We start from the raw sequence: 72,089 nt of genomic DNA, 5'->3' as shown, positions 1-72,089 counted from the left end.
ACACTGAATAAACCTGCACTTTCAAGGATATATATTTTTTTTCAAGTAATTTCATTTTTCTATCTAATCATTTTAATTTTAAAGATTTTTTTTTTTTGATAGAGATCACAAGTAGGCGGAGAGGCAGGCAGAGAGAAAGAGAGGAGGAAGCAGGCTCCCTGCGGAACAGAGAGCCCAATGTGGGGCTCGATCCCAGGACCCGGGGATCATGACCCGAGCCAAAGGCAGAGGCTTTAACCCACTGAGCCACCCAGGTGCCCCATAATCATTTTATTTTTAATTAATCTAATTATCTGCTCTTTCAGAGATCTATCCAGAATGGTTTGGTGATTTCCAAAGCTGAAAAAGGACCCATTAAAAATTTTGTTCTAGATTAAAATATTATTCATTAAATGACTACTACCTGATATTTACTATGATAATTATCAGTAATGCAAAAATTAATAAAATACAGTCTTTTTTTCAGCAATTCACAACTAAAGAGGAAGATAGTAATAGTTAACATTGTTTGAGTGCAAGCACTTCGTACATACTATCTCATTTAATCTTTATCACAAACATTGGAGTAGGTTCTCTTACTGTTAAAGATGAGGAAACTGAGGCACTGCAATGTGAAGGAACTTCTTGAGGTAGCATTGATGTAGAAATGGGATCAAATCCAGCAAGTCTGATTCCAGAGTACCCTTTCAACCATTACAACATCCTCTGACTGTAACAAAAGACAGAATAGGATATGTGCTTAAAAATAGGGCTAACAACAAAGTTATCTGAGATGTACAAGTGGGAGAAATAAATTCTGACCATGGAAGTGGGGAACTTTATGAAAATGGCATTGAATGAGCTATATTTTTAAGATTAGGTAGTACTTTAAAGGAAAAAATGAGAAGAAATGGAACTTTATGTAGCAAAAACAACACAGATTCTAAATTCCTTTGGGAAAGGCAATGTGTTTTCTTACTATAACCTAAGAAACTAGAAAAAGGCCTGTGAACTAGCCAGTGTTGAATGAATGCAGGAATTTAGGGCATGCCAGGTACTGCATCCTTCTTGTTGCTCTGCTCAGGTGGCTGATGGATGACAAAGTGAATGAATACATAAATGGGTTAAGAGCACGTTCAGAAAAGCAGTACTTCGGAGTCAGCCTAACTAAAGAACGGCAACTCAGTCTAAGATGTAAAGTTTATCATTCCAGGGCCTCCTGGGTAGCTCAGTTAGTTAGGCATCCAACTCTTGGTTTTGGCTCAGGTCATGATCTCAGGGTGGTGAGATTGAGTCCCATGTAAAGGTGAAATTCTCTCTCTCCTTCTGCCCCTTCCCCAGCTCATGCCTTTGTGTGTGTGTGTGTGTGTGTGCACGCACGTGTGCACGCTCTCTCTCTGTCTCTCAATAAATAAATAAAATCGTTTTTTAAAAATGTATCATTCTATACAATTTATTTTCTACTATAATGTTGGGATCTTTAATTGAAGCAACTTCTTTCAAAATTCTGGGAATGACTTTGTTAAACAATCATTAAATTTAATTGCATATAAATTAGGCCAAATTTTAAATCCCTTTCAATAGTGTTATCATCACATAATAGTTTTAAGAATTATTTTCTTAGGGGCGCCTGGGTGGCTCAGTGGGTTAAAGCCTCTGCCTTTGGCTCAGGTCATGATCCCAGGGTCCTGGGATCGAGCCCCGCATCGGGTTCTCTGCTCAGCAGGGAGCCTGCTTCCTCCTCTCTCTCTCTCTCTCTGCCTGCCTCTCTGATTACTTGTGATCTCGGTCTGTCAAATAGATGAATAAAAATCTTTAAAAAAAAAAAAGAATTATTTTCTTAAAAATGATTAAGAAATCACCAAACTAAAATATTACTTTAGGGTTAAAGGAAAGAAACGAGTGTAACATACACTCCAAATTACAAATATTGAGTGGGTGTTAAATTAGATGAATAAATAAGTGAATAGTGGTTAAGTAAAGATATTTTAAAATTAGTATTCCAAAAGTATTTGAAAAATATTTGTCTTTTCTCATAAAGAATCATAACTTGTAACAATCCTGAGATGACGTATTATACCCAAGGAGTGCCAAAAATATTTTCAGTGATGGTGACAATTATGTTGTGGTGAAATCAGCCCAAGAAAACAGTTACTAGCTTTATAAACTATGCAATGTGTTTGGGAACAATATATTTCAAGAATCATAAAGAAGTTCATATCATAGTTCCTCCATTTCTGGAAATTTGTTCATTTATTTATTCAACAGATTTTTATTGAGTAGCCATGCTAAAGGCCTAGAACATAGATATCAGCAATAAATACTCCCTTCCTTCAAGAAGCTAATATATAAAGTGAGGGTAGACTTCGGGGAGGGAAATACTATCTTTTAGTTTAATAATGGCCATCCTAAGGAAGCCATTTAAAACAGCAAAGAGAGGGGCGCCTGGGTGGCTCAGTCATTAAGCATCTGCCTTCAGCTCAGGTCATGATCCCAGGGACCTGGGATCGAGCCCCATATTAGGCTCCCTGCTCAGCAGGAAGCCTGCTTCTCCTCCCACTCCCCCTGCTTGTGTTCCCTCTCTCATTGTGCCTCTGAATAAATAAATAAAATCTAAATAAATAAATAAAGCAGCAAAGAGAAATTTATGGATATGTTAAATCTATATAACAAAGCAAAATTGAAGGGGAAAGAAGTCAAAAACCCAAAATATATTGGTTTAATAAGACCATTTATTTTTTTAATTTTTTGTTTTTAAATATTTCATTTATTTATTTGTCAAAGAGATACCACAAGAAGGAAGAATGGTAGGCAGAGGGAGAAGAAGCCTCCCTGCTGAGCAAGGAGCCTGATGTGGCACTTGATCCCAGGACAATGGGATCATGACCTGAGCCCAAGCTAGATGCTAAACTGACTGAGCCACCCAGGTGTCTCTTATGAGACAATTTAATGAGAGAATTCTGATAAGGATAGACTATCACAACACTTTTAAAAACGCAAAATCATACTCACTAAAAATATTATGAGGTAGAGGATTTATACAATATGATTATTACATGTAAAAATACATAGATAAAGATAATAGATAAAAACTGATCACCTCAACTAAGAGAGCATTTTAATTAAAAATAGCATTTGATGTTATGTTTTTTTTCCAATAAAAGGTAAACTACTTATTTTGTAGTTTCTGGAAAATGGAAGTGAAGAACTATTCAGATTATGGAATTATAGAGATTCTGCCTAAATACTAAGGTAAAATTTGATGTGTTAAAATTGTCTTTGCACCTTATCTTCCAAGTTCAAAATTCTTCTCAGTTATAATCATTACAAACAAAATACTCCTGTTAAATAAGTGGGTGTTGGTTGGTGGCTATTGCCATATTTTTCAGGTGAGAAAAATGAAACCAATTACTTCAGTGATGTGTCATTTGCTGGTTACAGGAGCAGAGGCCTCTTTATCTCGAGTCAATAATGATTTCCAATGGGCTCACTAGTCTCTAATCAAAACTGTTTAAACCTAACTTTTTCTTTGTCTGCCTAACTCTGAATGTGGAGCACTGTGCTTTTTCCACTGGAGATTTTATACCACTATGAAGTTACTCTGGAAGTCCAACTGTGAGTCTGCTTTGTATAAAGTAGAGAGAAACAAAATTCTGAAAATAAATTTGAGCTAGTAGAACTTCTCAAGAAGATAAAATCCCAGGAGGTTTTTTTTTTTCAATCTATATGCACACAACATATTTTCATGATCAAAGCAAGGTAACTCTCAGAATTATACTATAATCAGATCAACTTTTCACCATTGATCTCTGCTATTATTAGCTGGAATAATACTCTAAGACTTTACAAAATCATGGCTGAAAATCCTTGTAACTAATTGCACTGTGAATTAAATAACGATTTTTGGGTGGTGCCTTTTTTTTTTTCTCCAAAGTTATATGTAGCTGTACCAATAAAATTGATGGGTAGAATTTGACCTCTTACTCATAACTTTGAAAACAAACGTCCCATGCACATCAGACAACGATCTATAACAATTATGTTGGCCTCTGCTTTAAAGCAAATATTGTATAAAAGAAAGTTGTTACATACTCTAATGTTTCCATTAAAAAAAAAAAACCTTTAACTCTGTAAAAGTTGGAAAAGAAAGTTATATTTCCAAATAAAATTTATTTTTAACTTCTCAAAGAAAACCACCTCATATGGTTAGTAATTTGACTTGGCATAGTCTAATCAGAAAACTGGAACAAATCTCTTTATTTAAAAAGAATTATGTATTCTAAGTATTGAGAAGATCAAATTTTCAAGAATTATATCTGTCTATGCTTTCATAAAACCAAATTTGTGAGATAGAAATTATAACACTAATACTTTTCTCATTCTTTAAAAATAATGGTTAATAAGAAAAGTAATAATGGTATTAACATTATATTTCTTACTAATGTTCATCCTTGTGATCTCAGAATGTTTGAATATTTAGTTACCCCTGCTTGTCTTTTTTCCGGTTCACTTGATTACCCACTCCCAAGCCTATATTTTAATTAATTTTAATCAGGGTAGATTAATGAATCCCAGCTTGTTCATGGGAACCAACTGATTCAGAATGAATCTTTCCTAATTGTTTTGTGTTCACATGGGTGTTCACTTTGGCTCCTCCCCAAGCTTCCAGCCAAGGGGGAAAATTACCTTTCCACGCCCAACTAAAAACAGAGTCAAAGAATAATTCCTTTGGTGAGCAGCGTCACTGAATAAGCAGTTTTAGCGTGGTGTGTGTGTATTTTTTTAAATGAAAATCTGTATGTAGATTAAGTCAACAAAGTAGTTTTCACATAGAATACCAGATCCTGTTGTTGCTTTTTTTTTTTTTTTTTTTAGAAATCACATTCTGAAATTTATAATCTTTATTACCAAGTTTTATACATCTCAAAAGACATGTTTTTCTCCTGGATGAAACAGTTTTCTTAAAAAGCAAACTGGAATTCTTTTCCAGCCCATGTTTTGTGTCCTTCACTTCTAATCTTCCAAAATTTCTTTTGATACTGTCATCTTTTTTTTTTAAGATTTTTATTAATTTATTTGACAGAGATCACAAGTAGGCAGAGAGGCAGGCAGAGAGAGAGGAAGGGAAGCAGGCTCCCTGCTGAGCAGAGAGCCCGATGGAGGGCTCTATCCCAGGACCCTGAGATCATGACCTGAGCTGAAGGCAGAGGTTTTAACCCACTGAACCACCCAGGCACCCCGATACTGTCATCTTTGATGCTGTTCTAAATGAGAATGTTTTTGAGTTCTTTTCTTTGGTCAAAAGGCAACCCTTAGTGCCCCAGTTAAGGAAAAAAAAAAATCCTGATTGCATTATGACACAGACCTTCCTACCTAATTTCTAGCCTTTCTGATAATAAAACTCAGGAATCAGTACTTGTCTGGTTTGACCTGGAAAAGTATCCAAGCCCTCCAGAGACGACTGGTACAAGCTTCCTATGTCCGGGATCACTATGCTTTAAGAAAGCAACATAAGTGGAGTGCCCATAGAAGAGAAAAGAGCAAGATCTCTACGAGCTGAGTTGGTATGTAAGAGGAAGATGAAGAAGCTTTCATAGAATACTGCGGACGTGTTGGTGAGGTCTTAGACCCTCGGGTTCCTCTCCAAACCCACCTCCAGAAGCAACACCCCCACCCTCTCTCCAAGGTGATGAATCAGACAACCCTCTCATCTCCAGAGTGGTTTCCAGAGCAGTGGCTGCCAAAACACTCCACTTGAGGGCTGATAAACATTTCTTGAAAAATGGTGGTGATGACAGACTGGGTGGGTTTTTGTGATCTGGCTTATGAGAGTAGGATTCTAGATGCAGGATTTGTGAGAAGAGGTGAAGAAAATCAATAATATGTGTGGATATAGGAATACGAACAGAAATTTTAAAACAGTTCTGTCTTCTACAGGGTCAAAGAATTTAGTTTTGACCCAGAAAATAAATGATTTCCTTTCATGTGAAGGTCTTTCTGACTTAAGATAAACATATACATATCAAATAGCTATGCCATTTTCAGAGTTTGGGGGAACTCCGTAATCCTGCAACTTAAATGTGGTCGTTTCTACCAACCAGCCTCCAGTTTTTGAGAATTTTCCCGTTTTATAACGTTAGCCAGTTAAGAAAACTAGGTCTCTTCAGCTTTCTTTAGGCTAATCCAAGATCTCAATTAAACTGGGTAGGCTTCTGTTTTATTTTTCACAGATACAGTAAGTGCAGGATTACATATGCAAGGTCACAAAATCCACACCCTAGTATGAATTAATCTCAGAGAACATTGTAAAACAGCAGAGTACATCTCTCCATTTCCCTTAACCACATTTTTTTCTTCCCTTATTTAATGTCTTTTTACCATAAATTCTTTATTAAAAAGGGAGACACATAAATATGCTTTTGTAATACTCCCAATTTAAGGGCATATAAATGGTGCTTTCTTTTTTAAAAAAAATATTTTATTTGTTTATTTGACAGAGAGAGAGAGAGAGAGCATGAGAGGGGAGAAGGTCAGAGGGAGAAGCAGACTCCCCATGGAGCTGGGAGCCCGATGTGGGACTCCATTCCGGGACTCCGGGATCATGACCTGAGCCAAAGGCAGTCGCTTAACCAACTGAGCCACCCAGGCCCCCATAAATGGTGCTTTCTAATTGCATTTTTCAATATACAGTAAACTTTGTGCCCAAATATCTTCCATTCCTCCCTTTGTTCCTCCCTCCCTCCCACCCTTCTATGCTTTCTTTCTTTTATAGTTTTCCTTTATTTAGGAAAACAATCCACAAGCATTAACTCAGCACTTCCCATGAATTTACTCTCCATTATTAATTTCTTCCTTCTTTGAAAACATTGTTACAATATGAAAAACTCTGTGACCCAATCTTTTTCTTCTAAGAGCTTACATTTGAGTGTGTGTTTGTGTGTGGGCACACATGTGTAAAAGGAGGGTGAATACTTAGGAGGAAATGTGTAAACAGTCAACTGAAATTTAAGTCAGAATGAAAACAGCCACAGAGGTATTTCAGATGTGTTCCTTCTGATTGTGAGACATATCCAAAAGGTCAACAGAAGGAGGCAGCCTCTGGGTCTGGAGATGGAAGCCAAGTGCTAAAGTGATGGACAGAGAATGAGGCGGAGGCATTCTTTGCTGGAGCAGCAGACGTAGGGAATGCTGAGGGATAGGGAGGGCCCTGGGTGAGGGACCTGAGTTTCCTCTCCGTAATTTAGCACATTCCCATTTGCTTATATCTCCAGGGAACTGAATGTTTCCAAGAGATGACCTTGATGACCACACATAATATCAAGTTAATCCACATACACATTAGTCCTGAATAAGTTGGATTTCATTTCTTTCAGAAAGTAGCCTCTCATCCAAGACTGGTTCCTTTTGTAGTTTAAAGTTTCTTTAGTTTAGACCTTGGGAAGATAATGTTTGGGATGTGGTTTGCGCCTTTAATTTTATGTACTTTTAAAACCTCATTTAAATAAAAAAAACCTCAAAGCCAAAAATGTTCAATCCAGAAATCCCGAAAATTTCTTTTTTTTCTTTTTAAAATATATTTATTTGTTTTAGAGGGAAAGAGTGCATGCACGAGAAAGGGAAGGGACAGAAGGAGAGAGCGACAGAGAAGCAGACTCACAGTTCAGCATGAGCTCGACTTGGGGCTGGATCCCAGGACTCAGATCCCCACTGGAGGTAAAACCAAAAGTGGGAGGCTTAACCAAGTGAGCCACCCAGATGCCCCTCCAGAAATTTTCGAGTGGCTTTCCCAGGATTACTTTGGCAGTGGGGGGAGGGGGAATCTAAAAGAGATTTTCTTGAATTCTGTGGATTCCCAACATCACTTTCTCCATATTACCTTCCTTATACTTTGAACACATTTTTTTCCGAAAGGATTAAAAATCATTTATTTCACTTGATTTACTCATTTATACAGCATTTATGATTGCATATTATGTTCTAAGCGCTATGTGAGAACTCAAGGAGTTTAATGAGTTTTGTTGTTTTGTTATTGTTGTTTTGTCTTGTTTTGCTTTTTAGGGAAAATTAAAGCCTAAAACCTAAAAGGGAAAAATGCTCTGTCAGTAGTCCAGAGCATCCCAGGAGCCTATAGAAAGAGTTTTTACTGTCTGTCTAGAGATTCAGAAAGGATTCCAGGGCTCAGCCCAAGGTGACTCTTTGAAAATAAGAAGTAGTCAAGCAGAGAGAGCAAAAAGTATATGCATGTAAATTCAAAAGAGAATGTTAAAAACTGTGAGAAACTGAATATGATGGAAAAATGTAACCATTTTTCAACAATAAATGTTTGCAGACTGAATAGACATGAAAGTAACTATTCTTCCCAAGCTTTAACTTTCTAGACTGAATAAATACATTTTATTGTATTAGCCTACTTTCCCATATAAATAATTTTTATGATTCTATTCTGGATTTTCTCAATATTCTTAGCATATTTGTATATGTTATGTATCCAACAGAACTCAACACTGCAATAAAGGTGATATATAGTTTGAGAGTAGAAGAATATTCACATTGAAATTCTCCAAATATTCTACTATATTTTATCATAGGGTTGGTAGTTGATTTCTGATGTTATTCCAAAAATGAGAAACAAATTTATCCTAGAAGAAGAAACAATAAACCTGAGCTTTAATTCAATGACTAATATGATAGTCGTTGATAACCTCTGATAACCTAACTTCTGATAAGCATGTGATTCAAACGACAGATTATTTGCTCACTAGTATAACACCTCCCTGACCTCCTATAGACTCTCTCCGCTATACTACGAAACCCTATGGTTTTATATACAATAAAACCTTAAGTAATTATCTACCATTCCATATTAGTAGAATCTGTGGTTCAAAGAGGTCAAGTGACTCTTTCCTTTGATCTTTCCTTCTAGCCAGCAACAGCTGGATTACTCTGGAAGATTTGCAAGAGTCTCATTTGTTATTTGAAAACAACTATAATCCAGTGGTGTTAAAGAATTGAATGTGACCAAAGTTTAAAGCTAATATGAGCTAACCAAATGCAGCCTTGAGTCTAGCATGACTTTTGCCTTGATACCACATTAGCATCATTACCTATCAAAGTTTCTTAAAATGTGGTTTTTTATTTGGTGGACAGATGGGTCGAGTTGGTGGCAAGGTTTGTGTCTTGTTTTGTACTGGTGTTTTATGTATTATAGATGCTTGATGCCTTGGCAGCAAAAATTTGATGATAAATACCTGTTTGCCTGGCTTAAGGTATCTATTAGTCTTCCCTGTTAAGATTTTACAAAAGATTTTTTCAGAGACAGGAGCTAGAGCACCACTTCTTTTACTCCATAGTTAGTTCTGGTCACACCAGAGCCTGGGAGTCAATAGGTCATCCTGGAATCAACCTGGACTTTATAGTCACTCAGAATCTTATTTGAATACCAACTGCCTCATTTCATTCATTCAGCAAATATCTCTTGAGTAAACTTTTTTTTTTTTAAGATTTTATTTGTTTATTTGACAGACAGAGATCACAAGTAGGCAGAGAGGCAGGCAGAGAGAGGAAGGGAAGCAGGTTCCCTGCTGAGCAGAGAGCCTGATGCGGGGCTCGATCCCAGGACCCTGGGATCATGACCTGAGCCGAAGGCAGAGACTTTAACCCACTGAGTCACCCAGGCGCCCCTTCCCCCATTTTCCCCCTTCTTATCTCCACCCCCTCCCACGCCCCGCCTCCTCCCACCACCTATTTTCTGTGCTGTCCTTGCTCTTAGCATCATTGTCTGAGCAGGCCCTTCCCATGTCACCCCACACTGAACCAGGAGGAAGGGCAGCCCCATTTGAACAACCTGCACAACAACTTCAGAACCAGCAGGTGTCTGGAAGAAAAAAAAAAATTCATTATTCTAATTCCCTAAGCCATATACCCATAACCCGTTTTTAGATCATTTGAAAAGCAAAATGTTAACTGGAAAAAGTCATGTCCTACTCCCTAAAGTGAAAAATTTTGTTTCAGAAAAACAAAATTGTATTTAAGCATTTACCCTAATCTTTTCTTTCTTTCTTTCTTTCTTCTTCTTTTTTTTTTTTTTTTTAGATTTTATTTATTTATCTGACAGAGAGAGAGAGAGAGAGCACAAGCTGGGGAAGGATCAGAGGGGGAGGGAGAAGCAGGGTCTCCCTGCCCAGCAGGGAGTCTGATGTGGGGCTCGATCACAGGACCCTGGGATCATGATGGCAGTGAAAGCAGACACTTAATCCACTGAGCCACCCAGGTGCACCAAGAATCTATCTCCAATAGGCTGTACCTCAAAGGTTTGGAATTACAAAGCAGAGAAGAAATCTCCTTTTTCTTGGGGAAAAAAAAAAATCACCACTGAAATGAGAAAATGGATAATCAAATTTTCCTGTCAAATCATCTCAGTCCCAAAATGGAATGTTATAAGTACAAAACAACAACAACAAACAGGCAGTATTTAAAGAATACAGATCTTCAAATCGTTTATAGTATTTCTTATTTCAGTTGGTCAATCGGCCATTGAATATTCATGAGCCCTATTAGCCTGTCTCTCTGCTAGGCCTTTAGGAAACACATGTGACTAGAATATAGACCTCGCTTTTATGAGTTAACAGTTTCGCATGGAAACAGGTGAACAGGTAATTTGCATAACAGAATGTGTTAAGTATCATAGTAGAAATGGGTACTGAACACTAATTCTTCCTAGGAAGTCAGGAAAGCCTACAAGGAGAGGCCATTTGAGATGCATTTTATTTTTAATGTATTTATTTAAATTCAATCTAACATATAGTGTACTATTAATTTCAGAACTGATTCATCAGTTGCATATAACACCCAGTGCTCATTCCATCAAGCACCCTCCTTAATGCCCATCACCCAATTACTCCATTCCCCCTACTTCCCCTCCGGCAACCCTCAGTTTGTTTCCTATAGTTAAGAGTCTCCTCTGGTTTGTCTCATTCTCTGTCTTCATCTTATTTTCCCTTCCCTTTCCCTATGTTCATGTTTTGTTTCCTAAATTCCACATATGAGTGAAATCATACAATTGTCTTTCTCTGACTGATTTATTCGCTTAGCACAATACCTTCTAGTTCCATCCACATTATTGCAAATGGCAAAATTTCGTTCTTTTTGATGGCTGACTAATATCCCATTACATATATAATACCACATCATTTTCCATACATCTGTCCATGGACATCGGGGCTCTTTCCATAGTTTCGTTATTGTAGACATTGCCGCTATAAACACTGGGGTGCATGTGTCCCTTCGAATCACTATGTTTGTATCCTTTGGACAAATACCTAATAGTGCAATTGCTAGGTCGCAGGGTAGCTCTATTTTCAACTTTTTGAGGAACCACTATACTGTTTTTCAGACTGGCTGCACCAGCTTGCATTCCCACCAACAGTGTAAGAAGGTTCCCCTTTCTTCACATCCTCACCAACATTTGTTATTTCCTGACTTGTTAATTTTAGCCATTCCGACCTGTGTGAGGTGCTGCCTCATTGTGGTTTTGATTTGTATTTCCCTGATGCTGAGTGATGTTGAGCATTTTTTCATGTGTCTGTTGTCTGTTGGTCACTTGTATGTCTTTGAGATGCATTTTAAAGAGTAAAAAAGAATTCGTCAGGATGAGAAAGGAGACGGGCTAAGGGAAGACATCCCAAGAAGATAAAACCATGTGAGCAAAGTAACATGAGTGAAAAGGCTTTTTGGAGCATTTGGAGAAAGGAGAAGTAGTTCAGTAGACTACACGCCAGATGTTGGACTAAAAGGAAGGTTTCAGTGAGATCTAAAGACTGTATTTTAATGGGTACAGTGCTCAGAGATGAGCACTTTTACAGGATTATCATCATCTACTGCCACATACCACCATCTCCTGGAATCCTCAAAATGTCTATACTACAATGGGTTCCACAAGGAAGGGTTATTACATCTTTTATTTCCAACTGGAAACCATGTATCGGTGCTGCTGGTAATCAGTGTTTGTAGGCTTTCATGAAAATATAATTTCATTTTATAAGAGCACTTCCTATCCCATTGGAATTAGGCATGCATTGAAGTCAAGAGACAAATCAATATGATGAACAACATAGTGTATTCATGAGCATGTCTTGCCCTCTGACAACCAATGTGTTGTTTCCTGGACCAAAGTCATCTTCCTGACTCTCCTCCCAGGTGACATTCTCTTCTGGGTTGCTCCCCCATCCCTCGTGCATACCTCAGTTTCTGGTGGGCCCATCTCATACATGCCAAACCCAGAGGCACACGGGTGAGTGAGAGACAGAAGCCTTTCCTGCCCTTCAATTCATGTTTTCCATGTGTTGCCAGCCCTTACCTTTTAGGAAGAGCCACAGAAACAGAGGACACATTTTATGTAGCTATCTATTTATTCATTGCAATTACGAAATGCTGTATTTTAAAAAATGCTTTAGAAGCTCTAAAATTAAAAAAAAAATTGTTTCCCTTTATTATCCTGTGAACTTTTTTTTTTTTTTTAAATAATCGAGTAAAGTTATTTACAAAAAGTTACACTGATAATCATTATGGGGTGAGGAAGGAGGTAAAGACTTCACCTACAGGAAAAAGACAAGCGGGGGGAAAAAAAAAGAAAAGGGAAAGAGACAAGCATAGTTTGGCCCAGGAGCAAAATCTTGGTTCTGGGTGAGTGAAACGCACACAACTGAGAATGGTATGGTGTGTATTACTCAGAATTTGTCCTGGCTCCCCCATGCCTGAGACTGAGGAAGACAGTGATACAAAAATCTTCATCTTTGAAAGATACAATGCATCATCAGTTTGATACCCCTCCAAGTAAAAGACAATGACATTCCCTTTTCTTCTCCTCAGGGAGCCATATTGTGGGATCCAGCTCTTCCCAGTGGGAGGGTGGGTGTTATCTGCCCAAGGGCAGTGGTACACATGGCATCATCTGATCTGTTTATGGACACTTTGATGAAATCCTCCAAGAAATCTCAGAAATGATTGAGAGTTGGGAGGGTGGTCTTTTCTGTGACCTAGGGGCATGAATTACCCAGCAGAAGATAATTGTCCTACATTGCATCCCTACCATTTGTTTACCAGTTTGAGTGTGTAACTATAATATCTGGCTCGTTTCTTGGGTGGTTCCTTAGAAAAGCCCCAAAGTAGATCACACTGAAAACCACACCCATTACCCTTTGGGCTTCAATTCATTATGAACTCAACAATTACACAAAAGCTCCTCATCAGCTACAGAGACCAAACTTTGCACTTCACTAATGTAGCAACAGCTTTTTATTCTCACGCACTACAGCCAGTACAAACTTCCATTTCCCATTGTTGGATTTAGCTCTTAATTGGCCTAAGAGCAGTAAGCCATCACCTTGAGTCATAAGGAGTGGAGCATGTCGAGATTCTCACTCAACTGACTCCATCCCCTCCTTATCTCTTCCCCTAACTTCTTTCACTACCTTACCCCCCACCCCGTCTATCCCTCTATCTTTTCCCTACCAAGTTTCCAACCATGCTATTCTCAGAACCACATCTCATGCCAAGAGCAAGCATACCTAAACATTTTCTCTTGCTTCTCCCAACCTGCACCCTGTCCTTTGCAGGACCAACATGTCTCATCTCAGCAGAGCTCTCCACCCCTCACAGCCCAACCCAGAGTCTGAGCACAGGTTGCGGCATGATCTGGGGCTTCTCCACCTCCACCCTGTTACAGCTCTCCACCCACCTCCCTTGTCCCCCGCCCAGTCTACACCTGGAGGCAATCGGCTGATTGCAAGCTCTCCCAAGCTACTTAGACCTTTATCTTCACTCCCCATCCAGAGAGAGAGCCAGTTTTACTGCTCATTGTTCACCAGAGGGGGGAAAAAAAGAAAACAAAACTGAGGAAGCACTCTGACAGCTTTCAGGAGGCAACAGCAGAGGAATTCAGATGCTCCAGAAGAGTGACTTTGAAAGGGAAACCCTTTGGGGGACCATAACCTATCACAAGAAATGCATTTTACAGTCTGACCCAGTGCATACACATATCAACTAAAGAAAAAATAAATTAATACAACACACTAGAGGAAAGAACGGGATGTACCAACTACATAATGCACAGAATTAACTCATGTGAACAAGCACACATTTACAAAAACTGTAAACTTATATGGCATAAACTTATATGGCATTTTTTATTCTCTTATGTACATTTCTATGTTATAATGATAAAAAGGTAACACTGATGCAGCACTTGCCCTCTGCTTGTTCCATTTTTTAAATCACTTAATTCCCCTAACACTACAGTTTGGCCCTGTATCAGCCTTATTGTACCAATAGGGAAACTGAGGCACAGAGAGGTGAACTAACTTTCCCAAGGTCACATGGCTAGGAAGCGACTGGACCAGAATTTGAATCCAGGCTGCCACACTCTGGCCCAACTACTCTCCCCTATTAGGTTTAGACGTGAAACTTAAGTCGCTACATAGGGTCCACAAAACAAAGCATATTGCTATTTATGGGTGATTTAAGGAACTTTATAGGTTCTCATCAACAGTGTGATTCTGCTTCCATTCACTGACTTTATACTCTTACCCCCTGAAAAGATGAAATTAGTATTAAATAGATTTGACAGATACATTTTTTTCAAGTTTTGAAGATGGCTATCTTATTGCAATAAATTAATGTTAAGAATTAACATACTAGTTCTAGTTAAATATAAGGCACTTTTAATAAGTTTCATTTCTAGATCTCAGAACAGCTTGATATCATGAACAGAATACAAAAGACTTTTAGTAGTAATTTACTAGTGCATCTTTCCATTTTTCTTTTAAACAAAAAAAGGAAAAATTTGTACATTAATGTTATCACTATAAATTTAATAAACACTAGAAAAATCACAATCAAGTGACCAAACAATCTTAAAATCACAGACATTATAAAACTAAACAAAAACCAATTTCTTTCCCCTAAAAGGAAAAAAGCAATACCAAAATTTAGGACCTATATTTCAATTATTGCTTCCATTTTTCAGTTATTGGCTTAGGTTTCCATTCTTTTTATAAGTGTGAAGACAATATAACTCTTTGGTTCCTTTAATTCTAGGAATGCCCAGGTAGTGTATTTATTTATTGTCCCAACTGTCATGTTAGGGTATAATAATTTCAATCTTATATCTGAATGCTACTTTTCTGTCAATAAAAACAGCTAAATTTATGAAATCTTGCGTTGAGAAGCTAAGCTAATGTGGAAGAAAACTCTAGAGGAGGCAGAAGACCTGAGTTGACCTTAGCAAGTCCTTTTTGCCAGATCTGATTATTCTAAAACATATTGAGTACATACTGTCTGGTAAATTCTGAGGCATAAAAAGTAGTGATCTGCAAACATATTGGATAGAAAAGTTTGCTATACAAAAATCATCAGGGAATTAATTATACATCATGATAAGAACTAATTCTGCAGCTTTATTTAATGCAATTCCAAAGTTTTCTTTCTCTTAAGTTTATAGCAAAATGTATTTATTACAAAATACTTATTTCCCAGAATCACAAACTCTTAGAAGTAGGAGCCTTATTTCACCTACCAGAATATTTCCACTTTGTGGAAAAAAGCTTTGAGACCCAGAGAGATGGCAACTTAGTTCATGGTAGAATTTACTTCAAAAGGTATGGTAGGAAGGCTTTAAAAACATTAACCACAACTTTCCTTGAATATTGTCAAGAAAAACCCATTTATCATGTCACAGATTTTAAAATGGTGCTTAAAAAGATCAATTGATCTTCTTAATGTTTCCAGGTCTTTGAAGTATTTAAAGTGCTTTGTCTTCAAACTAAGGTCTCTGTGAGTCGGTACAGAGAAATAACAGAGCCACTGTGAAGTTACACTAATGGGTCACACCTACGCAGACACACACACACACACACACACACACACAAAACAAGTTTAACAAGTTCTGCTGAGAACATACATTTACTAGACCTATTAATTTAGCAAAATAATAGTAATATTGTTATAAAGCAACTGTAGTAGGTGGTAAGATAATGAGATAGCAGTGGACTTGGGACAATGGTCAAATCTCTCCCACAGTTCACAAGTTAGATTCCAACACAATCTGTGCATGAGTGTGAGGTAACATTTACGGTTTTGTCTCTATCAGGGAGATATCTCTAAAAGAACAGATATGCCATTAGGCAGTAAAAGTCCATTCAGCTTCTAGGAGTGGTTCTAATTTCAAAGTCATTTTGAAATTAAGGGTTTACCCATTAAATCAAATATTCACCTCTGCTTCGAGAAACTGGCAACCGTATGTCACCATTTGTCCCCCTCTTGCTTTCAGGGGGTACATCTGGGGATCTGGGAAGGTGGGGATCCAGGAAGCTGCAGAATGTAACAACTTCACAATTTATCCACTGTCAAAGTTCAGGAATGTCATTACCTGGCTAGACTCTGCAAATTCCATCTTGATGTGTTATTAGCCCCTAGTAAGCAACCGTCCCTCAATTAAGTACGTGCGCAGTTAGTTTGAGAACAAGGAAAAACTGTGGCTATCTACTCGTCTGTCCCTTGTTGGCGAATGTTGGCTGGCTCTAGACCTAACCCAGGCCCCAGAAGCAGCCACTTACCTTTTCGCAAGTTCTGACACTCTTTAGTTTTAAGGCCACAACTTCTTAAAATTCAAGGACAATAAACTATGTATAAGATTCTTAAATATAAAGATGTCTCAGAAGATGGCAACTGGTGCGTTTCATAGTGTCTGCAAAAGAAATGTTTCATTTAACATACACTTCAAATTTAAGAGTGAAGGAGTTCTTCAAGGATTTTCATTAACTTGGACACTCTTTGGTCTTCTAGCTGTGTTTCAGTAAAATGCATAGGGCAGATAACCACACTACCAGAATTTCTGATTTTATATTTGCTTTTATTTTTCAGGACTCATTCGGTTACTAATCCTGAATACAGAAAAATACTATCAGGGATTATTTCAATACATCTATAAATTTTTGAACTTTGGAAAGTTTAAAATTATTTAACAGTTTCACATCAAACGTGATATGAGGATAACTCAAGAATCAAGTCAGAGAGCCAATGAGAGGAAATATCTCATCCAATTTTTGTAGTAAAAAACATTTTTGCTGCATCCACTTTTTTTTTTCCTGCATTCATACTTGAAGACCATATTATTTATTGGGGTTGATAATACTCTATTTGAAACATTAACAACTTTATGTAAAAACTAATAAGAAAAGTAGATTCATTGCACAGAAATAAATTTATCCATATATTTTATGAAACGGTTAATCTCACAAATATTTATCAGGTTTTTAAACACTATTCTGTGTTTTATACTGTCTAGTTGTAGGTACTCAATAAATACCACTGGAATAAACGGAAGAATAAATTAAAACCTCAAAAACTTTTGGAAAATTCCTTATGGGTAAAAAAAAAACAATATTAGCAAATTACTCATTATTTGTTTCAAGATAAATATGTCTTAGGCTCATTCATGTTAATAATGTAAATGGGCAGTGGTTCACAGATGATTTCTATTTTTAAAGTATTAGATTTCCTTTTTAAATATTTAGGTAGCTTGCATTTATATAAAAACTTTTTACTAGATTATACCACTAGGTTATACTACTACTACTATCTGTCAAGAAAATACTCGATGACTAAAGTAACAATTTAATTTATATTTTACTACTTTCACTTTATTTTACAAATAGACTCATTTTTATAACTATTTGATAATTTGAATAAATGTTTAGAAATATTACTAATTATTTAGTAAATAGAGAATATATGAATTTGGATCTATCAATTATTCAATCTACAAATGATGATGGGTAGATATATGGTATCAGAGGCTCCTTGCAATAGTTTCAATCTACCAAGTTTCTGGCTTACAGATTGGGCTGCACTAGCCAGAGGAAAATAAATAATACAAATATAAATACAAAATAATACTGTCATTTTTCTCCACAAGGGCATCATGTTCTCCAAACTGCGACTTCCTTATGGATACATTGGATCTCCAACTCCTGCCAATGTTATGGCATTTGACACATACTAAGAACTCAATCCACATTTATTGCATGAAAAAAGAAGTTATTGAATTTCACTAATTGTCAGGTTTCTATAAATTCATTCTCCACCACTCTCTCTATCACTTTCTCAAGTATTCCACTGACAGGATCTTTTTGTTTTAATAACCGGGGTGTATTCTTTTTTTTTTTTTTTTAAGATTTTATTTATTTGACAGAGATCTCAAGTAGGTAGAGAGGCAGGCAGAGAGAGAGAGAGGAGGAAGCAGGCTCCCCGCTGAGCAGAGATCCTGATGTGGGGCTCAATCCCAGGACCCTGGGACCATGACCTGAGCCGAAGGCAGAGGCTTTAACCCACTATCTACCCAGGCGCCCTACCGGTGTGTATTCTTAAACCAAATGAGTGTTTGCTGGGATCTGAGTGTGGGTGGAGGAGGAGGCATTGTGAGGAGTTAGGGGAATCCTTGCTGCAACATGACCATACCATGGACCGGACCATGCTATGGCCCACACTACGCGATAGTACAGCCCTATCTCCACCTCCTGTCTCAAAACAAAGAAGGTCTCTGGGAAGTGTTTTCTTTAAAGAGTAATTAACTGCTGAAGGTGAAACTGCTTTTCACAAAGAATCCTGGCTGGGAGGAACCCTGGCCCAAGCTGGGCTTTACATATAATGTCTTATTCAACGCCAAAAAGCCCTCACTTTTAGAAATAGAGAGAAAGGTTCATGGAGGTTTTAGAATGGGATTTCTAGCCCCAATTCCTAAAGTCTTGATGACAAAAAAAAAAAAAGGTAATGAGAGGAAAATCTTTATACAATACTGTGGGGGGTTTACAGAAAAGACATACACCTGCAGCATACACAGGAACCAACACACACACAGAGGGACTGAGATCATCCTCTGGAGAGAAGATAAGCAGCAGTAATAAATTGCTAGACAAATGTTTGGAAAGGAAAACCTAGCATTTAAGAGAGTTGTTTTGGATTCCATTCCATACATAAAATGAACACAAAACTTTCCCATCAGGAACCTCATTTTCAACTTGTGCTGAGGAGAAGCAGCTTATTATGGGGCATCCTAAGATGTTTCACAGATGAGTAACATAAATCAACTGTTGAGCAAACACCGGGAAAGTAGTACTTGGCCTTCAGAAAAGTACTTCTGTTGTGAGCTGATGTAAGCAAGCTAGTGATGGTTTGCAGCCTACTCAACAGCAGGAAAAGAAAGTTCACCTATATCTCCTCTTGGATTAAAATAAAACATGGCCAGTTCTAGTGGAGCTAACCCCAAGAACAGATCCTACCTCTTTCAGCTCTACAGGTTTGGGCTTATTGTGACATTGGCAGGTTCCCCTCTAGAACAATGCCCTCCCCTTACCCACATCCTTCTCCATTTCCAGACATCCTCCATATCCCAAAAGGTCCATCTCTATGGAGACTCCTCTCACTCTTTTTTTTTTTTTTTAGGATTTATTTATTTATTTGAGAGAGAGAGACAGAGAAAGAGCATGGAGGGGGAGGGACAAAGGGAGAGGGAGAGAGTGTCAAGCAGACTCCAAGCATGGAGCCCGATGCAGGGTTCAATCCCAAGACCCTAAGATCCTTACCTGAGCTGAAACTAAAAGCTAGACACTCAACTGACTGCACCACCCAGGTGCCCCAAGATTCCTCTCTTTAAAGCAGATTAGTGTTTTCTCTATAGAGAATTTTTTTCTCTATATAAATTTTTTCTTTTTTTTAATTTAAATTCAATTTATTCATATATACCATATTACTAGTTTCAGAGGTAGAGTTTAGTGATTCATCAGTCTCATATAATATCCAGGGCTCATTATACAAACTCCTATCACAGAAGCTGTGGTGTAACATTTTATTTGTTTTTTACCTGCATATAAAAAAAAAAAAACCACTATGTGTTAGTTAACAGCACACATGCCTCAGTTATATTCATATTCTCAAATGTGTGCTCAATAATTCTTGTTTATGCTTCAGGACCAGGGAGTGTAACTCTCCCTGATTCCCTGGCGGATTCCACGGAGAGTGCCCAGGTTGTCACTGCTAACCCTTGTTGCTGACCAGGAGACTGGCACTACTGCTTTCCCCTCCGTGTTCTCCAGGAATCTTGAAACAACACCCTTATCACCTTCTTTAGGATTCTTAGACAGAGAGGCTTGGGCTGAGTGGGGTGGAGATTGTTCAAGAAGAGGGAAGAAGAGTTACTTAGGTATCTCTGATAAAACAAAGCCCATGAGACCACATGCTAGGATTTTAAAAGCTATTACCAGCAGGCCCAAATGGCTCCCTGCAGCTATAAGATGATTTATAACCTGACTCCTGCTGACCCCTCTGGTTCTGTCTCTCATATTGCTATTGAACTACTTGAAGACCCACCCACTCATCACAATTTCTCATGCCCCTCACTTAATTCCCACAAACCGCTGTCTATTAAACAGATTTCATTATCTCCATTTCTCAAATGAGAACACTAAAACTCATGGACATTGATTGAATGGGCCAGGGTCACATAGTGGAAGGTCGGGATTTGATCTCAGTTTGTCCTTTAAGCCAAGCAATTTCTCCTAACAGAAGCACTTGCGTTGTTCTTCCTTGTGGGCAATGTCAGAAACTGGCACTGATAGTTGAAATAACAGAGTACAGATCTAGGGAATAACAGATCTAGGGATCCCTGTGCCTCTGTAATTTGTGATACACACACCAAGACAACTTAGGAATAAAATCAAGGTTTCAAACTTTAAGATACATTCAATCCACTTTGGGCACTAACTAAATATATAGTTTTCTGGACCTCGTATCCTAAAAAATAAGGATTTAGTAAATGTAAGATAAAACCCAAGAATTAACAGTAAGATGTTTTTTAAAAATAATTTTCCATGTATTTCTTATTGTGCAAAGCATTTCTTACCATGAAATTTAATACCTCTAAATGGAAGTAAATATGTTTGATGGTAAAAACTTACATTAAGATTCTGTAGTTACTCGATATTAGCCTGAGATGAGTTGATGATATAAAATTGACACAAGATTCCTGATAGAATTGGGTGTTTCTCTTATACTTCGTTCTCAATCAATATCTCTGAATGTATGCAGATTTTCCTGGGTGTTCTTCTCACTGACTCTAAATCTACATTTCTGTGACTCACAATATACAAGTCTGACTGCTTCGATGTGCAGTTCCAGAGATTAGTCATCAGCATTTCATAGTAGCTAGTAGATTATATCATGGGATTCTGATGATGTTTGCAGATGCTGGAGCTGAAAAACCCTCCCCAAAACCAGAAACATGTTTTAAAAACCTGTTCCCAGGTTTCTTGTTGTAAATCTGTCATAATTGCCAAAAAATATGCAGTTCTCATTGACTGCGACTGAAAACTTATTCTTGAAACCCCCAATACTAGAACATTTTTTAAAAAATCACTGCTTGAGATCAAGTGATGAAGAAGTGGATACAACAAATACTGATTATTTTTCAAGAAGTTGCAATGAAGTAGAATTTACATGGATGTAACTGTAAGAAATCAAGTCTAAAAAATGCTATAAGAATTAAGGTAGCAGAATTTCTGAAAAATGGGGCTTTAATTCAAGTTACCTTAAAATATTAACCAGGCAAATATGGGTTCCCAGGCAATACTAGGAAAGCAGAGAGCAGACATGATCCCCAGGTTTTTTTATGATCCCCAGTTTTAAAGAGCTTTTTCTGAGGAAGCATATGCATGATATCAAGAGTAAAATTCATACCATCATAAACACCAGTTCCTACATTCCACACCTAAGTTCCTATGGCCTCACTGTTTTGCTTCTAATACATATGTCTTTGATCTTAGTAAGATCTCTGGAGAGCTATACCCTACCTTTCTTCAGATTTAATCACCTAGCAGATCTACTCCTCACTTCCCAGGACGTACTCCATAGTTTATTTCTTTGGATAGTCTTGACAATATTCACCTTCATGTTATTCACAAACTTAACACTAATCATATATTTCTTTTTTTTTTAAAGATTTTATTTATTTATTTGACAGGCAGAGATCACAAGTAGGCAGAGAGGCAGGCAGAGAGAGAGGAGGAAGCAGGCTCCCTGCTGAGCAGAAAGCCAGATGTAGGGCTCAATCCCAGGACCCTGGGATCATGACCCGAGCTGAAGGCAGAGGCTTTAACCAATGAGCCACCCAGGTGCCCCTAATCATATATTTCATCAAGTCATCAAATTTGTCTACTTCTTAGTTTTTACCATCCTCCTTTTAGATCTCTTAACAAAGATTAAGACACATACTTGCCTTGAATCCCCTTTTTGTTTTCAACCACTTATTAATTAAAAATATTTATTGACAACTATCATGTGCTAGGTTCCAGAAATACAATTTTGATGAAAAAAACAGCATGGTTCCTATTCTCATGAACATAACAGTATAGTGGTGAGGACAGAGAGTCACAATCACACAAAAATGCATAAGCTTTTAACTATAACTGCAAAGGAAATGTACAAGGCCCTGACTTTTGTTACCTTTTACTCTAAAAGCCATTAAAAGAGATTGATATGTTTAGGTTTGCTCTTGGAAATACTTCTTTCCAGCAATAGTGTAGTAAACAGATTAGAAGTTAGCCAGAATGGAATGCAGATCTATTAGGAAGTTACAACAGCCATCCAGGTGGGGCACCATAATTGTTTGGCCAAGATGGTGGTAGAGGCAAGATGGAGAGAAGAAATGAATTTGAGAGATATTTTAGATATAAAATCAATAGAACTTGCTGATAAATTGTAAATGGAAGGCTAAGAAGAAAAATGTCTTGATAATATCTCTCAGGCTTCTCTCTTGCACAACTAGATAGAAGGTGATTTTATTGCCTGTCCGAGTGAAGGAATCCTGCAAACTGCTGTAGCCACTGTGGAAAATACTATGGAGGTTCCTCAAAAAAATTAAAAACAGAGCTACCCTATGATGCAGGAATTGTACTACTGGGTATTTACCCAAAAAATACAAAAACATTAATTCAAAAAGACATATGCACCCTTATGTTTATTGCAGCATTATTTACAATAGCCAAGTTACAGAAGCAACCCAAGTGTCCATTGATAGATGAATGGATAAAGAGGTGGTATATGTAAGTACATATACATCTGTACATACAAGGAAATGTTATTCAGCCAAAAAAGAATGAAAGTTTGCCATTTGCAACAACATGGATGGATCTAGAGAGTATAATGCTAAGTGAAATAAGACAGAGAAAGACAAATGCTATATGATTTCATTCATATGTGGAATTTAAGAAACAAAACAAATGAACAAAGGGAAAAAAAGACAAATCCAAAATTAGACTCTTAACTACAGAAAACAGAGGGTTACCAGAGGAGAAGTGGTAGGGGGAGAGGTACAATAGATGAAGGGGATCAAGGGTACACTTAATGAGCACTGAGTAATATATGGAATTATTGAATCACTATATTGTACACCTGAAATTAATATAACTGCATGTTAACAAGAATTAAAACAAATCAAAACAAAAGCAAAAGAAGGGACCCTTTCTGAGAGGGAAAACATGTGTTCTCCACACTTTGATCTGTATTTGACATTTCCAAAAGGAAATGACATTTTGGATATGTCAAATAGGCATTTGGATATATGGTCTAGAGTTGAGTAATAAAGGCTTGGACTGAATAAATCCACCTGTAGATTGTTATTGCATGAAACCAATCTAGGGGAACAGGACACAAGACCAAACTTCATGAAACTATGCATCAAATGGATGGTCGGAAAAGAATATGCCTGCAAACAAACACGAAAGCTAGAGTCAGGGAATATTTGTGCTCTATTTCTCTCTTCTTTTCAGGACTGTTGTGGAAACTGTCATCTTCAAATTCTTGCTATGATTTAAATACACTGGATCGAACTGATTTGACCGCATCTTCCCCCACCCCAACAATTAATTAATATTGAATTTTATTTTAAATTCAATTAATGTATAATGTATTATTGGTTTCAGAGATAGAGGTCAGTGATTCATCAGTCTTATATAACACCCTGTGCTCATTACCTCATGTGCCCTCCTTAACGTCCATCACCCAGCTATCCCATCCTCCCACACCCCCTCCCCTCCAGCAACCCTCAATTTGTTTCCTGTGATTAAGAGTCTCATGGTTTGTCTCCCTCTCTGATTTTGTCTTGCTTTACTTTTTCCTCTCTTCCCCCACGATCTTCTGTTTTGTTTCTTAAATTCCACATAGGAGTGAGATCACATCTTTAAAACACCTTTTTCCATCTCTTTTGCTAACTCTTCTTCCCCTTTGCCGAGCAAACGTAAACACGTTAAGTTTTCTCTTCAGATATTTTCATGTCTTTCTCTTAATGCTCTCCCTAGGTGATTCTACCACTTACACAGTTTCATTGTCATCTTGAAACTGACAACTTTCATGTATATATCTTTAATCCTTCTCTCTCCATCTGTCTTCAAATGGACACGTAAGATTATCTTTTCTATTTTTAAAAGGTCAATTGCAAAGCTTCAAATATCTTCACCTTTTCTTATAAAATAAAGTCCTGCTGACAATAAAATACAGATATGGATCAGAAGAATACAAAGCTAAGCATACATTTTCTTTTCCAATAAACAGGTTTTTGTGAACAATCTCAGAAAATTTCCATGCAGATATAAAAGTGCATATACACAATGTGTACTTTTGCAGTGTTCTACATCTTGGTTTTTAAAATTACTGTAACTTAGACCTCTTTTCATGTCAGTATATTTAGATTTGTCTCATTTTTTAAAAAAATTCAAATTATACTTACCCTAATTCATGAAGCAAATTATGCTCTGAGACATTTGAATTGTTATCGATTTTTCACTATTATAATAATGCGATGAGCATTCTTGTATGTGTATTTTTTAATCAGTGTATCTGGGGCTAAATTCTAAGAATAGAAATTGTTGCTTCAAAGTGTATGCATAAATTTTTGTCAGTTATTGTCAAATTACCTTCCCAAAACATTCTACCAACTTGCAGTTCCACTTTCGGTCAAGAAGATGATTTCCTACTTTTGTACTTCCTCCCCAACAACAGGTATTAGATAATATTTTAGAAAATGTTTCATTATCAAATGTTCATCTGATTGGTGAAATGTCTTTATTTTGTTGTTGTTTTTGTTATATATATGTCCAATTCTGACTAAGGTTGAATATCTTTTTTTTCTGCCTATTAACTATTTTATGTTCTTTTAAGTGAAAGGCTTTTTTTAATCCTCTGCCTATTTTTCTTTTGGGCTGACAACTTTTTCTTATAGAGGTGCAAAAGCTCATTATATATTATGGGAACTGGACTTTGTTACATATGTAAAAAAATTTTTTTTCTAGCTTACTACTTTTTTTTTTCCTCATGCTTATTTGCTATATACATGTTTTAATTTTTATGTTACTAAAATTTATCAGTCCTTCACTTTAAGGGTTCTGGATTTAGATAGACATTCCCCATTTCAAGGTATTCAAATTTTTACTTGGTTCTTTTCTTCTATGAATGGCTTCCTTTCAATTTAAATCTTTTCTCCATCTAAAATTTTTCTGGTATAAGGAGTAGGTTAATTTTGTTCTAAGTAGTTACCTGCCTTGACACTGTCTTTTGAATTATGTACATTTTTCTCAGTGATTTGAAAAGACACCAGTATTTCAGACTAGAGATCTTTTCTTCATCCATATATAAAATCTACTTCTGGAATCATAAATCTATTTCATTGATCTTTTAATTCATTTTCTGATTCCAGATTATGTTAATCATTGTAGAATTGTGGTTAATACCTTTGCCAGGTTTGACTTCACTCATTATGGTGATTTTCAAAGCACAATTTTAATCTCTATTCTTGATTTTCTTCATCCCACATGAATACGAAATCATTTTATCAAATTCTTTTTTTTTTTTTAAGATTTTATTTGTTTATTTGACACAGAGAGATCACAAGCAGGCAGACAGGTAGACGGAGAGAGAGAGGGAAGCAGGCTCCCCGCTGAGCAGAGAGCCCGATGCAGGGCTGGATCCCAGGACCCTGAGACCATGACCTGAGCAAAGGCAGAGGCTTAACCCACTGAGCCACCCAGGCACCCCCATTTTGTCAAATTCTACAAAAAAAAAAATTATTTTGAGGGTCTCATTATAATATGGTATCTTTCTGTGGGGGAAAAAAAAAAGTATGTCTTTTGATTGATTCATGTCTTCCCCACGTTCCTTAGGAAATCCTTAAAATTTTTATCATAGGGGAAGGTAAGGAGAACTGAATGGGAAGAAATCAGAGACGGAGACAAATCATGAGAGACTCGACTTCAGGAAACAAACAGGGTTGTGTAAAGGGAGGTGGTTGGGGGGATGTGATAACTAGGTGATGGACATTAAGGAGGGCACCTGTTGTTATGAGCACTGGGTGTTATACACAACTAATGAATCATTGAACACTACATCAAAAACTAATGATGTGATATGTTGGTTAATTGAATTTAAATTTTAAAAAGTTTTATCATGGAGGTTCTATACATTTCTGCTCTGTTTCACAATGAGATAGTTTATGTTTTTTTTTTTTTAAAGATTTTATTTATTTACTTGACAGAGAGCACAAGTAGGCAGAGAGAGAGAGGAAGGGAAGCAGGCTCCCCGCTGAGCAGAGAGCCCGATGCGGGGCTCAATCCCAGGATCCTGGAATCATGACCTGAGCCGAAGGCAGAGGCTTTAACCCACTGAGCCACCCAGGCGCCCCAAGATAGTTTATGTTTTTAGTTACTACTATAAACTACTATATTTCTTTCATTATAATCCCTAACTGATATTTATTTAGATTACTGAATTTTATTTATTAATTAGGTGCTGAGTCAACTAAAATATTCAAATTGTTTACACTAATTTTTTAACTCATTTTCTGGGAATTCTCGTACAGAAAAATGTGTGATCTGTGAATAATCATAATTTTTTGATATTTTATTTGACTATTCATTACAGAAAATATTAAGTAATATAACAGTGAGATCTTTTTCCAGACATTTATAAAAATGTGTTTATCATTTTGACACTGAGTAGAATGATTGATTTTTGTATGATATACAATTTTTATCAAGTTAGGGACTGTTCTATTTCTTCATATTCATTCCTTCATTTAAAAGTATACGATGAATTAAATCAAGCGTTTTAAAGCATCTATGGAAGTTATTTTTCTTTTTTCTCTCTTTTCTTGATTTTATTTATTTATTTGAGAGACAGAGAGATAGCAAGAGAGAGAGAGAGAGCAGGGAGGGGGAAAGGGAGAAGCAGGCTCCCAACGAGGAGGGAGCCCAATGCTGGGCTTGATCCCAGGACTCCAGTATCATGACCTGAGCTGAAGGCAGATGCTTAATCAAATGAGCCACCCAGACGGCCCTGGAAGTTATTTTATTAATTTGAGTTATTACAGTGATTAGACACTGCAATAGGTTTTTCTAATTTTGAACTACTTTACATTCCTAGAGAGCCTTTCAACTAGTCATAATGATTTTAATGTGCTCCCCAAATCCATATGTCAATACACCATTTCAAATTACAGCAATTATATTAATGAATGAGATTGTTTTCTTTGGTTTTGTTATTGTTGTTGCTTTTTGTTTTTGTCTAATTTATTTTCAGAATCATATTTTTATAATCTGTCAATGACTAAAATTATAAATGAAAATCTCTTAGTTCTATTTCCCCTGCATTTGTTCCCTTGGAGCAGGCTATGCTTTTTTACGTGATGAAAAAATATTCATGGCAATTATTGAATATTAATGAAAAATATTTTCTATGATATTTAATTATTATTATTTTTTAAAATCTTGCTTCAATTAAACTATATTTTACTGACAATTTATAATGCTATTCCTACTTTTTATTTTGTATACACTGGTGGTAAAAATCTTTAGAAAAATGGACATTAAAAACATGATATTTTCTAGGGTTAAAATGCCCCAAATCAAAAATTTTCAGTTGTCCCATAAAAAGTTCCTTATGGCTAATCATCATTGCCATTGAATGGCCTAGGGTTCAGAACAAAGAATCAAACATTATATGTTTAGTTTTAATGTCTCCCTGGTCTCCTTTAATCTAGTACAACCTCCCATTTTATTTTCTATATCATAACTAATATTTTTACAGGATCCAGGCCATTTTATTATAGAAAAATCCCAAATTGGTATTATTCTTATTGTTTTCTCATTTTATGATTCAGGTTAAGCATTCTGGGCAAGAATATCATAGGGTGACATTGTATAGTTTTTTTTTGTTTTGTTTTTGTTTTTTTTAAAGATTTTATTTATTTATTTGACAGAGAGATCATAAGTAGGTGGAGAGGCAGGCAGAGAGAGGAGGAAGCAGGCTACCCGCTGAGCAGAGAGCCCGATGCGGGGCTCGATCCCAGGACCCCGGGATCATGACCTGAGCCGAAGGCAGAGGCTTAACCCACTGAGCCACCCAGGTGCCCCGACATTGTATAGTTTTTGTAGCATCATGCAAGGAGGAATACCTTGTCAGTTTGTCCCAATGTTTAGTCTCATCAGCTGGTGAGACGATGTGATATTTTGAGATCATGTAAAAGCCTGATTTCCCAACAAATTTTCATTCACTAGTATTAACACCCATTGCTGATCTTTACCTGAATCAGTCACTATAGTGGGTGCACTATTAAAAATTATCTAATTCTACTTTTTCCCCTATATTTATTAGCTGGCAATCTCTCCTAAAGAAGAGCTTACTTTTTACCTCACTGCCCTTTTGAGAAATGCTATGGACTCATGTTTTCTTTTTTATTCAATGTGTCATAGCTCATTTGCACCATTATTCTTTTTGATGATTTTTGCATCAAAAACACAAATTATAAAGCAGAAGTCCCTCTTATTAGGAGATATATACTGTCATGATACCATAAGTGTCATGATATATGCAACTTACTTCCAAATTATTCAAAATATTTGAATACAAAAATTATACAAATACTCCCCCAAATGTATGCATGAATGAAGAGAAAGCTAATGTGGAAAAGCACTGGCAAATTGTAAATCTGAAAGAAGATCTGAATTTTTTTCAAGCAGAGAAGGAATGAAACAAAGTACAAACAGATAAAATGTTAAAAACTGCTTAGTTCTTACACCAAAACCTCAGATTCCTTTCTCTTCTGTTGCACCTAATATGACAAGGAAGGAAATCTTTCCACTAGTCCCAAGCACCTTATTCCTCTGCCCTCCATCCAATCTTCCAGCTGGTACTGTTTATTTTACTTTTGTCACACTTCTACCTCATTTTCCCTTTCCCACTGACACCACACTATTTCAGGTTCATCACTTAAACTATTATGGTGACTTCCAAATTCATCTTTCTCCCTCTGTTGTCTTTTTCTTCCATTCCAAATGTTCCAGGACATCACTTCTCAGCCTTTTGGCTAAGATTAAGTGTAGCAAATGTTCCAGGACAAATTCCCACAGCACAACGTTGACTAGGTCCACATCTTGCTCAAAACCCACAGTGGTTTTTGTTTGCCATAGAATATCATCCACATTCCTCAGAGAGGCATTTAAATTCCTCCACATTCTGTTAACACATCAGCTCTGCTCCCTCTCACAAATGGTACAGTCCAATTTGACTCCTTTCGCCCTGAAAAAAATTGTATTCCTTTCTGCCTTCTTTCTCATCTACATCTCCATTTGTTGAGAATGTAGCCAACCTAAAAACTTCAAATTCTACCTCTTCCATGAAGAGTTCCCCAACTGCCTTCATGTGGGAATTCTTTCCCTTTTGCAGGGCTCATAAAACACTGTAGGTCTTTCCTACAGCACATACTTAATGTGCCTTATCATAGAGACAAGCCTCATCATTCCCTTTGAGATCCAGTCAAGGTCACAGCCTTCTTAAAGACAAAAACTTCTATTACCTACTTTTATCTCTCCTGACCACTAGTACAGTCCCTAGTAATCTCAAGAAATATTGGTGGAATTGAATTTTTAAAACTACAGTCACCAATAGTTTCTGAAAATGACAACTTTTTAGCTGCTCATGAACTATACATACACCTCCAAATGGAAAATATTCCAGACAAATATCAATCAGTATATTATTCTGAAACCTATTAGTATCACCATCATCAAAAGCAGGGTCTTCAAAAATGAAAGCAATGGTGGAAAATCTTAAGAATGTGGAGGGGACTGCATTTTGTTCTCACTAGAGACACTAAATAACCCGGAGACATAAATATGCTGCTGAAGGGTTCCAATATGAAGACACTTTGATCTGGGAGGAAATAGGAAGTTACTGTGGTTTTTGAAAAGAAGTGTGACATAAGGAGATCAATGTTCCAGAAACATCATTCCGGAAAATGAATCCAAGATGGATTAGAAGGGCAAGGGCTGAAGTACAGTTAGAAGTGTGCCACGGCGATGCCGGGTGGAGAAGACCTAGAGCAGCAGAGATGAAGACAGAAGTGTAACACTGAGACGAAAGAAGATATAAGTTTGAAAGCATACATGAGTTGGTTTAGGTAAACTACAAAGAAAAGAAGTAAAAAAAATCCAGCATTTAGAATCCAATTTTATTATGTCATACAGCTGTAGTCTTTAACAGTATAAGATTTCTCCAAGGTCGCCTCCAACAAAACAGGGCTAAGGGCTCCCAACACACCCCATGCTTGTTTCTATTGAGCATGTTAGGGGAACATCTGTTGTCTTTCCCGTTCCAGCTACCTTGGAGCACTTGAATGCAAACACCAAGGTATATTCATCTTGTATATATATAATCCCAGTCCCTAGTATAGTATATGGTCAAGAAATAGTAGGGAAAAAAAAAAGTCATAGAACTATCCTGTTGGTAATTTACTATAAGTAAAAGGAAGGACTGAATTTGCACATAAAATCCAAATATACACCGGGGTGGTAGCTAATAGACATAGGTGTGTGAGTAAGAAAGTATTTTAGAAGGGAGAAGTAATTTTTCTATTACACTATGTTTGCAGCTACAGAGTAAACTCTGTAAACGTAAAGTTCAAAATTATTTTGAATGTTCCACAATGCCTACTACCACAATGAAAATGCAGTGGATTCTCCATCAGAATTATTTTTAATTTTTTTAAAGGAATCAACAATAATAGTTAAATTTCTCTGAAAACTCTTATTTTATCATAAAATATTTAAGGGTCAAGATAGAGCCTCAAGTTCATAAAATAATCGGAGACTTTCCCCTCGTCACAAATAATCTTTTTATATAGAGAAAAATACATTAGGATGTGATGCTATCAAATTCTTATTCTTGAATTGACCTGAGAAAAATAAAATTAAGGTGTACCTTAATATTGGTTTAAAAGAAAGGCAGAAGAGTTGGGCCATAGATTATTCTAGTCAATTAAGCAGTCTTTCTGGAAATATAAAACTAAAAATATATTTTGATTATAAAGATGCATCTTTTCCTCAGTGATTAATTGCTTTAATTTTAATGGTTACTTTAAGTCATCATGATTTCTGTTCATATACTTTCAATCAATTTTGTAGATTCTCCTAAGGTCAACTAATTTCCTAATGAATCATATTTTGTATTATAAATTATAATCTGCTCACCTAGTGCGGGGTCAGCAAACTTCTGTAAAGAGCCAGATAAGTAGTTATTTTAGGCTTTGAAGGCCACTTTGTTATAACTATTCAGTTCTGCTGTCATAGAGGAAAAGTAGCCCTAGACAATACACAAGCAAATGAGCATGGTCATTTTTCAATAAAATAACAAAAAAGGTAGTGGGCCAAATTTGACCCATGGCTATAATCTGCCAACCCCTACTTTAGACCATTATTTTAAATTTTATTAGGAAAATTCTCAAATACACAGAAAAATAAAGAGAAGACCATATACTCTCATTTAGATTTGGTGATTAACATTTTGCCATATTTCCTTTATCTATGTTACTGCTAAATTATCATAAAGAAAATTTCTGTCAGCAGTTTTGCCTTGCATGATTTAGCATGCATCTTCAAAAATAAAGACAAACTGCTACATAACCTAATAAAATTTACAAGAATTCCCCAAAAGTCTACATTTAAATTTCACCAAATATCTCCAAAACCATCTCCATAGCTCTTTAGTTCAAATCAGGAATAATCCAATTAAGGATCAGACATTATATTTGGTTGTTACATATTAAAAAGAAAAGGATCCTTTAATCTAAAACAATAGCCTCCAACCCCCAGAATTTCTTGTGACTCCCTGAGAAATAGCCTGATTTTAAACAAGGTGAACAAGTTCTAGAATCAATACATCTCATAGGAACATTAATATAGAGACAAATACAAAAATGTTTGTTTATATTATCCTCAACATATTTGCCTCAATTTTTCTATTTTTAAGGTTTATTTTCATCTGTCACCTATTTTTAAAAATAACTTGTAGAGGGGTGCCTGGCTTAGCGGGTTAAAGCCTCTGCCTTCGGCTCAGGTCATGATCCCAGGGTCCTGGGATCGAGCCCCGAGTCGGGCTCTCTGCTCAGCAGGGAGCCTCTTCCCTGCCCCCCTCTCTGCTTCTCTCTCTTCCTGACTCTCTGCCTACTTCTGATCTCTATCTGCCAAATAAATAAATAAAATCTTTTTTTTTAAAAAATAACTTGTAGAGCTGATTAGGGTAATTTGATACAAACATGAAAGTAGAATTTCACATGTGACCAAAAAGCTTATTACACTGGGTTTCTCTGAAATATATTAATTCATGCTATGGATATGAAGCGGGTAGAATGATCAGGTACTTTAATTGGCTAAAGAAATTCTAAATCGGGGGCACCTGGGTGGATCAGTTGGTTAAGCATCAGCATTCGGCTCAGGTGATGATCTCAGGGTCCTGGGATGACGCTCTCTACTTGGGCTCCTTACTCAGTGGGGAGTCTGATTCTCCCTCTACCTGCTGGTCCCCCTGCTCGCTCGCTCTCACTCTCGCTCCCTCTCTCAAACAAATGAATAAAATCTTTTAAAAAAAATTTAGATCAGTAGAATCCATCACCTTTACTGAAAGATGCTGATTATTTTGTTTTCTAAGAAGGTGTTACCGTATCCCACGCTGTGAACAATTACAGAAATGTAGGCACTGGAGATGGAATTCTGGAGTTTGCAAACACCTTATAAGAGAGAGGAAAATCCCTCCCCAGGAAACTTTTGATCCCGTGAGAAAATCTTTTACTTATCAGGGAAATTCCAAACAGAAAAATCATGCCAAATTTCATAAAATGTCTATGAAATGAGAACTGTTGGTATGTACGTGGAGATCCACACACCAACCAATGTTCAGATAGAAACAGTGTCCAGGGAGACCAGAAGCCGACCGTGCTACACAGTTATGTGACAACATGATATGAAATTACAGGTAAGATGGCTGGAAGAGGGGCGCCTGGGTGGCTCAGTGGGTTAAGCCTCTGCCTTCGGCTCAGGTCGTGATCTCAGGGTCCTAGGATCGAGTCCCACATTGGGCTCTCTGCTCTGCAGGGAGCCTGCTTCCTCCTCTCTCTCTCTCTCTCTCTCTCTCTCTGCCTGCCTCTCTGCCTACTTGTGATCTCTATCAAAGAAATAAATAAAATCTTTAAAAAAAAAAAAAAAGGTTGGCTGGAAGAAACAACTGAGAAAATTGAGAAAATAAATGAGAAAATAATTGAGAAAATACTGCATTAATAGGTAAAAGAGAGGGGTTTGTGTTGCCTGTGTTTTAAAGTATCTTAACTCACCGGCATTAGGAAATAGGATCAGGAAGGAGTCAGGGAGAAGAAGATGGCCAACTCACGTAACAAGAGCACATAAAGGAAAGGGAATCAGGGGCGCCTGGGTGGCTCAGTGGGTTAAGCCGCTGCCTTCGGCTCAGGTCATGATCTCAGGGTCGTGGGATCGAGTCCCGCATCAGGCTCTCTGCCTGCTACCCTCTCTCTCTGCCTGCCTCTCTGTCTACTTGTGATCTCTCTCTGTCAAATAAATAAATAAAATCTTTAAAAAAAAAAAAAAAAAAAAGGAAAGGGAATCAAAAGGTGTCAACTGGAAACTCTGAAAGATAGAGGAATACACTTGAGAAAAGGAATAGAGTAGGTGTAATTAAAGGGAGCCGAGTGTATAAGAACAAAAGGAGTGAAGGCTTAAAACAAGGTAGAAGATAATGAGCAATGCTGCTCTCACTTCTCAGCACTGCGCGAGATGCTAACCACTGGCCACGTGTGCTTGTTTAAACTTAAACTAAAATTAAATGAAACTAAAAATTCTGCTCCTCAGTCATATTAAGCCACATGTCAAATGCTCCATAGCCATAGGTGATTAGTGGCTACCATATTGGATAGCACAGACTGAAAACATTTCCACGTTTCAGGAAGTTCTATTGGACAACTCTGCTCTAAGGAGATTAAGATAGTAGGAAAGAAAAAAAGGGAAAGCAGGGAAGGAGAAGGAATGATGATGTGTACACTCCCTTTCCCACTTGTGCTCACTACCACTAGCCCTCATGTGACAGTTAAGATAGCCACTACTTTCCTATATTAAGGCTCTGCCACACCTCCTCTCCAGAGAGCTGCTGGAGAGATGGCTGCCTGACAAATGCTCGAGGTGGTTGGGACTTTTGGAGCAGGGCATTGAGTTAGGGGTGGAGCCAGGGTTGGGATTGGGGAAGGACCATTCAATGGACGAAGAGGGCCTGTGCACAAGCTAGCACCATGACGAGAACTCAAGGTAGATAAAACATTCACTTGCCACTGGAAAGCTGCAGGAGTAGAGTCTTTCCTACTGCGCTCAGTGAAGCCTCAGTCATTCACAGTCATACAATCCTACATTAATAGATTGCTCAGACTACATCATAGGTAGATATTCACATTCTTTCTTACTCCGCTAAGAGGAATTTGACCTAAGCACCTCCTTTTATGCCATTAATTCATATCAACCAATTCTTATCATAAGCATTCTCATTCACTGAAACTACATATGGGCATCGTAGCTCCTTCTCTCTAAGCTCCATGAGGAATGGAATGAAATTTCAAACTACTGTTGAATAACCTTCTTTGCCACACACCTGTCATGAGATGACAGCATTTTGTAGAGCCTCTGCCTCTCAGAGACATCTTCCCTTTCTGGGATGTGATTAGCATCTTTCTGACCACAATCCACATCTTACCAGGTGGCTCTCTTGTTCCATTTCAAGACTTCCCGCCACTCACAGTACTTAAACTTGACGTAGCCGGGTGAAGAGAGGATAACCCACGAACACTTTCAAATACTGCCTTGTGAGAGTCACTCTTTTCATAAATCTCAGGGCTGTACTCAGTCTCCCATTTGCTTGTGTGTGGGCAGCCATTTCTCCAGTGCATTGCCCATGTTCTAATTGGCTGACTATCCAGATTCTTGGCTCTGTGCTTGGGACTCGTCATTGACTTTTCACCCACCTCACCTGCAGAGCAGCTTTCTGTGTTCCCATTAGCATTTCAGACGCTGATCTTCATTCGTAAAATGATCGACAAGATTTTAATTGGTGGCTCTGATTTTTTACTTTTAATCTGGCTTAGAGATACCTTAAATTTTGTTTTGCTACATTTGAAAAGGGCAGAATCTTAAAGAGAGAAAAATAACTGGGGAGAGAAGATACTCAGAGAAAAAACAGAGGCTTCCCTGGACTCAGGCTGTCCACTTAAAGGAACCGTGACTTATACAGGGGACCTTAGCATTGTAAGTAGCATAGTTTTGCTTGTTTGAATGAATACTTAAAAAAAAAAAAAATCCTCACTCTTAACATCAGCAAGATTTTCTGTTTCTTTGATAACAGCTTAGAAAATGACTGAATATTTTGTAACATCCACTGAAATGGAAAGTTTATGATTTTTGATTTTGACCTGAGTGTCTGGCTCTGAGTATGAACCAGATAATCCTCTTTGAATATTATCAGCGTCCAGACTATATTTGCTTTTTTAAGAGAGAAGAAGCGTAACAACTTGTAAATAGAGCACAGGTGGCAAAGCCCCTCTCAACTGCACGGCTCTCCATACGTCGGATCATTTTAAACGCCTGACATTGAACACCTTCATTAAAGGACTGAATCTCCCAACCCCACAGAGAGCTGCCTTTCAGCTGGAAGAAGGGTGTGTCCCTGAGCTTTTACCTGGGAGCAATGATGATCTTGTCAAGCATTTCAGGGAGACCAGCCCAAGTTTTTAGGGTGGGGATCTAGACTGGTTATACGTAGCTTCAGTTCTTCTCCCAGAGAAGGCAGAAACACCTCAAAGCCTGCATGTAGGAACATCTACTGAGAAATTATTTTAATCAGACACCAGCTGAGCGGGGGAAAGAAAAAGAACGGAGAAGAACAAACAAAACTCCCTCGGTCTTGGATGTAAGGAACCCAGCTGCAATGGACTGGCACTCCATCAGAGCCGCGGTGCTGTTCATTTTTCTGGTAAGTGCATTCTGTTCAAAACCCTCCTAATCATGCTCATTGTGAATAAGGGAGAACTTTTTAGAAAGTGTTAGTGTTATTTCTAACCTAAACCCATTAAAAGTTTATGTTAATAACAAGGTGATTTTATGAACTAGATTTTTAAATAGGGTTTCTCTCTTTAATTGAAGACTCGAGCATATTAGTGCATCAGAGTTAACTCATCATATCACATCTCTGACATTGAAGTCAGTGCTAAGTCATGCTGGGAAAACACCGAATTTGGGAAAGTCTTATCACCACTCACTAGCATTTGGTTGTTCAAATTCTTTTTTGCAGATGGGCTCTTAAACTAGTATCACGGGTGGTCCTGATCTTTACCCTAAACATTTTTCCATTCTTTGGGAATCTTTGCTGGCAAATTCACTATAAGTTTAAAACACAAAAATAGGATACATATAAATTTAAACCATAGCAACATGCAACTGGCCCCACGATCCAAATAATCTCATTGTTTCCATATGTGGTTGGGATCCATACCACTAATATCAAAAGCCCACACAGCTAAACTATGATTGTATTTAAAACAACATTTTTTAAAATCTCAAAAAACATGGCAGTATGGAAGATTTTATAAATGATATAATAAGTGAAGGAATAGCTATAATTAAGGAGTAAGTATAATTATTATGATACCGGTTCTTACTACTGGAAAGTCAGTAATGACTGTGATATAAAAATTGTATATTTGATGTTTAGACAAATGTAATGCGATGCTTTATCACTGTCTCCCTTACATGTTATTAATTTTATCTTTTTAGAGATAAGTAAGATAACACTAAGGTGCTGCATTAAATTTCACATAGGTTGGAAATTTTAAAATCAAAGTCTTTCTCACAGTAAGGTTAATGTAATCTCAAGAGGCAAGTGCCAGGTAAATCACCCTCCAATTTGGCAAGATTTAGTGCTGCGGTTCATATTTGTTTTTACTTGCTTAATCTCTGAACCGGATTGTTGGGTTTCTATAATTAACAAGTTAGACCTTTGAGTCAATGTATGCTGGTTAGTTTGAATTCGGTTTATTAAGTCAAAGAGGTTATACCACTAGATTTGTTACAAATAAACATCAATAAGCTGGTAGCTTTAGTTCCAAGCTGCCTTCAAAGACCAGCCCTATATCATGGACTTTTTAATGGATCTTTAGGATCAGTTAATATTATAATTTGGGATGTGGTAGGGATTAACAAGCACTATATACTATGTTATTTAAATATAGGAACATCTGTATATTGCAAGGTAATCAAATACTTTCATTTTTAATTTCATATAAATCTGATTAAAGCCTATTATAGCTTCTGTTGATTACAGTTTATTGAGGTACTTATGTGCTTTAATTAAAAGTATAAAATAACTTATTTCTTTATTTTATGATTATTTCTAATTAATTACATACTATGAAATTTCTTTAAATAGTCACTGTCTAGTCATTCTTCATAAAATAAATTGTTTTATCAAAATCACATATTCTCAATGACTTTTCTTCTTTGTAGAGAGGTTTCTGGTTTTTGTACTTTATTGTCTAAGTTTGGATAGTTTTGGTTTTTTGTTTGTGGGTCCTTTATTTGTTGCCATATTTTACTTTGGAATCAATTACAAGTTTCTCACTTGTCTGGTGAAAATTATTTCTCAAAGAACTTACTCTGTAATGAATTAAAATGTTTCCTTTTCATATTATTGTAACTTTCTTTATAAAACGTTTTACTTTCTAAGGTCTGAAAAATCATCATTTACTTTTAGTACAGATTTTACCAGATGATTTGGATAAATGCCCTTTGGGGTTATACAATCTATTTTTGTTTTAGAATATATTTTTTTCTGGGTGCCTGGGTGGCTCAGTTGGTTAAGCATCTGCCCTTGGCTTGGGTCCATCTCAGGGTCCTAGGATCGAGTCCTGCAATGGGCTCCCTCGTCAATGAGGAATCTGTTTCTCTCTCTCTCACTCATGGTCACCCTCTCTCTATCGCTGTCAAATAAATAAATAAAATCTTAAAAAAATATATTTTTCCCTGAAAATTAACTACCACTATAGCAAGCTCTTCCACTTAGCTTTCTGCTAGCCTCACTAGGAATGTTTGCTTTGACAAAAAAAATAAAATAAAATAAAATAAATAAAAAATAAAAAAAAAATAAATCTATGTAAAGTCTTTCTTCTTCTCTGCTCAGAGTCCACAGTAAGTGAAAATCTACCTTAGGGAGCATACTTGGACAATTAGAAGACCTTTAAGACATTTAAACTGGTAATGTCTTTAATGCAAAACCATTTGAGAGCTGAGCAGCCAACTATTCACATGTACGTTGTGGAGTCTCCTTAATGTACCTGAGAGTTTCAGGCCGTGTTCAGAGCAGTGAGTTAGATCAGGGAGAATAAAGCTGGAGAATCTGCTCTTAAAACAAGCAAGATGGCCACAGGACTATTCCATGATTTAGACAAGCCTCCTAGAGAGACAAGAGCTTATACCCGTTATAACACTGTAAGCCAAAGAAATGTTACTGACTCCTCATTTATTTTTCTTTCTTTTTCTCTCCATGAAATTTCATGTATTGGGGAGGAGGGATTGGGAATGGATTCTAGACCAGAGAACAATGTCACCCAGGTACGATACACAAGAAATCTCTGTGAATGGTTATGACAATGTGATAATATCTGTCCAGGCCACTGTAGGAAAGCAAACAGAAGTGGTAGAATTTTTATAGTTCTAATGATTTCTGAAAATTACTTGCAACTTTGCCAGATTCAATTAATCAACACAAATCAATACAGACTCAAGGTATCTTTTTCTATAAAGGCTAACTTCTGCAGCTTATCCTCAAAGAACAAGCAAACCTGTCTTTACTGATTTCCAAGAATAACTCAGTTTGTAGAGTTTATCACACCAGCTTAGCTTCTGCTCCTCTCACGGTTAATATTTCCTTTCAAAAGAAAACCTCTAGCCACCTGATAAACCAGCTCCACAATCTGACTTAGCTGAAATAATTTAGGATAGAAGCGGGAATTTTCAAAGTATTTCTCAGGATTCAGGCTAAAATACACAGGAAAAAAGATACATACTTCTTTACATAGTTCATCAACTTACTTGAACCAGACATCTTAAATTCCCATAATCGTGTTCGTTGATGCTTAAAGCAAGAGAAGAACTAAAAACTAGTACAGACCAAACAGAAGACAAGCAAAGGAGAGGATTCTCTATGCTTTCTTGTACATATATTATAGTGATATATATTTTAGGTAATAGTACATCACTAAACTATTTCATAGAAAATGGAAATATTTCTGTTCACCTGTTCCAGCAAAATTAACAATTTGTATTTAAAGAAAATCATTTCCATTTCCATGTGTTCTTAAAAGCTTTATCATTTCACTGAAGATTTAAGATCAGCATCTTCTTGCACCTTTGTGAAAACGGGGACTAGAAATTTACCATCATTTAACTGGTTTGAATTAGAGGAAAAGATTTTGCGATGCCTGACTTAGGTAATAGAAAAACCTAAACCACTGAGAAATGCTGTTCCCCAAGGAAAAAGATTCACCTATTTGACAAGGATTATGGATGTAGAAAAGAAACCACTCCTGTCTATAACCAGAGCACTTAATTTCAGGTAACTCTCCACTATACCTTCTTCAAGGACATTGGTGCTGAGTATCCCCATGTCCTAACAGGTATTGCCTAACAAATAAGCAGAAAGCATGCTGGGCATTGCAGTTACTTATTATGCTTCTGTCAACGAGGGAACGCCCTACAGAGTGCTGGGACACGCCACTCTTGCTGGTTATGCTTGCCACGCAAATTCCTTTAAAGGACTTAGGCAGGTCGAAGTAGTTTAAATGCCATTGGCTAATGATCTATATTCTCTACTGGTCTAGGAGAATAGGGTGCAGCCTTTTACACTTGCCTAATGAAAAACCACATCTCCACAAATTAATGGCTGCTGGTTGCTCATAAAACTACTTGACTGTAAGTTATTTGAGGGCAGATTCTGTGTCTGATTCATTTTTGTATTCTTCGTAGTGCCTTGCACCAGGGCAAGATTGCTCAATAGATGTTTAATCACACAAAGTAGGGGCATCAGAAGGCAATTTGGAGATGGCTTATATTTCTCTTCCCCTACACGTTCCAAAAAAAATCATCAAGGTATTTAACATAGAAACAATCAGGTTGAATTTCCTTAACACTTATTTTTATGGTATCTTATTACATTTACTTTACATTCCATCTAAGGTTTACCACAATATTTTTTAGGGGTTAAGCCCTGTAATCCAGACTTGACTCCACATAATATACATTCAGTACATATTTTTGTCAAATAAACAAATAAGCCAATGAGCAAAAGAGAAAAATCAACCTAATAAGATATTGTCAACTCCAAACTGATCATAATACAAAGACAAAAGAGGAGGTTTTTGACTCTGTCTCAAGTTCTTTCTCGTGATGTAAAATACAGTTTTCAAATACGTCAACATTTGATGCTTAACAACCAGCAAGTGGCAATGGAAAACCACTTCCCAATTCTATATACAAGAGGTTTTCCTCATTGAAATTGTTTATTACTTTCAAGACCATTTTATTATTTGCAAAGAGATGTAAACCTCAGTATCAAAGGAAAAAAAGCCTAAAAATGAGTACAATTAGAGAATCATTGAAAATAGCATACAATTTTGAGTCTTGTGGCTTTTTAAGTCTTTATGTGGATTGACTCTTCAAATAGAAATGAAGGAAGGACTCACTGAGGATACACTTCAAGGGGATTATATCCACTCCTTTTTAAGAATTTTTGAATTAGAAAGGGCTTTAGTCTTATAAACTGCTGAGGAAACAGAGGCACAGAGGGACACACCCAGTAGGCAAGAGAGATGAGATACTCAGCCTAATAATGCCTGTATTCATTTGTAAGTGAATCTCTATCACAAGCCTCCACAGTACATATTTCCAACTCATCTAGGAATCCAAACTGCTTCCCTGATTGATAGAAAATAACCTTATCCTTACTCTACAGACAGAGTCTAGATCAACTGGACGATGTCCTTCAACTACCACTCATAGTCTATTGATTTAAATCTCCATCCTTCCTCTCTTCCTTACCCTGTCTTCAGAGTCTTTTCTTTCTACCTATATTACCTCCTGCTCTCTCTATCACACTTCCACCAAGTACTTTCTTTTTGAACCTCTTTTTCCAAACAAAATCTCCTACTTCCTTCTTTCTTCTCTTCAAAAATCCATGTCTCCCTCTCCCAGAATATTTCTTGGATGCCAGATCTCATTCTACCAATCCATCTTTGTTTCCTTTTATAATTGATTTTCCTGGAAAGGTGGCCATCTTTATGTCTTTTCCCCTCCATTTTGTTCCCCAATCCCTTTTGGTCAGGAAGGACTTGTTCCATGGAACTGAAAGGATTCTGAAGGTCACAGGAAACCTTGAGATTCACTCTACTCAAGTATTTTATGTCATCTGACACTTGTTCACATCTCATGTCTCTTTCAGTTCTCCCTTCCTTTGACATCTGCGATATTGCATTATCTTGTCTTCCCATTTCTTTGGCCACTTCTTTTCTCTTTTTCTTTATTGCTTGTTTCTGTCATTGTTCCCTAGTCTATCTATGTAGCTATTGCCCTAGTTTCATGCTCAGCCACATGGCTGTTTCTTTGTCGTATTCCCTACTTTAGGGTCTTCAAATTCTCCCATGATTTAAACTGTTCTGCCTGAGGTGTCCCTCAAATATGTGTATGAGGACCGAACTATTGTTCGTCGTGTTGAGACATACTTCAAATTGCTAAGCACCTTCACCTCACCATTTCTGTAGCATCTCAAAGTCATTGTTTTCTAACCTGCTAAATTCTGCTTCTGCCTTGATCCTCATCTCTTAGTTTGAAACTGCCATCACTTAAGATCCTTCCTTCTCTTGACTCCCATGTCCTACTTGTTCGCAAGTCCCATCAGTTTCAATTGTGTAGAATCTCTCCCTTGATCTTCCCGGTCTGTTACCCCTGCCACTGCTTCTGTTCTTCTTCTCTGGTCTGTTTTGACGTGGAACACTCCACTACTCCTGGCCTATGATCCTGCCTCTTTCCACCACCTGTGGTGAGCGTGATCTTTTAGACCCACAATTTTATCATGCCTTTTCCATGATCAAGTAACTTTGATACTTTCCTACTGCACACAGGGATTTGGTATTAGAATTGGAAAGGTAACTGTATATAATTTGGTTTACCCCTGTCATTTTACAAATGAGAAAACTAAGACTTGAGAACTTAGGAAGTACATTGAAAGCTTTCTGACTCTACCAAATACCCATTCTATCTCATTATTTTGCCTTTGAAAGTCCAAGAGTGACTTTGTTTATTCTAGACTCTGAGCAAACGACAATAAGGCTATGTCAACACAACATATTTTTAAGCAGACTTGGCAGTTTTTAAATTACTAATTCAATCGGGAGCCTGACACTATGGTGAAACTGACTTGGTCTTCTGCCTAAATTGCCTCTCATGGGAAAAAGAATGACCCAGCTTCATAAAGTTGGAAGGTTTATTAGTCACCTGGCATAGTTCTCCAAAACAAACAGTAGGCTCTGACACTTCAGTGTGGAAAGGAAGTGCAAGACAGATAAGAGATGCCTACACAACTCTGTAGCTATGAAGAAATGGCTTCCAAATAGACAAAGAAGGTATCCCCAGATTCCCATTCCACACCCACAAATGAGAGAGAGGATAAACTGCTCATGAATTCACAGGCAGCAAGAAGAAACATCATCTTAATTCTGTACCCAAGAGGGACACAACAATAACATTTTCAGTGACTCATCCAAACCATTTGCACCATCTACTTCTTTTCCCCCTGAAATCACTAATATTGTTGTTGTTGTTATATATGAACATTCCTAATTGTAAGGCTAATATGAGATGAGATTAAAATCAGAATGTTTTGAATTCTCAAAGGTGTAATGTCAATTCTCTGTAGTATATTTTATTTAGTAATTTAGTTGGAATAGGCTATCTTGCATTTTATTGTAAAACCCATACCACAAACCCAAATTTAGGCTAAATTGTGTTGGGTAATATTTAGCCATAAATTAGTATTCCAAACTCAATATCCTCATCTGTAAAATGGAAATAATGAAATTATAGTATTGACCACATGTATTTGTGAAGACTGAATGCATGGGTTTCTCTAAACACGTTGTCTAGTAATTAGTCATTATTCAGTGAATATTAACAGTTATAATAATAATCAACATTAAGTAGATATCATGAGTATATAATTCCTATAAAATATCTTTATGCTACTCTTATTAATCAAAAAATTCATATTTTCCTGAATTATCAATTATAACAATTTTTGAAAAATATGTACTTGAAAACTAAAATTTTATTTTTAATCTGATGGTGAGATTAAAACTACAAAAAGTAACTCACTATATTTTGAAATTACTGTTACTAGTATTCTTAAAATACAAGCTATAATTTCTTTTATCAGTGATACAGATGCAGTCTAATTGTGATAATTTTCATAAGCTGGAATTCTGAAAAAATTCAAAAAGAAGTTGAAAATTTAGGGAGAAATAAAAACTAAGGATTTACACCATCTTTAATGACTCTAAGTGCGAGTTAAAACTTAATAAGTGCAAATTAACCTTCACATCTAGACCTAATTTTTTAGATCAGTCTTTTACTCTGTCTTAAGTATACTGACATATTAACCTTAATATATAGATGTCTGTCTTTTTAGAAATGCTTTTGTGTTTTACAGAAAAGTTATTTAAATTATCCTGATCTTCCACTACAAATCATATGTAAAGATTGAGGCCAAGTTGAAACCAGGCAAAGCTCTGCTTGAGTAGCTCATTTGTTGAGCAAGGAAATTGTCAGAAGAGACTAATAGAAGTTGCTTATCTGCTAATTTGTCCCTACATGCCTACAATGTCTTCTCCTTGCTATGGAACTATAGAAGGATATATATATATATATATATATATATATATATATATGGGCTATATATATATATATATATGGGCTAGCATAAAACATGAAGCAAGAACTCATTTTTACAGAGGAAATTACTTGCTTTTATTTTAGAACTTTCATTCTCATATTTCTTTTTTTTAAATATTTTATTTATTTGATGGGGGGGACACAAGCAGGGGGAGTGGGAGAGGGAGAAGCAGTCTCCCCCACAGAGCAGGAAGCCCCACGTGGGGCTTGATCCCAGGACTGTGGGATTGTTACCTGAACCGAAGGTAGATGTTTAATGATGGAGCCACCCAAGTGCCCCTATTCTCATATTGCAAAGTAAATCTATCATCTTAAGATTTTCAAAAATACTAGAAAATCTTCCATTTAAAATTAGAACATGAAGGAGCAAATATTCTGAAACTTTTCAGATACACATTTTTTCCTATTTCCATCTATGGCTAGTCAGATCCTGATACTAGAGTCAAAAGTTTAAGTATCATAACTTACTGTTGAATATCACTGAATAGTAGCAAAGTATCTCTAACTCCATAGGCACAAGATTTACTAAGAAAGCCTAAATTTTCTACCCTCACTCCCCCTAGGTTCAGTGTCCTAGTTTATATCATAACAAGTATCTTCATAGGTGAAGAATAAAAAAGAGGTTAAAAAATAAAAGTAATTAAAAAGAAGGGCGTAACTGAAAAGTAAATACAAAAGGAAAGGAATCCACAGCATCATCATTAGACTTAAGAGAGAAGCCACGTCCATCTGCTATCCGGACTGATAAAATAATTCTAATGACTCACAAGATTTACTTGATTTTTTTAAATGATTGGATAACATGAATTATAAAGCACTTAATAAAATTAACTGTTGTGATCATTTTGTTTTTTATAGGTGGTGGTGGAAGTTAACAGTGAATTTCGAATCCAGGTAATACACAGCAAATCTATCTTTTCCAAATTAAAAATGAGGAAAAATGGTTTAGGGGTAACAACACATTTTCCAAAGAAAATTTATCCTTATAAGTAAAAAAAAATGTTATGCTAAAATTAATTGATTATCAAATCACCAATTTTCCCAATTAAACATCTTCTCTTTCCGATATTACAATTATCCTCTCCTCCAAAACCTTCAGTGACATGTGAATTATGAATAAAAGTTAATAGATACCACTACTTTATCATGCCCATTCAAGGTAAGAGATTACAACACCAAAAATGGCACCGTCAAGTGGCATTCAATCAGGAGGCAAAAACGTGAATGGATCAAGTTCGCTGCAGCCTGTCGTGAAGGTGAAGACAATTCAAAGAGGAACCCAATTGCCAAAGTAAGTATCAACACCAAAGCATAAAATCAAAAATCAGAATGGATGGTATTAAATATTGAAAGAAACTGTCTCTTAAATATTTTTTGAATATAACTCACTGGGAAGTTCTGATACAAAACAGAAGTATAGTCACTCATATTATGAAAACTGAAGCTATTGAAAGGATAGATTAAGAAACCTGGGCACTGGGGTAAACAGTTAAACACTGATGCAACTCATTGGTAAAATAACTACACATGATCATAATTAACCCAAATTCTAGGTAGAAAAATATAGTGATTTAAATCATGAATTTAACAGCCAGCTCACTCAGAGGGACTATTTTTTTTTTTAATTTATTTATTTGACGGACAGAGATCACAAGTAGGCAGAGAGGCAGACAGAGAGAGAGGGGGAAGCAGGCTCCCCGCCGAGCAGAGAGCCCGATGTGGGGCTCGATCCCAGGACCCTAGGATCATGACCTGAGCCGAAGGCAGAGGCTTTAACCCACTGAGCCACCCAGGTGCCCCTCAGAGGGACTATTTTAATCTGTGTTCTTTCTGCCTTGGTCCATCAGAATTGAATTCCTAATTTTAGCTTTTATTTTTTATTTAGTTTTTTTAAATTTAATTTTTTAAATTTAATTTTTTTCAGTGTTCCAAGATTCATTGGTTTTTTTAAAATAAGAATTCACAATGTACCCTGTTTCCTACTCTCTTTTCCATTCATTTCCCTTTGTCTTCCTTTGTACAAACACACACACACTTATAACACACAAATACATCCCCGCACACAGATTACATATACAAATATATACACACATTAAGACAGATACACAGAGACTCCTGAGTAGATTTGCTTAGAGTCCCTGTATATTTCATTTTGAAGAAAGAATCCCAGCTTCTATAAACCACTTATTTGGGGCAATTTCCTTACTTTTCTGATAATACATCCTCCCCATTTTCAGAATTAAGGGCTTCAACACAGAGTCAGATGACTCTGTAGTCAGTCACCTACATAAATCTACTTAAAATTTTCTTCTAAAACTTTACATTTTTAAAAAATCTTTGGGTCAGGGATCAAAATTATATAATGACAACACTGGTGAACTCCTTAAGAGTTTAGGCGAAGAGTTCCCTACTCTAGCACCAGTGCTAGCACTAGAGCAGGAAAATAATACGATCAATTGTAAATGTTGAATGAATGAATAAATGAATGAATGAATGATGACTGCATAGTCTTGGATTCATTAAGGTGATTTTTTTTTTCTTATTTGGTAGAAAAAGAAATTGAATTTCTTTTGTTAACTTGCTAGTTATAGAATATACTAGAGTTGTAACTAGAGAAATAACTATTTCCAGCATTTCCCAAAAGATAACAGGTACTCACATTCAACAGTTCTTGAGAAAGGTAGTTGTTGTTTATCAAACCTAGCACTTTTTATTTGCTCTCTGTAATACTTTCACCTGCGCTCTCTCTGCAGATTCACTCAGATTGTGCTGCAAACCAGCAAGTTACATACCGCATTTCTGGAGTGGGAATTGATCAGCCACCTTATGGAATCTTCATCATTAATCAAAAAACTGGTGAAATTAATATTACATCCATAGTTGATCGAGAGGTCACCCCGTTTTTCATTGTAAGTGGGCTCCACATCATTATAGTGTTCAGGCTTACATTATTTTTGGAGTATCTTAAACTCAGATCATATTTGATTTGACTTCAGAAATCCCAGTATTATTTTTGGTTGTCTCAATTCACGAGCATCTCATGACCCAACAGAAACAAAGAAATTAGGAGAAATGCCCTGCTGAAATGTCTCAGCAAAAATGTGAGACTCTGGTCTGTCCCTAGTGGCAAGCTAGAATATCTTTTTGGAAGGGCAAGGACCTAACTCTTCATTCTTTTTCTTTAATTCAGCTGAGAATATTGGTTCTCATGTCAAGTGATGATTTTTGAGCTACTAAGAGAGCCTCTTCCAGTAAACATACTTTATTATAAATCCACATTGCTGCAGTTCACCTGAGCTCAGAATGTGCTTCGGAAATACTCTAATCCACCCTTAACTGAATCACACTTCCATTCTTGACAGTAGCTGTGACAAAACTCCAAACACTCAACCTCCTTTCCACTTTAAGCCGCTGACCTAATGACCAACTTTGTTAGAAATTCTGAGGTCTTCCATCACACACTCCCACAATTTTCTCTCCCCTCCTTCAGAAACGTTCTGCCTTAAATCCAAAAACAGGATTAATTTTCTGCTTTTTTCCACAACTTACCCCCAAGAGGGATCCATTATTCTATAATTACCTGGTTCCTCAAGAACCTTATTTGATCAATTTTATCATCTCTTTTCTGCTTGCTCCTTGCCTGCTTCCATTTCCGTTTATCATCATGGTCGACACTTGTTAATACTTAGAATAAAAAGGACATACAGAAAACCTTCCTTGATCTTGTAGGTTCTTCAATTAAAACTCCATCCATCCATATCCCCAAAGATGTTCAAATAGTAATGGGTGCTTGTGTTTTCAGTTATACTGCCTAAGCTACTTTAATTCCTTAGTCTTCTATTCCAAATCTATATTCCTGCCTTATCTCTGACAATGTTTACCCACAAACTCTCGAGGTCAACACGCCAACCTATTAGCTTTTCTTGAATTTTTATATGAATATAGCACACAGGTAAAGTAGCATACATTATACTTGTGTACACCTCATATATAAGTAATAATAACAACAACAATAAGAACACCCACATAGTCTCCTACGTAGCTTGTGAAAACTACCTTTCTTTGAAGCCCCCGTGTGACTCTCCTTTACCCTATCCTCAAAGCCAATAGCCCCTACTCCCAATTTCAAAGAATGTATTTTCACTACTCTGTTTCTTTCCTCACATAAATCCCTTTACTTGGAACATCTCTGCAAATACCAGTTCCACTTACTGAAATTCTCTTTCAGGATCTTTCTCAGTCATCCATCATCCTATGATGTCATAGTATTTCTATTGTTCTTTTAAATAACTTATCATGTTGCTTTTTCTCAAATGGTATTTTGAATTTGTGTTTGCCTCCCCTTATTGATTTTAAGTGCTGCTTATATCTACATTGCAGTAGAAAATAATATGTCTTACTTTTTTTGGTTACCCACAGTGCCTAGCATAGTGTCCAAACAAAATAAGAACTTAAATATCTGTTGCACCAAATAATTATTCTTGTCTTCTGTCTTAGATCTATTGCCGGGCTCTGAATTCACTGGGTCAAGATTTAGAGAGGCCTCTTGAGCTCAGAGTCAGAGTTTTGGATATCAATGACAACCCTCCAGTATTTTCTATGTCTACTTTTGTAGGACAAATAGAAGAAAATTCTAATGCAAGTAAGTAATCCATCTTATTAAGTAAACAAGAATATACTGACTTCCAGATCACTCTTAGCCAAGCAAAGAGAGGCCAAACTAAGAAGGTACCACTTCATCATGAATGTAAGAGATTAAATATAGAAAAGCATCCAGAACAGAAAGGCATGAGAAGTCTCCATAACAGCTTTCCCTTCAACTGTGGCGGCAGCTCCAATCTGGCATACCCAAGGAGCAACTCCAAAGAAATGAGAAAGGTTTTCTCATGTAACTCACACACCAGCTCTTTTTTAGATTTGTCAGGAGAAATCCAAAAATACTTTGTACAGTGGTGGCAGGGGCACTGGGAGGAGATTTATCCTCCCAGCCTGGTTGCTCTGAAGGACAATCTCATCCACTTCTGTCCATACTGACCTTTTTTAAAATTATTCATCTTAGAGAGAAAGAGAAAGAGCACAAGAGTGAGAGTGGCAGTGGGGGGAGAGGCCAAAGGAGAGAATTTTCAAGGAGGCTCCCCAATGAGCATGGAGTCCTCCACGTGGCTAGATCCCATGACCCATGAGGTCCTGACCTGACCCAAAATCAAGAGCCAGACCCTCAACTGACTGAGACACCCAGGTGCCCCCCACCCTTTTTTTTTTTTTTTTTTTTTTAGCCTACTTTAAAGTCACTAGTAGAAATTACTTCCAGGTGATCTATTTTTTGATCATAATCTTCAAGAGCTTTTGTTAACAGTAAATAAACACTAAATAAGCATTATTTTCCCTTTTTATATACGTTGAAATAAATACAGGTCTTGGTTTTTTTTACTCAAATTACCAATTTTATGTATTTGGAATGTACTATAAACTTAATCTTGTTCAGCTCACCATGCATGTTGAAAACTGACTATCTCAAGTGGAGTTAGTTGAGAGGTACCAGAAAATCTAGAAACTAGATAGAGCATTTACCTATAAGATAATTGGTGATTAAAGGTGCAATGTCCTCCTTATGGATTACCGTAAATGGCAACATTTCAACTGCTAAATATTCAGTCACTTGAGAAAATTAACTGCCTAACACACTAGTGAAGATTGTCCTAAATATATTAAAAATAGCAGAGACAATTTCTCATTTGAATTTAAAACTTCAACTTACCATAGTTACTCTTAACCTTTGAGTGGTAAAATTTCTTATAAATTCCAAAAATCCTTACATCTCACTTTTATTCATTAAAACACTATACCTATATTTGGAATAAGTATCCATTCTAAAGTATCATTTTAAAAATGTTTGTTGTAAAAATTTACACAATATGGAAAGTAAAAATGGAATAGAAATCTGTTCTTTGTTTTCCCTAGTATAATTCTTAAGAGGCAAGAACCATCATTAGTTACTTACGTATGTTTTATGATTATATAAACATACTTTTGGAAACAAATAGGAAGATATTTTACATACAAATCATAGTGTAAATCTTTATTTAAATAAATTTCTTAAATTTTTCCATATTAGGAAATGAAATGCCTTCATTCCTTTTAATAGCTGCATTAGATTTTACTGTATGAATGTGCCATAATTAATTGCCTACTGAAAATATCTTTAAAAGAATGCTGAAGTGAATTACACAAACACACACAAAGATTGAGAGAGAAAATAAAAGGCAGAAGGGAGATTCTCTGTTGCATTTGTGTTTACAGACAGGACAATTGTGCTTGAAATAGACTTTCAGTGTAGAGATTTCCAGTTTATGAACACTGGCAGCTTTCCCTTCTCCCATGTCCTTCATCAAAATGGCTTATAAAATTCCCAGAAAAGATAAGGGATAAGACAAAATATGTAGTTAAATAAGCATCTCTTTCAACCTAATAGTTTACCTAGCACTTCACTTGGGACCATGCAAAACAGAACAATAATGTACATTTATTGAGTGTACATTAGCCAATCAGAACTTTCTATGAGTTTCTCTCATTAAACTGTTCAACTCTCTCATGAACTCAGTGAGGACAGTGCTATTATCATCCCCATATACAGATGTGGAAACTGAAGCCAAAATCATAGAGCTAGAAAGTTCTATAGTTGGGAAAGAGTTGGTCTAGCTTTAATATCATTTTATTTCACCACAGCAGCTTAAAAAAAAAAGGATTATACTAGAATAAGGAAAGAAAAGGCAGAGTTAAAACATTTCTTTGTTTTCTAACTACCAGTAATGTGTAAGTTCCAGAAAAAATGTAATGTTTTTGTCAAAGCAAAGGTATAGAAAGGAGCTAAGCTAATGATATGTTGAAGAAGAAGAAAGGAAAAATGGTAGCACATACACTTATAGACCAACCAACCCTAACACCTTGTTAGAAAAGCAGTAAACTATACTATAACGAAAATGCAAACTATCTATTTGCAACCATTTTCCTTGATTTCTAGATACGCTGGTGATGATACTCAATGCTACTGATGCAGATGAACCAAATAATTTGAACTCAAAAATAGCCTTCAAGATCATAAGACAGGAACCTTCTGATTCACCAATGTTTATTATTAACAGAAACACTGGAGAAATTCGAACAATGAATAATTTTCTAGACAGAGAGGTAATTTTTTTTTCTTTGAATGGTTTGTTAGTTTCAAAGGAAGTTATGCTAAAAGCAAGAGTACCTAAGAAAGAAAGAAAAAGAAAACGTTATGATTATATAACCTTTTCACATAATAGTAATGACATAAGAAATACCTTCAAAATGAAAAAATGGGGATTCCTCAAATACATTTTAAACTGTCATTTTTCATTCAATCAATTCAAACTTAATATCTGCCTCAATTTAAGAAAACTATATTCTGAGAATACACAAGAATATACATAAGGCAAAGGTAGAAGCTCTATTTAAAAAAAAATGTGTGATCTATATTGAAATAGATTTAAGAAACGATTGTTATTATGTCAGCCATCTTGGCAAGTCACAATGCATGAACATGGTAAAAGCTCCAAGAATTCTTACAGACTAAGAAATTTGTTTCTCTTTCTTTAACCCAGAATATCCTAAACTCATTTGACAACAGGACTCTTCTTTTTCCTTCCTCTCTCTTACCTACTGAAGGTCCCCTGATTACTTTGGGAAATGTAACACAGAATCAGAATAATGGATAGCAACTGAGTAACATCTAGACCAATCTTTTCATTTATAAATGAGAAAAGTTAGAAGTTAGAAGTTAGCAAGTTAGAATCAGCATGATTTCTATTAATAACATATGGTCTCATTATTCAATATAAAAGTATCAATTTTTTCATCATTTTTAAAGTATTGATAGGATTTACCTGATCTGTAAGTATTTTAGGGATATAAATGAAGAAGTGTTACTTTTGAATTTGTACTTAATTAAATTTTATTTTAATTATTATAGTTATTTTGAAATGATAATCCCCCTGTTAATGACTCCTAGGCTTAGAATAAATCAGATGATCTTCATTCTTTAATGATCCAAATCCTATCAGTTCCTAAATTATCTATATCTCCTTTTTCACTTGTGTGAAAATAACCATCAGAACAAATTGACTATTAACTTTTTCTTGCTCAAACTTCCTTAAAGAGCCCAGTGGGAGTCCTTCGATGTCGAAAGAGTTTTAGTGGTGAAGAACTTTAAAAACTAAAGGAATAAAGTTACTAGCAAGCCACCAAAGCAGATATTTTCAACCTGGAGTTCATGGAGAGACCTCAAGATGTCTCTTACTATGAATCCTCTATAATTATATCCACATTTTTTAATGATGAGTGCATGCATGTGTCTGGGAAAGGCTTCATTGCTTTTGCCAGTTCTACAAATGTAAGCATCATTGAGTAGAATCAAGAAGATTGATTATCAATAACTCCACTGCTCCAGCCCACCACCCACTGCCTCCCAGAACTGTAAACCATTTGTTACATTCTTTGTTTTTCTTGCACATTTTAGGGCTGATTATTGACAGTATGGAATTTTCATGTCATAAATTCTTGGTAAACCTTAATCTCTCTCCTCCTAAGCATTTTGGTCCACTTTACCCTTTATAAACTTTTTCAACCCCTGGACATATAATAAGACATGAGGCCTTCAAACGTGTTCTTTCTTTTAAACGATGCTAGGTAAGCACTGCTGGAAACAGAAGTGGCAACAGTCATATTGATTCATGTGGATTTTCAATAGTCTGTGTTACCCGTATCTTGATCATAGATTTAAGTAAATGTTGAGCCAACATTTTAAAAGAACTTTTCATAAAACAGAATAAGGACTGTCTAGATCAACTGTGATTTTTTTTGTAATGTGTGCTTTTAGCAATATAGCCAGTATTCCCTTGCTGTGAGAGGCTCTGACCGAGATGGTGGGGCAGATGGCATGTCAGCAGAGTGTGAGTGCAACATCAGAATCCTCGATGTTAATGATAACATCCCATACATGGAACAGCCCTCCGTAAGTACTTGTCCTTGAAATTAACATCAATTCATTACATTCTAAAATTTGCTCAAACAATTCTTTTTACAGAGGTCCATGTTATCTTTAGTCGTGTACAACCCAAATGTAGACACGTACTTTGCCTTGTGTTTGTTTATATAATACGTAGGAAAAATATACGTATTTGGACAATGAAATGTGAGCTTATAAACACAGATCTCGTTTCTAAAGAATGAGTGGTTTTAAACACCCTTTGTAAGTCCAGGATAGTTGTTCTCTCACTCACACAGTTGGTGTTAAGATTTTTTTGCTTCTCATTTCAGTATGCCATTAGTATTGAAGAGAATGCCCTACACTCAAATTTGCTCCAGATTAGAGTAATCGATTTGGATGAAGAGTACTCAGCTAACTGGGTGGCAGTAATTTTCTTTATCTCCGGAAATGAGGGAGGTTGGTTTGACATAGAAATGAATGAAAGGACAAATGTGGGAATTTTAAAGGTTATTAAGGTATGGTATAATTATCCTAAATATTTTGTTTTCTTGGTCTTTTTCAAAATGTTGATCTTGAGATAAAATGTTAACATTTCACAAAATTCAGGGGTGAAAGAATAAAAATGACCGTGTTTTATAACGATTTAAGATTAGAGAGCTTTTTAACAATTTTTCCACTTACATCAGTTTATGAAAACAGGCATTCAACTTGAAACTCTCTTCCATTAATACACCACTCCTTCACAGATCATATAAATTAAGAGCATTTCTAAAAATGAATCTTATTTTATGCTTAAAGTTTTGTTTTAGATGTTTGAAGAATATTTTTTAAGCAGATTTCACATGGCCTTAAAAAATGTGTCTTTGTCAACATCGTACATTAATTAGTATGCACTGAGAATATTTCTCATGTAAATTAAAAGTTGTTTAGTTCTCTGGTGTGTTTTTATAAAATTAAAATTAAATTACTGTAATTATAGGATTATCACATTCCCATCTCCCTGCCATTGCTGACCAGGGCTTATTATGAACATAAATACCCTGGAGATTTGTCCAAGTCACAAAGATTTGGTCTACATCAACAGAATCTTCCTATGTTCCCCCTACATTAATGATCCACCTCATGTACCAGAGGTAGAATTGCCTCTAAGATTTGAGGGGAAAAAATTGACCCATAGGGAGCTTATGGTGAAGATTTCATCCTGTATTGTAAGACCTGAGTCTGTTTTTTTTTTTTAATCTGCAATAGTTATGCAAGGATTGTGTGTGAAACATGCAATATGTATTCTTTATGGTAGAATTCTGTCCTTTTTTAGTTATTTCCTTTCTTCAGAATAGTCCTGGGAAATAGACTTCTAAGGAATTCCGTTCCCAGAGGAATGTGGGATCACTTATTTCATGTCTTCATAAAGTGTCCCCGTGGCTATAGCTTCCATTTCCTGAGGCAGGGTGCAGATGCTTAGTTTACCCCTCACAGCATCCCAGAAAATTAGGTTATATGCCCATATTGCAGATAAATACAAGAGAGAGTTGTAACCCATTCAAGTTTCTATAGCTAGTAAGTGGTATAGCTGACATTCAAATTCTCTAGCTATTAAGTTCATACCGTCATCACTATTCTAGCTGTGATTCCATGTTGGGGAAACTGTCCTAATATATTTTACCCCAAACTACTATATTACTTTAAAAAATTAGTCTATTTATCCTCAATATCTCTATCTGTAAAATGGGAGTAATGTTGATTTTTCTCCCAAGCATGACATCATATCTTAATTCCTCTGTTATGCGTATGCATGTGTGACGTATATGTATACGTGATTTTATAGCCCTTCTTGGAATAACAAATAAAGCCAACATTGGAGCCAAGATTGAAGATTTTACTAAGTGGAGAGTTTGATGTGGGAATCGAGAGTCATCTAAATTACTCTCACATGAAAATTTAGAAAAATATATTTGGAACTTATGGGCATAATGCATAGTTGTTTGTGAATTTCATTAAGTAGTAGATATTGACACCAACTTCATAATAAAAATAGCTACCAGAAGTAATATTTTTCCAGAAAATAAGGATTTTTTTTATTTTTATACTTTGTTCTATTACTGGGCTTATTGAAGGAAGTCATATTTACAGAAATAAAATTTCTTCTAAATAATTCTTTACAGATAAAACCAGTCAAATGATTGAACGTACTATATATTCAGCCCATACTTTGTAATAAATAGAGCTACTTTGTGAGAAAAATGAAGTGACAGAAGTTAAAATAAACTATCTTTGCACTATAAAATGCATGGATTTGACCATCTATATTATGTTTTTAAACTTCTTTGATGGATAATTAAAACTCATGTCATATATTTTCAACTTTTTTCCTACTATATTTTCACACATTTCTGTTGCATTAAAGATAAAGGATAGAGTGTGTATTTGTATGTATTTATATTTAATTAAAGAAAGAAATGTGGGAGTTTTCTTGCCTATAATGAAAGGATTTGTCTTTCTTCCAGAATGTTTTTTTTCTTTAAGAGTAAAACTATCCCACTCTGTATTTTCTAGCCCCTAGATTACGAAGCTATGCAGACGATGCAACTAAGTCTCGGTGTCAGAAATAAAGCTGAATTTCACCCTTCAATTATGTCTCAGTATAAACTCACAGCAACAGCAGTCACCGTGGCTGTGTCAAACGTAATTGAAGGTTCGGTGTTCCGTCCAGGTTCAAAGACATATGTAGTAACTAGTAACATGGGACAGAATTATAAAGTGGGAGACTTTATAGCCACTGATCTGGACACAGGTCGTGCTTCAACAACTGTTAGGTAAGACTGACATTTTCCAAATAATTTTACCATATATTGAACTAAAGTATATATGTTCTTTTTAGAAATTTTAAGTATCTGAATTAAAATATTTTTCATTATTTTTGAAACCATCATTCAATCATGAAAAATACTAACTACTGAATTGTTATTTAATTTAGAGCTTTGACCTTAAGAAAATACAAAAAAAAAATGGGCAAAAATTAAAATGCAAAAAATGTGAAGATCTAAAAATGTGGAAAATAATGAATCTTGAAAGCTTGACATTTCTGTATTTGTGTATTTTATTGGCCAATTAGCTGATTACCACATACCATGGTTATTCCCCCAAAAGATTTTATGGGCTGATTTTTCCATTGCAAGTGTGCCCAGATTGAAATCAATTAGATTTAGTTAGCTCATTTCATCAGCATTTAATCAGCACTTTAATCAGCATTTGATATTGATAAACTCTCTTGTACTCCACAGATGTGAGTTCACTGAGGACAGACCATCCCACCCTCCCGACCCAACTCTGCTCCTCTCAAAGTTCTAGTCCTTTGAGTTTAGCACAGTACTTGAGACAGAGTTATCCAACCAATGTTTAACAAATACATAAATGAGAACGAAATTCAAAAGAAGTTCTATAAAGTCATCGTGTCTATGGGGAGGGAGAGTGAAAATAGGGAGAGAATGAAGCTGATGGAGAAGTAACTTCTTTGCTAAGAGAACAATTCAGAATTAGAAGCAGTCCAGGAGGTCCCAGGTTCTGGGTCTTCCAGGAGAGTTCTAATGCTGCCAAAACCAAACGAAAAGGAGACTGCAAGAATCAAAGATTATTGTGACATCCAAGTGGGCATAAGAGATCATTCCATCTTGCCTTGAAAAAAAAATAAAGTCCCTAATAATTGAAAATGATATCCAGAGGTTACAACCACTGACTTGAAACATGTTTTATAATCAAAATCTCTCTCTCTTTCAAAAGCTAACATTAATTCTTATTGTTTCTTCAAATACAGATATGTAATGGGAAATAATCCAGCTAACCTACTTGATGTTGACTCAAAAACAGGCATAATTACTTTGAGAAACAGAGTTACCAGGGAACAATATAACATGCTTGGGAAAAAATACCAAGGAACAATTTTATCTATAGATGGTAAGAAATCAATTTAACTTGGAGGAAATTATATATACACTCAGAAATTAAAGTTTTAATTGTATTTTGAGATAACCCTTTCTCAACAACAACAAAAAATCATACTGGGTATTATAGAATCAAATTTTTAATACTATAAGAGACAGTATAACTCAGTGCCAAGTCCACGAGTTCTGGAGTGAGACTCGGGTTGGTATCTTGTACCATCACTTAGTACCTGTGGGATTTTAGAGAAGTCATTTAACCCATTTATTCCTCACGCTTTTCTTCTATAAAATGGGACACTAACATTATGGATTTAAAGATATTAAAGAAGTTATTAGATGTAAAGCACTTAGAAGAGTGCTGGTACTCAACGTTAGTTCTTATTAATCTCAATAAATGAGATTTTAAAATTATATTCTTAAGTTACTTTCAAATAATTGGTCCAGAAGCAAAGTTAACTTAACTTTATGTAATCTTTGGAAAGCTGATGTACAACTTTGTGTTAACAATTTGGAAGCAGCATGCTTATATTACTTTTCCAAACCAACAAAATTAAAATTAGGCTGACCACTAAAGGGATGGGGAGATGAGGAGATGTTGGTTAAAAATTACAAACTTCCAGTCACAAGATGATTAATTTCGGGGGATCTAATGCAGAGTCTTGCCTTATGATTATTAATGACAGTACAGTTGCTATAGTTTTAAAAGTTCCTAAGATAGTAGATCTTAAATATTCTCATCACAAAAAGCAAAATAGTAGTCATGTGAGGTGATGGAGATGTTGGTTAACACTTAGATGGAAATCATACTGCAATATATAAGTATATCATAAAGACATACTGTGTACTTAAGTTTATACAATGTTATTTCATTTTTATAGTATCTCAATAAAATTGGAAGGTTTATCATGGAATTTTAAAAAACTGCTTCAGACATAACTACATATAAATAATTTTAATTGGGCTACAGAAAAGGATAATATTCCATCAGTATAATTCCTACACTGTAGTAAGAATTATTATAATCACCAATGTCCAGACAGAGTCTCAGAGTTATGACACATTTCTGACCTAATAGCTCTATAGGTGGATGCTAGACTTTGGAAATCTTATCTCTGAAGGAGGAAAAAAAAAATCATACCTAAACTTTCAGTATTGTGGGTTTTCTGCACTGAGCAGTTCCTAATCAGAGATTATCATATATTCAAATCTTAAGGGAAGTGGATAGTGCAGATGTGATGAAGGAATCTCTGTCAAGGTAATTTAGAAGAAAATAAAGCAACTAACTACTGCATATAAAATACAAATACAAGTAGCTTCCATTCATTTAAATAGTATGTGGAATATGACTGACTTATTTATCTAAGGTGAATGACAGCACATATATGACATGGCCTTTACTGTTTATGCTTCTCAACATATGGCATGGTCTTTCAGGAGCACTAATCCTCATCATGGTTTGATTTAAAAACTGAATCACAAACAAGGGATGATTTGGGAAGTTACTGAATTGATGAGAATATAGACCTTGAAATAAGTTACTGATGCCAAAAAAAAAAGTGGTTTTGTATTGTTAAATGAGTATTACACTGCATGCATTAAATATTTCTTCCCTTTTGAATCTTGTCGCAGATACTCTTCAAAGAACTTGTACTGGAACCATTAATATTGACCTTCAAGGTTCTGGCTGGGCTGAGAATGGAAAAGAAACTGATAGTGGTACCAATTCCGGAACTAGTGGAGGCAGTGAGGGTACTAGTGGAAGCAGTGAGAGTACTAGTGGAGGCAGTGAGGGTACTAGTGGAGGCAGTGGGAGTACTGGTGCAGGTGGCACTGAAAATATGAATGAAGGTGGTGAAACCAGTACTGGCACAGGTGGCAAAATTTCCACTGAATATGATTACACTGGGACCCAGGGAATAGGAGATCAAAGTGTAGGATCAAATCCCTCAGATAATGTCCATTTTGGTCCTGCCGGCATTGGACTGCTCATCATGGGATTCTTGGTCCTAGGACGTAAGTATTTTCAACAATCCTCTTCATATTTCCCCCTGAAATTATGGGGAGGAGATAAGCTTTTTGATCCTTTGATAAAATATACTTTACCAAATCTTATTTTGTGCCCTTATCAAGAAATGCTGGTTTACTGTTGAGTCTGTAAGATGAAAAAATCAAGCTTTTTGCCCCGTTACAGTGCAGTGGAGGATAAAAACTTCTTTGCATTCGATTTCAGTGCCATGGGAAAGTGCCGTAACAGGCAGGCTCGGATTGCTATTTGAGTGAAGAAGACAATCAGAGGATCCAAACAATCAGAAAAGGCTACACAGAGAAAGCAAACTTGCAGAATGTAACATAAAATACATGAGAAGAGATCATTCTCTAATTTCATTTTGTTAGCCATATTAAGTATTAGCCAACATTTTAAAACTTTAGAATTAAGTACTTTAGAAAAGTAACTTAATTACCCAGGAGTTGACTATCTCTACTGCAAGTAATACATGACTTTCACTTTGAGCTTGTTCTTTATATTGTTGATTGCCTTTGGGTAGCATAGCTAATAAAAGATTGAAAAATTATGTATTTGGGGTCAAACACCTCTACATTCAAAGATTTCTCTAAGCCTAGCAAATCTTCAAGAAAGCAAAATGCACAGGATTCTTTCACTCCTTTCTTTCCTTTTTCCATCTCTTACCATCCCTCCCTTATTACTATCCTTACTATGTTCCTTCTTCTCTACCTCACCTCCTTCTTGTTTCTTTTCTTCCTTCATCACATCTTCTACTTACACATACTTTCCTTCATCCATCCATTCATTCCAAGTAATTTACCAAGATTGTATTATATAAAAGGCTCTGGGCTAGACATGTATTTAGGTGAATAAGGAAACCCAAGTGATTAACAGAAAGATAATGGCTAACCAGTGTAATGTTTTCCATTTGTGCAGGAGTAATTTCAAGAAAAAAAAAATCCATGTAGAGGAAAATAATAGAGGGAATAATTACCTGAGGCATGAGTAAGATTTTATTTACTGTGAAAATTAAAAAGACAGGCATGTCTGAAAGGAAAAAAAGTAAAGCCATGGAGGATGGAACACAAAGACTCAAACATATGGCCTGTCCTCAGCAGCTCTCCTTTTTGTCTCCTTTAATATTTTTCAGAGAAATGACAGTGAAAAGACTCATCTGTTTTAATGATATAATATAATGATATATATATAATATATCAATATATTGATATATATAATATATAATATTATATAATACATAATATATATTATATATATTATATAATGATATATAATATATAATATAATATAATATATAATATAATATATAATAATATAATATATTATATAATAATATAATAATATAATATAATAATATAATATATTATATATAATATATCAATATATTGATATATCAATATCAATATCAATATATATCAAAATGATATATATAATGATATATATATAATTATATAATGATATAATAATGTCATTTGAATACTATATAACAAATCAAAATGGATTGCATTCTAGTATACTGAAGCTCATATTGATTTTGGTATCTGATCATTGTTCAATTTGTTTTCTGAAACTTTCATAAGAATTTTGAAGTCAAATGCAACGATATTAGGGTTTCAAATGTAATCATAAAAGAGAAAGCTGTTTTATTTTAACGTGGTTCCACTGCTAATTCCAGTATTCTTTTCCTTTCACCAACAGTGGTCCCATTTTTGTTGATGTGCTGTGAATGTGGAGGTGCCCCTGGCGGGGGAGCTGGCTTTGAACCTGTCCCCGAATGTTCAGAAGGAGCACTTCACACATGGGCAGTAGAAGGCCCACAGTTGCCTCCAGTAAGTGCTAACTTGTAAGAAATGGCCTTTGGTAGTCCCCGAAACTCATTCTCATGCACATGAACCAGATGGTGGTGACCCCTCACAGTCTATGCTATTCTTCGTTCTGGGATAGCCAGTGGGAAAATGAAGAAGAGAAGTCAAAGGTACACCCAAATTAGATGGGAGTCATCAGAAAAGGCTTTCTCAAATGAAGTGCAAGTTTTAAATGGATTTCAGAAGTTTTGTAAATAGTATTCTTTTAGAACCTGAGTCTATTTTGAGAAGAAACCCAATGTATAAGGATAGACAAAAAAGAGCCACTACAAATGGGGACATGTTTCTTGTCTTTTAGGATGCGACCACCGTCTGTGTACCACCCATACCACCTCATGATGCAAATCTAATTGAATGCATTGACACTTCAGGTAAGAAGGTTTTGTTTTGTCTTTTTAATTTTAACAGCTCAAATGTCTAGGAAGGAATTCTGCTCTATCCCTGCATACCTTACTATTTCTCAATTATCTTGTCTTTAACATTGTTTCTTTCATTCATTTTTAAATGACTAATTTGCAGATCAAATGGTAAGGGAAAAATCTCTAGGAATTACTATTCTTATATGCAGAATTTTTAAAATCTTCCTCAGTCATCGGAGAGTACTTAGGAGATGACTGTATCAGGACTCTATAAGTAGGAGAGAAGAACCACAAGTCAATTCTGGTCCAGTTTTTCTGTCTAATAGAGCAAACATTATTTATCAGAAAAAAAAATACCATTGGCCTTTCAACAGCACAGGTGTTAGGGATGCTGATTCCCATCAGTCAAAAATACAAGTATTAATTTTTGGCTCTCCTAAAACTTAACTACTACTTAACTACCAGATGACTTACTGTTAACATAAACAGTTGGTTAACATACAATTTGTATGTCATATTTATATATATATATAAATATATATTTTTATATATATAACATATAACATATATAACATATAACACATATATGTTATATATAACACATACATATGTTATATATAACATACAATTTGTATGTCATATATATATAATATACTGTATTCTTACAATAAAGTAAGTTGGAGAAAAGAAATTGTTATTAAGAAAATCACAAGGAAGAGAAAAATATTTCTATTACTGAACTGTATCCACTAAAATAAATTATCTGCATACAAACCCACTCTGACTTGAGCTGCTATCATGACAAAAAAAACAAACAAACAAAAAACAAAACTGCATCCATTCTCAGCATGAGCAGAAAGCTGATCTGAAATATTTTGTCCCATTTCTTAAACTGGAAGTAAGTGAATGAAACACTATCAGAATCTTTCCAAGTTGTCGGCTGAGGCCATGTGCAGGGGGTAGAGTTTCTCCTTGCACATGGTTAACCAAGACTCTAATGACAATATGCCTTAAAACAGGGGCTAGGGGCACCTGGGTGGCTCAGTCATTAAGTGTCTGCCTTTGGCTCAGGTCATGATCACAGGGTCCTGGGAACGAGCCCCACATCAGGCTCCCTGCTCAATGGGAAGTCAGCTTCTCCCTCTCCCTCCCCCTGCTTGTATTCCTGCTCTTGCTCTCTCTTGCTCTGTGTCAAATAAAAAAAAATAATAATAATAAATACATAAAAGCTTAAAACAAACAAACAAACAAAAAGACAAACTAGACCAGTTTGCAGGCAGAAACAAGGGAACAATTTGAATTTCACAGCAAGGGGATAACTACCATGCTAGTAAAAAAATTTTTTTTCTTTTAAACTTTTTATATCTTTGAAAACAGTTGTACTGTTTTGCTTTTTCTTAGAGTGAACAAAGTTAGTCATTCTCTTCTTTTTCTCCCAGTCTTTTTCAAATTTGTTACCATTCCTATTTTGAACTCTTCAGAATAGGAGAGGCATAGGAATGTTTATAGGACTGCACCTTACTCAAACTACTAGACACACTGGCCTCTAAACCTATTTCTCTTCTTGATGTTTCCATTTGTGTTAATGACATCAACATCCTCTCACCTCAAGAGCAGCAGCCCTGGTTGACTCTTCTATCTCCCTATTCTTGACATCCAATCTGTTCTCAAGACTTGTCAAATCATCAGATCCATCAGAATTTACTTCTGCATTTATCCCCTCAATACATCTACAAGACTTTACACAAATCTGGAACAAAGCACAATGAGAGGCACCAGGGTCATAAAAGGATGAAAAACACATTGTCCCTAAAAATCAAGATCTTTGAAATAGTAAAGCCATAGGGCACCTATCCCACTGCCAATACTTTCCCTATCCATGGCTCTTCCACGGACTGAACCATCATTTTGTCTAACTTGCCTTGAATATGGTAACAGGCTTCTAGACACCCATCAAGTGAAAACCCAAGAGTCTCGGTGCAAACCTTTCCCGTCACCACAGCCATGGTTTCTCCTCTGAAAGCCAGTGGTTCTCAGGTCTTCCTCTGGAAGCGCTGTGCTTCCAATATGTTGGGGGTATTCTTATACTATTTAACTTTTAGAATTTGGGTATTTCCCCCCAAAACTCCCTCAATTTGAAATCAAACTCACTAAAGCATAGGTTTTTATAACCTCTATGCAGCCCCCCCTCTTCCAGCATGACACATAATTAGCAATAAATAATTAACATCAAACAACTAACAAATTAACAAACTGATTACTAATATTATTTTGAACTCCATAGTGTATGTATAGCCCTTTATGTATCACCTTTGTTTTACCTCTATGATGAAACCGTACATTATAGAAAGTTATTTATTTTGGGTCTACAATACGCTATAGAAAGTGTACTTAATTTTATCAACACTTCCAGGGGTTTACACGAATGAGTATGGTGGCAGAGAAATGCAAGATCTGGGAGGAGGAGAAAGAACAACAGGATTTGAACTAACAGAAGGAGTTAAAACTTCAGGAGTACCTGAGATATGTCAAGAATATTCTGGAACATTAAGAAGAAACTCTATGAGAGAATGTAGAGAAGGAGGTCTGAATATGAACTTCATGGAAAGCTACTTCTGTCAGGTAAGGTCTCGAGTGCCATGGCTTCCTCTCCATCCTGTGCCTCTAGCTCTACTCCAGGCTGCCACTATTTTTCAACAGGGCTTTGGCAGGTTCCCAGCCTCTAGTCTATGCCTGACAATCATACTGCTGCTGGATAACATTTCTGTAATTCTGGACTGATCACTTTACTCCTCTACTTAAAAATAGCCAATGGCTCCCAGCTCTATTTGTCTAAGGCAATGAAGTCCGAACTCCATAATATGACAATTAAGATTATTCATAAAATGATCCCTTCCCTCATTTCCAATTACTCCTTACCACCAACCCCACATACCAAGTGTCTTTGCCTCATTCACACGATGCCTTCGCCTATGCTGTGCCCGTCCCAGGATGCTTTTATCCATCATCTCTATCATAAACTCCTGTTCATCTTTAAAGACTCAATTCAAATATCACTGCTTCTCTGAACATTTACTGATAACCCTCACATCCAAAATAGAACTGATGTGTCTTTATCTGTATTTCTGTAGTGCTCTGTGTATAAACTTTGTAGAACCTATCATTGCTAAAATGTTTATATGTCTACCATGGTTTTTATTGCCTTGTCCATATGTTCTCTATATCATGTTGCCAGTACCTAGCTCAGTTCCAGGCACATAGTAAACATTCCGTAAGTGTGGGTTCAAGAGCCATAGCACACTTCCAGAATATTTTAAGAACCAGCAAAATTAATTTTGCCATCCTCAGGTAGAGACAAAATTGCCTGTGGCTACACACCAGATGATACTTAAGCCTTCAGAGATTTCCTGTCTCTGAAACTGTCTCTAATAGATCTGTGTCCTTCTACATCCTGGCCTAAAATACCTTCTTTACCTCTTCTATTGCTTTAGAGGGTGGCTGATATCTTGAAATTAAACAGTGATAAAAGCCTTGCAAATAGTAGTCGATGATAATAAGAAATCTGTTGCTGAATCCACAGGAATGCTTCCCATTCATGTCCCTACAAATGAATGTTATTTTCATGAAAGAGTACAATTCTGCCTCAAAACTTTTGCATCTATGACTCCTTCTGCCCAGTACACTCTATGTACTTTCCTCACCCTGATGCTTTATTCTAACCTTTGATCAAACATCACTTTATGAGAGGCTGCCCATGGCCACTCTATCCCTTCACTTTGAGCTTACCACCTCCTGACAAATATGCTTATGTATTGCCTGTCTCCTCCTACTAAAAGGTAAGCCATATGAGAGAGAGAGACTCCATCTGCTTTCGTTCACTACTGCATTGCCAAGTTCCTAATTGAGTGTCTGGCAAATAGTAAGGACTCAAAAATATTTTTGAAGGAAATGGCAAAAATTGGTCTGCTAATAAAGATATTTCTGATACTTAACCTGAAAATTTATAATCCAATATTATGAAGGACAAAGATGAAATAAAAGTGCATGTGTTTGGGGCACCTGGGTAGCACAGTTGGTTGAGCGTCCAACTCTTGGTTTCATCTCAGGTCATGATCTCAGGGTTGTGAGATGGATCCCCACATCGGGCTCCGTGCTCAGCGGGCAATCTGCTTGAGATTCTCTCTCCCTCTACCCCTCCTGGTGGTGGTGCTCTCTCTCTTAAATAAATAAATAAATAAATAAATCCTAAAAAAAGTAGAAAAGGGCGCATGTCTATGGGCTTTAACTTTGAATGGAAGGAGATCCTATTTTTATTTATTTTATTTTTTAAAAAAGATTTTATTTGCTTATTCATGAGAGAGAGAGAGAGGCAGAGGGAGAAGTAGGCTCCCCATTGAGCAGGGAGCCCCATGTGGGATTGATCCCAAGACCCCAGTATCATGACCTGAGCTGAAAGCAGACGCTTAACCATCTGAGCCATGCAGGTACCCTTCTTTTTTGTGTGTGTGTGAAGGAGATCCTATTTTTAAAAACTTTCAGTTCTGAATCCCAAAATGGCATAGACCTAAAGTCAAATGTTCTTTTTTACTGAAAAAGCTACACTGAAATAAATCTTTATAGAACCACCACATTCACTTCATTGGAGGAAGGAAAATGCAATCCCAAATGAACCCAAATGAACTACAAGCTACCTTTTTTAGACAAACAAACAAACAAAAAAGAAGAAGAAGAAGAAAAAGAAAAGAAAACCCCCACAATTTGGTGTACTTCCTGTACAGTACTTTTAAGTACCTCCTAACATGGTTACAAAATAATTCATGTGATTTTTTGCATGTGCTTTTGTATCCAAAGTGCACTGTGATGAGGAAAGTCCATTGAAATAAATTTAAAAAATCAAAATGTATTAACAGCCTTACAGTTAAAATAATTTCTAACCAAATTCTTTCAGGAAATTATATAATGATTTTTAATGCATCTCTAGGAGAGGTCAGAATTTTGCCTTCTAGATCCCTCTTTGGTAATGTCCCAGAAGAAAAAAGAATGATCAAGATTTCTATTATTGTTAAACATGTATCCATAATCTCATTTTTCTCTTTTCTCTATTAATCCAGAAAGCATATGCTTATGCAGATGAAGATGAAGGACGCCCATCCAATGACTGTTTGCTCATATATGACATTGAAGGTGTAGGTTCCCCTGCTGGCTCTGTGGGTTGTTGTAGCTTCATTGGAGAAGACTTGGATGACAGCTTTTTGGATACACTGGGGCCTAAATTTAAGAAGTTGGCAGATATCAGCCTAGGAAAAGAAGTTGAACCATATCCAGACCCTGATCCCTCTTGGCAACCTGAAAACACCGAACCGATCTGCCCTCAGCAGGGAACAGACCCCATCACTGGTGGACATCCACCCATCTCCCCACATTTCGGCACCACTACAGTCATTTCTGAGAGTACCTACCCCTCTGGACCTGGTGTACAGCATCCTATGCCCATTCCTGATCCTCTGGGCTATGGTAATGTTACTGTGACCGAGTCTTACACCACCTCTGGCACTCTGAAGCCCTCTGTCCATGTTCATGATAATCGGCACGCATCAAATGTAGTGGTGACCGAGAGGGTGGTCGGCCCAATCTCTGGCACTGATTTGCATGGAATGTTAGAAATGCCTGACTTGAGAGATGGGTCAAACATTATAGTGACAGAAAGGGTAATAGCACCAAGTTCAAGTCTACCCACCTCTTTGACCATGCCTGATCCTAGAGAGTCATCAAATGTGGTAGTGACAGAAAGAGTAATCCGACCAGCTTCTGGCATGATGGGCAATCTAAGTATACACCCTGAGTTATCAAATGCCCAAAATGTGATTGTGACAGAGAGGGTTGTTTCCGGCTCTGGCATAAGTGGAATTAGTGGCCCAGCTGGGATGACAGGAGGCAGTGGCCTGGTTGGCAGTGCCGCTGGAGGAAGTGGTGGTGGCATCGGGTTGAGCAGCCTGGGAGGAGGTGGGGGCCTGAGTAGCAGCATGGGGGGCGCAGCCACCATTGGCCACATGAGGAGCTCCTCTGACCATCACTTTAGCCAGACCCTTGGATCTGCCTCCCCTAGTACTGCCCGAAGTCGAATCACGAAGTACAGTACGGTACAATACACGAAGTAGCCAGGATCCCAGCACACTTGTTCTCAACTGTGGTGATTCAGCTTCAACTCCCACCACCAAAAAACTAACATCGTGATTTATGATGCGCAACTAGGTGCTAAGTAACTTTGGAGTGAGGTGGGAAACCACAATGAGAAAAATAGATGTAAACAGTGCTGTTGGGCAAGAGCTCTCCCTAGCATTTGTAAACCTTTTTCTTACATTAATACTAATGGAATCACGACAGTGAACTAAAACTTGAGACAGGGTCTTCCCTGTGCTGGTACAGCAATAGGATCTTCTGTGTGGCCGGTCCTGTATCTCCAGCACATGGAATAAATTAAACTCAGTCATGCAAAAGAACTGGCCTTGAGATGGCTATCGGCACAATTCTCCTTGCTCTATTTTGATTGCCATGTAGCTCAAGCAATATTCAAAAAGGACTAGACATGTCATATGAGCTCACGTATTCAGGAAGAACTTGAAATATGTGCCAAGCACCTGGTTAATTTCACAGATAATAGAAATAAAAATCCAACCATATACTCAGACCATGATTAACCATTAAAGAAAACAAATCTAGCGACACAACCCAGTTCACAAGCCACCAAGCACTCCTACCCTAATAATTGTACCAGAGAAAATAAACCTTAAATTAGGAAATGTTTCCTGGGAGGAAACTTCCAAAAGAGAATGGCAATAGGGTGAGATTCATTTGGGGGACATTGGCAATGTCTGATCCCAGATCTTGAGAAGGGGCTTCAGCTAAAATTCCCATAGAGTCAAGGAGTTTTCTGATTCTAGCTTGTGTTTAGTAGTAGATGCAGTATTTATGAATATTGTATACTGATGAGGTTGCAGGATATCACACTTATTTTTCCCCTTATCACTGCGGCTCTGACCTAATAGTGTGAAATTGCCAAGTGCACTTCCCTGACTGAAGCAAGTAATACCTGACATGGTTGTCATCCCTAATGGTAAATTACCTTCCAAAGAAGCAGATGGAAACCACATTGTATTTTCCGATGTGTATTCACTAAATGTTATTCATTTATATCCAGCTCTTTATTATACATCCCTTAAGTTAAAATAATTTACTTAAGCTGAGCTGTGAAAAAAAGCCTGCACTATGGCTAAGCTTTGGGGGAATTTTTTCTTAAGGGGATCTTAAAAAAGTTTCTAGAACATGTAAAACGTTTAACGTGAAAAGTTAGAATTATTCTGTAATGTAATACCACATTATTAGTTTTAATTGAGTTTAGTACTTTTTTAGACAATGCTCTGCTACTATTTTAAAGGGGTCAACTAAAAACTTTTAACAGTATTGATGGTCTTGTGTTGACCCAATTGAAATTGTACTAGACCACCACATATCCTTACTCTCACTCCCTAACTAAATTTTCTCACTAGAATAAATGTTACATTCCTGATTTGATTTGCTTATAAGTTCTTGGCTTATAAAATGCTCCAATTGATAGACAGTTCCCAAATTATATAGTATGATATATTTTTCTACCTTCAAAATTTAATAATGTATTATTTATGGTATGTCATTTCTATGTGTTTGCTGTATAGTATTACCTGGTTTTAAAAATCTCTAAATAGAATCAAAGCATTCTTAGACATGGGTAAGTTTACTATAGCAAAGTAGAGGAATTTTTTTCTCCTTTCTAAATTCAACGTTAATATGAGCTCAGGAAAGTGAAACTGGATATGACAAAATCTTTCAAGAATGATTCCCTGCCAATTACTCAAGTTTCCCAGGGTGTTACAAGGTCAAAGAATAGTCATTCGACTTCCAACACTTACCAAAGGGGGCTAGAGAGTGAACTAGTTTATTAGAGCTATTTTGCTCTATATTATAGCAGATGATGTCAATATTTTCAAAGCCACAATATACAACTTATTTTGTGTCTGTAGACCATGTGAAATTTTGATAGTCTGTAGCATGCCAAAATGTAGAAGTATAAATAAAGTCATTCAGAGGAACTCTTTCTTTTATTTCTTTCTCTCCCATTTGGGGAGGGGGATTCCATTAATGATGGATAATCTTTCCAGAAATAAAGTCAAAAGGTATTTATTGAAATATACTTGAGTATGCTGGGCTCAGGAGTTTGAAGGAATAAAAATAATTATTGTTTAATTAATTAATGGAATGGTATCTGATGATAAATAGCTTATATGTCACTTTGATTTATCATCAGAAGTGTTCTTTAAAGACTCCTGATATCTTCCAAAAAAGTTTTTTAGGTTGCTAAAAAATGCCAGATTTATCATCTTCAATAACTATTATTATTAAGATTCATTAGTAAAAAACCATGGAAGATATAAAAAGTGACAGTATTAGTTGTCAATCCTTCTAGGAAGATACTTTCAAATAAATTTTTGTCAGTATTACACATGATGTTCCAACTCTTTATTCTTAAATTTTAAAAATTATCTTTTTAAGATATAATTCTAACAATCATTTAAAGACATGTCATTTTTTCAATAAACAACCTTTGGGCAGAAATCAATTCTTCTCTGTAGATCCTTTACTGCAACCCATAGACCTTAGGTCATTCTACAGATCTAAGATATGGAAATCATTTTATAAGTAAACAGTTATAATTCAAATCTATATTGCAAGCTGTATCTCAGATCAACATGCTCTTAACAAAAGGGAGAAAGAAGAAATACCAATTTAAATGTTATGTGTATATAGTTTGAAAAGAAAGTGGTATTTATAAAACATCTGACTTTCTAAAGAGATGGCCCTTAGGATCAAAAATTAGTGTATCATAAATTCTTTATAACTTAATATTAACCAAAATACCATCTTGAGCTTAATTTTGACATTGAATTCCAGATATATCTGCTACATTTTATTAGCCTTTATGTATATTGCCTGATGTAACTGTATGTGCACGAAGAATTTACAGAAAAATTATCTATCTAGGGATATACGTAGGCCTTCATCTGGACATCTCTTCTCTATTGGCATATAGTTTTTAGCCTTGTAATCTCCATTCAATGTAATTTTCTAACAGAATTTTAATTATACCTTCAAAAGTTACATATTCACGCTAACTGGATGTTTTTAGTTACGTACACAACTCATTTCTGAATTTATACCAACACCTGAAGGTCAACCAGTGTATAACACATATGATACCCTTTAGCTAGAGTAGGAACTAAAAGGTTTTATAAACATTGGCTAAAATAGCCAATTTAGGAAAGACATTCAAAACCCAAAACTTCTAAAAGTATTTGCCACATTTTCCCATGCCTATTTAATAAACCCCAAACTTTTGTAGGATTTCTGGTATTTTTAAGACTCTTTCCCTTTGCACTGCAATACACCAGTCCACACAGATTACTAGTCTCCATGAAATAGAATCTGCCTCCCAGTTCTAGACTGTTCAATTTATGCTAGGACAAAAGCATGAATGGATCAACTTATTAACCATCAAAGAATTTTAAAACAAGGAATAACCTATTGTTTAACTGTCTGTATTCCTTCCATTTAGTTATATCTGAATGACTGAACTCTTTATCATCAAGCGGTACCTAGTCTAACTTATTTTTCTTTTGCTATTTTACAAGTATTTTTAAACTCTAATATTCATCTTCGGTGATGTTTAAAACAAGGTGCTTTCTTTCAGGTTTCAATATAAAAGTTTTTGGCTTATTTGGGTGCTAATTCCTTGCTTGGTCCTCCATTGGCTATTTTAAGTTGGTTTGTAATTTCCAAAGGCATATGTTGACAGCAATAAAATGATTGGTATGCTTCCATCATCTTTTCTGAATGGTAAAGGTGGGGAGGTTTAGACTGTAAGGAATAATTAGAGGTCAGCAAATCTAATGACTATTTTCAGTCCAGATGATTTATTTTATTTTCATATTTTTATTTCCACATTGTTATTTTATTTTCACATTGTTAAAACTTATTTTCATTTTCCATTTTCTAGCTTTTTTTTTTTTCAGCTTCCTGGGGTGCCTTCTCTCCAGAGGGCTTCCCAGCAGTGTCTGAGCACAGGCTTGAGCAGCCTCGTACAAATACATAAATGACAAGTAGCTGGGATTTTAAACATCCATTGTTGGATACTTAAGCAACTTTACACTAGCACTGTATTTCTTTTAAAATAGATTTTCTTCTTATTTTCTTTTCAAATCATGCCCTTTCATCTTTCCTGGGCGTACATCTCCTTTTTGCTCTCCAGTGCCACTTTCAGAACATGATCACCTTCCTCTTACACAAAACCTTACCCTTTTCAGACTCGTCTGAACCGCCTGTCCCCTCTCTTCTGCTTGTGTCTCTCCCTAAC

The 72,089-nt window shown here is 36.2% G+C and overlaps 1 protein-coding gene across 1 annotated transcript; it reads left to right on the top strand.

The window, feature by feature from the left end:
- The first annotated feature begins 36,106 nt into the window (after nucleotides 1-36,106).
- Nucleotides 36,107-71,549, top strand: DSG1 (desmoglein 1). The gene is made up of 15 exons (XM_080820927.1): nucleotides 36,107-36,429; nucleotides 45,309-45,344; nucleotides 45,610-45,741; nucleotides 47,204-47,359; nucleotides 48,948-49,092; nucleotides 51,472-51,638; nucleotides 53,350-53,484; nucleotides 53,790-53,975; nucleotides 56,014-56,273; nucleotides 57,272-57,411; nucleotides 59,028-59,411; nucleotides 61,120-61,250; nucleotides 61,585-61,657; nucleotides 64,059-64,267; nucleotides 66,757-71,549. The coding sequence occupies exons 1-15, from the start codon at nucleotides 36,385-36,387 to the stop codon at nucleotides 67,801-67,803; spliced, it is 3,246 nt and encodes a 1,081-aa protein (XP_080677053.1). The 5' UTR covers nucleotides 36,107-36,384; the 3' UTR covers nucleotides 67,804-71,549.
- The last annotated feature ends 540 nt before the right edge of the window (nucleotides 71,550-72,089 follow it).

This window comes from Martes martes, assembly GCF_963455335.1.
Source record: "Martes martes genome assembly, chromosome: 13".
NCBI lineage: Eukaryota > Metazoa > Chordata > Mammalia > Carnivora > Mustelidae > Martes > Martes martes.
This window is presented reverse-complemented; position numbering and strand designations above follow the sequence as displayed.

Coding starts and splice junctions, on each gene's coding strand:
- DSG1 (XM_080820927.1), top strand. CDS start 36,385: ATGGACTGGCACTCCATCAGAGCCGCGGTGCTGTTCATTTTTCTG. Junction 49,093..51,471: donor AGAAGAAAATTCTAATGCAA/GTAAGTAATCCA, acceptor CTTGATTTCTAG/ATACGCTGGTGATGATACTC. Junction 61,658..64,058: donor TGAATGCATTGACACTTCAG/GTAAGAAGGTTT, acceptor CAACACTTCCAG/GGGTTTACACGAATGAGTAT.